This window comes from Vulpes vulpes, chromosome 1 (genome assembly GCF_048418805.1).
Source record: "Vulpes vulpes isolate BD-2025 chromosome 1, VulVul3, whole genome shotgun sequence".
Classification (NCBI taxonomy): domain Eukaryota; kingdom Metazoa; phylum Chordata; class Mammalia; order Carnivora; family Canidae; genus Vulpes; species Vulpes vulpes.
Window position 1 is genome coordinate 5,006,601 of NC_132780.1, and position 71,432 is coordinate 5,078,032.

General features: G+C 44.3%; 2 protein-coding genes, 1 long non-coding RNA gene and 1 pseudogene across 6 annotated transcripts in view; 3 read left to right on the forward strand and 1 right to left on the reverse strand.

The window, feature by feature from the left end:
• Positions 1-2,928: 2,928 nt before the first annotated feature.
• On the reverse strand, positions 2,929-3,996 carry LOC112928333 (histo-blood group ABO system transferase pseudogene; annotated as a pseudogene).
• Positions 3,997-11,228: 7,232 nt separating this feature from the next.
• Positions 11,229-18,654, forward strand: LOC112928332 (histo-blood group ABO system transferase-like). Its single transcript, XM_072730557.1, has 5 exons — positions 11,229-12,313; positions 14,727-14,800; positions 15,483-15,947; positions 16,931-17,042; positions 18,465-18,654. The coding sequence occupies exons 1-5, from the start codon at positions 11,229-11,231 to the stop codon at positions 18,652-18,654; spliced, it is 1,926 nt and encodes a 641-aa protein (XP_072586658.1).
• A 22,738-nt stretch (positions 18,655-41,392) lies between these two features.
• Positions 41,393-56,612, forward strand: ZNF599 (zinc finger protein 599). Of its 3 annotated transcripts, XM_026010252.2 has the most exons (5): positions 41,393-41,697; positions 44,205-44,331; positions 46,280-46,375; positions 48,537-48,697; positions 52,527-56,612. In XM_026010252.2, exons 1-5 carry the CDS (start codon positions 41,686-41,688, stop codon positions 53,781-53,783), a joined length of 1,653 nt encoding a protein of 550 aa, XP_025866037.2. In that variant the 5' UTR covers positions 41,393-41,685; the 3' UTR covers positions 53,784-56,612. The 3 variants fall into 3 exon arrangements, with proteins under 3 accessions (XP_025866037.2, XP_025866036.1, XP_072606790.1); XM_026010251.2 differs by lacking the exon at positions 48,537-48,697 and having other exon boundaries at positions 52,261-56,612; XM_072750689.1 differs by lacking the exons at positions 41,393-41,697; positions 44,205-44,331 and adding an exon at positions 46,097-46,199.
• Positions 56,613-71,230: 14,618 nt separating this feature from the next.
• The window catches only part of LOC140597985 (uncharacterized), a 10,366-nt gene continuing 10,164 nt past the window's right edge, over positions 71,231-71,432 (forward strand). Inside the window, exon 1 of one of the 2 annotated variants that reach the window (XR_012000107.1) lies at positions 71,231-71,366. This is a non-coding gene — a long non-coding RNA (uncharacterized lncRNA). The remainder of the gene's footprint in view (positions 71,367-71,432) is intronic. The other variant, XR_012000106.1, reaches the window with a different exon arrangement.

Here is a 71,432-nt window from a genome sequence, read left to right on the forward strand (position 1 = left end):
AATAAAGTGTTTCTGAATGAAAAAAAACTGGCAGTGTGATAGCCTGTCACCCAGTCACCCCAGACAGTAAATATTTTAGGCCAAGAGGCAAAATCAAGGATATTAAATTAGGCCATATATAACAATTAAGGAAACCAATTTCTATGCATTTTTAATTCTTTTTAAAAATCTTTTTAAAGATTTTATTTATTTATTAGAGACAGAGAGAGAGAGAGAGGCAGAGACACAGGCAGAGGGAGAAGAGGCTCCATGCAGGGAGCCTGACATGGGACTCAATCCCAGGTCTCCAGGATCACGCCCTGGGCTGAAGGCAGCGCTAAACCACTAAGCCACCAGGGTTGCCCTGCATTTTTAATTCTTAAAATTCAAAGTACAATAATGAAGTGATTGAGTATATATATATATGTTTAATATAGGTATACCAATGCAGCGAATAGAATTATTTTGGGGAGAGCTAACATTTCACTTAACTAGAGATGAAAGTGTTTCTTAAACACAGATTACAGGAGCACCTACGTGGCTCAGTTGGTTAAGTGTCTGACTCGTGATTTTGGTTCAGATCATGATCTCAGTGTCTTGGGATCAAACCCGCATTAGGCTCTATTCTCAGTATGGAGTCTGCTTGAGATTCTTTTTCTCCCTCTCCCTGCTCCCCTCCCCTCACTTTCTCTCTCTCTCTCCCTCTTTCCCTCTCTCTCTTTCTCTCTCTCTCAAGCATCCCCAGCTTCTTGCTTTCTACAAAGGAGCCACTGGGGTTTTGATAGTTGAATCTACAGATCCATTTAAGGAGTACTTAATATATTGTCATATGAACATGGATGTCTTTATTTAAGTCTTCTTGGGTTTCTTTCAGCAATATTTTGTAAATTTCAGCAATATTTTGTAACAGGATTGTATATACTTGCTTAAATTTATTTCCAAGTATTTTATCCTTTTTGAGTTATAAATGGAATTGGTCTCTTCATTTCCATTATATGTTGCTCATTGCTAGTGTCAAAATCAGTTGTTTAATGATGGGTTGATTTCTTTTCCTTCGGCACTGTTAAGATGTTATCCTACTGCCTTATGGCATCCATAATTTCTGATGAAAATTCACTTGGTCTTATTAAGAACTCCTTCAACATGATAAACTACTCCTCTCTTGGCTTGCAAGATTCTCTGCCTCGGGTATATGGCAATTTCATTACAATGTTATTTGGTGTGAATCTCTCTCTCTTTTTTTTTTAAAGATTTATTTATTCATGAGAGACACACATAGAGAGAGAGGCAGAGACACAGGCAGAGGGAGAAGCAGGCCCCATGCAGGGAGCCCTACATGGGACTCGATCCCGGGGGTGTGAATCTCTTTGATTTCATCCCACTTCGAGTTTTGTTGAGCTTCTTGGTATATAGATTCCTGCCTCTGGATGCCTGGGTGGCTCAGCAGTTGGGCATCTGCCTTTGGCTCAGGGCATGATTCTGGAGTCCCAGGATTGAGTCCCACATCGGGCTCCCTACATGGAGCCTGCTTCACTCTCTATGTCACTGCCTCTCTCTGTGTGTGTCTCTCTCATAAATAAATCAATAAAATCTTAAAAAAAAATCTATTAAAACAAAAACATGGGAAACCAGAAATTAGACTGTATTTCATTTTCAGCTAGATAGAAGGTGCCCCCATGAGGTTTCTGGCTGGACAGAGGTCTAAAAAAATTGGAAGGCCAGCTCTGGGATACCCTTTCAGTCTGGAGTACAGGGGAGACCGTGGGCCGGGAAGTGAAGACCCGGCCTGCAAGACCTGCTCTACAGCCACAGCTGGCAATCAGGTTTCTGATATCCTATGAGAATATTTTCACCTTGCACTGGGCAGAAACCATTTTTCCTGAATTATTCTCTTTTTTAAAAAAGATTTTTAATTTATTTATTCATGAGAGACAGAGAGAGAGAGAGAGGGAGGCAGAGACACAGGCAGAGGGAGAAGCAAGCTCCATGCAGCGAGCCTGACGAACTCGATCCCAGCTCTCCAGGATCAGGCCCTGGGCTGAAGGCGGCGCTAAACCGCTGAGCCACCCGGGGCTGCCCTCCTGAATTATTCTTAAGATTGGGTTGATCAAAAAAAAAAAAAAAAGATTGGGTTGATCAGTGTTGACATATGTACGTGTATGAAAAACATACAACTGAGCATCAGAACCTTTAAATTTGGAAACGGCCCCGCAATTAGTAAACTTTGCTGACTACGGAAGAGAAATAAAGTTTCCTGCTGTGCAACTTGCCTCTCTTGTGAATGAAAGGAAAAACAGGACCAGGAAGATGCCAGATGTCAGGACACATTAAGGGCTTTATTGAATGGCACCAATATCATTGTTAAGTGAAAAGAGCGGGTTCTCAAGACAATCACTAACTTCCTATTATCATCTACAAGTTTTTTTCAGCTGATGTGAGGCTGACAATTGCTACTAAGTTGAAACTGACACAGAAGCAGTGAGGGATGGGGAGGTGGAGGCCCCGTTGGTCTCTCACTGGACAGCTGGCAATGTTTTGGGATAGACAAGAAGACAGGTACCAGGAAAGAACGTCTTTTTTGGTGTCACCTTCTTTTAACTTTAACAAGGAAACTGATCAGAGGACTTGGGTGGATCTGCTTGGCCTAGGACCAGAGCGGGCCTTCATGTGAATTAGTGCCACAGGAGGCAGGAGACTTTGTGTTCCGGAACCTCTTTCCTTTTCTGGAAAAGATCTTATCTCTGATCTCTGGTATGTCAGGAGAGGTTTGAAACCACCCACCTCCTCCATCCTGAAAGGTGTTAGGAGCACAGGAAAAGAAAGGGAGGTTATACCTTCTCTTGTAAAACTGATTTTAATTTCATGCCAGGAGGAAGACTAGGGCTGCCTCACCATCACGTCTCTATTCTTTCTAGAAGCTTCCTTTGATAAGTCCCTATGTTCTGGTGATTATTCTATAGTCACAAGTCTAATCCGCTTTATGTTGGAAGAAAAGTCTACTCTCTGATGATCCCAGATTTTCTTCAGTGTGTTATTACACATGTACTCAGGAGAGAGGACCTTGGAGGGTTTGTGGTAAAGCAGGTACTTGTTCAGGTGGCTCTCATCATGCCAAATGGCCTCGATGTGGTTGGCTTGGTCGACCATCATTGCTTCGTGGCAGGCCTTGGTGAGCCTGTAAACCTCTGGCACTGACCCCCCGAATAAGGCCCCTGCATAGTAAAAGTCCCCCTCATCTTCAGGAATATGGGCTTGTGACTGAGGCCGACGTTCATAGGGGAAGTCAGTCCGATTTAGCCTATAGTAGCGAAGATGGAGGGTGCCAAACAAGGAGGAGAGGATCTCCACGCCCACGTGGTCACTGAACCTCATGTGCACATCTGCACACACAAGGTAATCCACCTCCTGGTGGAAGCGCTGCTGGGAAAAGTTGCTGATCATCTCCATGCGCTGCATGGAGATGTCCTGCCAGTGGTCATAATAGCTCTCGATCTCGAGGATGATTATCTGCCTTCCTTTTTGGATGTTAAGATAAGGAACATATTCAGGCTTGTCAGTGAAGATGTAGTAGTTCACCCTGTGTCCCACCATGAAGTACATCTCTGCAGACCGCAGGAACACATTCAGGTAGAGTGTCTCTTGTTCAGTGAGAAACACAGTTAATCCAATGGTGGCATTCTGGAGTGAGAACTGCTCATTCAGGATGTCAGTATTGAAAGTCCCTTCCCAGATGATGGGAGCCAGCCAAGGGGTCACAACTAGGACATCTTTCCTAGTGGGTATTAGCACCTGGGGCTGGCGATACACCATCCTTGATAATTTTCTACTTTGCTGGCCATAGATTTTGCTAACAGCCTTGCTTGTCCCAGGTGAGATGCTTCCTAGCATCTGGTTTCTTGGATTCAGGTAGCAATAGTAAAAGAAGGCCAAGACAAGAGCTACTGAAAGAAAGAAGTTCACTTGATGAAGCAAGTTACATTTTGAGTTCTCTGAGAATGTCCTCACAAGCTGAGCCATGGCTCCACTTCCAACTCTCACAGCCTTGATCTCCTAAGGTGCTGTTAAGGGCCCGTACCTGCTCGAGGTTCGACTCACAGAAGCTTCTGGGCAGAGTGATACAGAGCACATTGATTATAAGGTACTCATGCCCTCTTTTCTCCTGAGGTCCTACCTCTATGCAAGGGGCGCCTGGAAACTGGGTGTCCAGGGTCACTGAACTGAATAAGATTCCCAGACTGGAAGAATATTCATGAGTTCAGTTCTGATTTGAGGTTGTATCCGAAGAACCAGGTAGCCGGACTCAGTCAGTGGGCCACTAGAACTTCTGGACCGGCATGTAGGAGAGAAGTCCGGACTCCTCAAATAGGCTCTGGGAACTGGCTCATGATGATCACTGAGCAGGTCAAGGACAGAGATTGTGATGAAAGCAGGGCAGGGCCTGAATAGGGGGTTAGAGGGCTTGTGCTTCAGTCTTCCCTTGACACTTACTGGCTGTCAGACCTTTACAACAAAACCCCTAAATTTCCTGAAAGTCAATAAAGTTGAGAACAGAATGTCTTCAAGGTCACATCCAAGACAGGTGATGTGGACCATCATTCAGAAGGCCTGATTCGGTAACAGTTGCTGCAAGAGAGAGATCCTACAGATCAATGATTTTTTTCCTTTATTCCTCTTATAGGCACTTAAAATTCCACTGCGTACTTACTTTGCAGATACTAGGGCTTACACTGTGGTTAGGGTTAGGTTGCTAAACTTGATGTGCATTATATTGCTGACTCCTGAAAACAGGGCTGGGGGCTGGGTGCTGCACTATCCTCATGGTCTGAATGGGGAAACATGCTCCCCATTGGGTGCATGGGGAGAGATGGGTGACCAGTCCACAATGACATGGCTTAACTGGCTAAGTGTTGAAGCCAACTAAGCAGCCAGACTCCAGGATTGGAGTCTGATCCTCTGCCTTGACTGTAAGTCCTGTGTGGTTTCCTTTTTTTGGGCTCTTTTCCCAGTCAGGTTGCCATATCTGTTGACCCTAGGCAGTGCCCTCAAGATGGAGCAGGGAACCTGGCCCATTGCCATTTTCGATTCACCATATTGCCAACACATATATCTCCCTCTGCAGTCCTAGGCAGTTCCAAGTATATGTCTCTTGGGAAAATAAAACCTCTGGCACAGACTTCTCCTGGCCCACTGTGGGACTAACAGTTGTTAGAAAAGAGCCCTGTGGTGTATGGGGAGCATCCGCCATCTGCACTCTGAAGCTGGCTGGTGGTCTTGTGTTGCTCTGTGACACCTTGTTTCTCCCCTCCCACAGAAGTAGGTGGTGGAGAAGAGACATGGTTTTTCTTTTCTTTATTCTTTCTCTCTTTTCTCTCTTTCTCTCTTTTCTCTCTTTCTCTCTTTCTCTTTCTTTTTCTTTTTCTTTCTTTCTTTCTTTCTTTCTTTCTTTCTTTCTTTCTTTCTTTCTTTCTTTCTTTCTTTCTTTCTTTCTTTCTTTCTTTCGAGACATGGTTTTTCCAGGCTTTCTGAAACCTCAGGGTGACTATGAGTGTGTTAGGAGGAGGGAATAAGTGGGTTTTGATGAGTGTCTCAAGACTTTGACACCTTGCCTTCGTGGCCCAGTTTGTGAACATTTGTGTCATCTTGATTGTCACCCCTAGTCAATAATGCTAATGCAGCGGCAGAAATATCAAGACAACTCACTTACATTGCGAATGCAAGAAAACTGAAGCACTGCTTTGATGAGAAAAGGAGTACGCACTCGATGTGCCTGTGGGTCTGGCTGTGTTTGTGGCTCCGGTGCCTCTCTGGGGAATTTGCGTATCCCAGGGTGGTGGTGGAAGGAACCCCTGTGCTGGTCAACTGGCACTTGCCTGAGAATCTTGGAGGTTAAAAAACCTCACAGAATGAAGAGGTAGAGGAATGGGGCAGACAAACAACAGTGGTGTAGGAAAAGACCAGGAAGAGAGATTCAGTGTGGCCTCTGACTGCTTGGACAGGCCCTGACTGCTTGGCTCCGTTGCCACCACCTGGTGGTCTCCAGGGTACCACCTGGCCAGTGTGTTACCTTGGTCTCTGGCCTTCCTCACTCTAGCCTCAACAACACGAGTACCTGGATCCTCTCCAAACTGTTACCCCTGGCCAGTTCCATTATCCAAACTTTATCCTAGCAGTGCCCCCAACCCTTTACCCATGCCTCCCTAAAGCCGTTATTTTCCCTCTTGAGAAGAATCCACCTCAACTTGCTCAGATCTAAAAGGCACACTCCAAACAAGGTGTCAGACCCCTTTCCATAAGTGTTAGCAGTGCAACTCGCTGTTTCTTACCCCTTGAGGCCTCATCATGTGTCAGGACCTTTTCTTTCAAAGATTTAAAAAAATTTTTAGGGCAGCCCAGGTGGCTCAGCGGTTTAGCGCCACCTTCAGCCCAGGGCGTGATCCTGGAGACCTGGGATCCAGTCCCACGTTAGCTCCCTGCATAGAGCCTGCTTTTCCCTCTGCCTGTGCCTGTGGCCTCCCCCGCCCGCCCCGCGTGTGTCTCTCACGAATAAATAAAATCTTTAAATTTTTTTTAATTTATTATTTTTTTAAAGATTTTATTCATTTATTTGACAGAGACAAAATGGGCACAAGCGGGGGGAGCAGCAGGCTCCCTGCTGAGCAAGGAGTCCAATGTGGGGCTTGATTCCAGGACATTGGGATCATGACCTGAGCTGAAGGCAGACACTTAACTGACTGAGCCACCCAGGTGCCCTAAAGATTTTTTTTAAAGATTCATTTATTTATTTCAGAGAGACAGACAACGGGGAAGGGCAGAGGAAGAGGGAGAGAGAAACTCTAGTAGACCCCACACTGAGTGAGGAACCTTATACGGGACTCTATGCAGGGCTCTATCCTACAACCCTGAGATCAGACCTGAGCTGGAACCAAGAGTCAGATGCTTAACCGACTATGCCACCCAGGTACCCCTCTTTTATTTTTTATTTTATTTTATTTTATTTTTGGTACCCCTCTTTTAAAGCTTTTATTTTTAAGTAATCTCTCTACCCAACAGGGGAGCTTAAAATCTGAGATCAAGAATCACATGCTCTGCTGACTGAGCCAGCCAGGTGCCTCCTATTTTTAGAATACAATGTACTCAAGTCCTTTATGTTAATAGAACCATCCTTGCCAGGAGCCCTACAGAAGCCATTCGCCTGGTCTAAGTAGTCTCAGCAACCGGCGACCTCCAGATGTCTAACTGGAGGATTCCAATATTCAAAGCTTTGAATTCACCAGCAAGTGTTTATTCTTTGGGCTAGAGATTGGGCTCTCTAGACTGTGGGGGGATGCTGCGTGGACCATGGCTGTGACTTCTGATTGGGGCTGGATGTGAATGCCTTCAGGATGTTCTTCCTCAGCTGAACTTGTTATGGGGTGGAGAAGGTGAGGAAGATGACAGTCACACAGCTAGAGTGTCTGAGCACTTCTGTGGACCAGGACCTGCAGGTTCACATGCATTATCTACCAAATTTCAGCCTCCCAGTGATCTTGAGACATGGGAGTAATCCTCATAGTCTTACAAGTAAGGAAACTGAGACTCAGAGAGAGCATAAAAAACATCTGAAGAATGTTGCATGGCCCCCAAGTAGCAGAGTCTCCTGGAGAGACTGGCTTGGCAAACTCAGGTTAGTTTGTTCTCACAACATAGGTAATATACTGGCTGTTGCTCAACTTCCACAGAACTTCCTGAGGACGACTAGGCACCAGGGGAAACTCTCAGTGTTGCTCTCCCCTCTCCCTTCCTCTAAACTGTAGAATCCTTGTCTAATCTGGGGTTGGAGAAAATATCATGATAGGATATCCTGCATCTTTGATATCCAAATTTAGGATTTGGAGGTAAAAGCCTGAATTTGTCTTTTCATATGTGCTTCTGACATATCATTTCCTCCATAATCATGGGGCCCCACCCCATTTTCACCCCGGGCCTACCTGAGTTCACATGCAGCTGTAGTGGAGCCCCAACCCCCAGCAGACATATTGCCTCCTTAAACACTTGCATCTCTCTTTGACTGCTTGGTAGCTTTCTCCAATAGTGGGGGCTTGGTGGGCCATTGTCAGACTCATTCTGAAAGTGTGGGGGTGGTTAATATACACAGGGAATCCTTTAAAAAATACATACCACCTTGATCTCTAGTGAGTCAGTTTTGGTGAGTTCCATGCTGTCTCAGGGTTCCCAGTAGGTTTGAGACCTAGTGGTTCATAGCCGTGGCTTTTCTCCCTCCCAATTTCTCACTCATTCACCCTGAAATCACCCTGTCCTCACAACTTTGTCTCAAAGTCTGCTTTGGCAAGAACAGAACTTCTTATAGCAAACCAGGTACAGCTGCCTAAAAAGGAAGGAGAGGTGACAAAATAGAAGGCCAGTGAAGAGAGTAGGGTGAAGGGTAGGGACAGGGCATGGTTGTTGATCCCTCAGAAGGAAACTTGGTTGAGTAGTGAGGTTTTCTAGGGACCTCTAGGTTTATCTAGGGATTATGCCATGTAAATTCCCAAACTGTCCTCCTGCCAATGTGTTGCTATGGTACCCTTCTAACTTCAGCCCATGGGAATCCTTGGGAGTCCAGGCAGAAGGATGCACTAGCCACTTGCTCAGGGCCTGGGATCCAAACAGAGACATATGGAACAAACTCTGGTGCCTCCCATTATAGAGGCCACAGGACTGAGATCTGTCCCCCACAAAAGAAAAATCCTAGATCCAGTACACAACTATGGACAGTTCTCCTGCCAAATCTCATGATGAAGACTGGCAGTGGCAAGTACAGTATGTGGACTTGCTGTTGTCTTAGCTGGAAGATTCTCTTTGATGTTTTTTTTTTTTTTTTTTCCCAAAGTATAAAAGAAGGATAAACTTATTCAAGAGAATTCTTCTTGAGGTCACTCGGGGGATGCCCAGGAATCCTCCATCCTTATTCAGAACATTTCCCCACTTACTCCCTCATGCATAAAAAGCAAACTTTTGCTTTCATGTTGGGTCATAAGGGATCAGTTTTCTGTGATTGTGTAAACATTCAGGTATGGGAGACACTTGAGGCTTCAGTCATCATCCTATTTACTGTAATAAAATATTCACAACATAAAATTTACTGTGTGTTAAGAAAGTCAGCTGTGTCTTCTCCTGAAAGTAGTGATTTTATGAAGAGGTCCTGGAGGGCCCCGCGGTGGTGTGCCGTGACGCTGCCCATTGTGGGCTGAGCTTGGTCTCTCTGATGTTAGTGGGACCCAGACAGGCCAGCTCTGAGGAGGTGTGTCCGCAGGGGAACTTGTGAACAGATCCAAGGTGTTAGCAAAACTTGTGCTGGGCCACTAATCTTATACTGGATCCCACCTACCTCCCCAGCAGGTAGGTGTTGTGAGGGACGGTGTGGGACACTGTCATTCCTATGCATAGCTGGGCCAATGTCACAATCCAGACCACAAAGAGAAGATGACCTGCATTAGAAGACACTCAGAACACACTTCCTCCCTCTCCTGATGTACTCAACACTGTTCCGAGAAGACTTTATAATCAATCCCTGGGAAACCCACTTCTCCAGCCACCACTTCTGCATGAAAGCAGGAGCAAGGTGTCCCAGGGCAGTACAACAGCACCAGCTCACTTCATGGTACAGGTGGCAGGTTCTCCTTATCTGCCGGGGGCCCCCACCTTTTTTTTTTTTAAACCTGCTATGGGTTCCACAGTGTGGCAGGAGAGGTCTGTGTCCGATGCTTCATTTTCTGGAAGGTACATGTTTGGCATCTCCCAGGATATCAGAGGGAGGAGATTATGAAATGACAATATGATAAGGCCAGAGTCAACAAAGAGGCCTCTGTTGGAGAGACAGCTGGCATGTGAAGCCTAAGGTGAAAAACCAAAGAATCTGACTTTTAAAAGAACCCAATAGGGGAGACCTCAAAGACACCAGTAGGACAGAGGGTCAGAATATAGGATATTCTCAAGTCTGGCTGCTAAGGCAGCTTCAGCACTGACCAGCCAGCCACATGCTCGTGGGTCAGTCACCTGCCTCTCTGAGGCTCTTTCTCCATCTGTACAATGCTAAGAACATAGCATATGTCTCCCAAGCTCTTTCTAAGAATTGAACAAGATAATGCCCATTACGCTTAGCAGTCTAATCCTAACAGCAGCATAAGGCTAGTAACATAAAAAGCAAATGAGGGACACCTGGGGGCTCAGGGGTTGAGCGTCTGCCTCCAGCTCAGGTCATGGGACCTAGTCCCGCACTGGGCTCCCTGTGATGGGCCTGCTTCTCCCTCTGCCTATGTCTCTGCCTCTCTCTGTTTCTCTCATGAAAAAATAAAATCTTAAAGTAAATAAATAAATAAATTCTAGTGGATCTCAGGTAATTTTTTTTTTTAAGATTTTATTTATTTATTCACCAGAGACACAGAGAGAGAGGCAGAGACACAGGCAGAGGGAGAAGCAGGCTCCATGCAGGGAGCCTGGTGTGGGACTCGATCCAGGGTCTCCAGGATCACACCCCGGCTGAAGGTGGCTCTAAACCGCTGAGCCACCAGGGCTGCCCGATCTCAGGTAATTATTAAGAGAATAAAGGAAAACAATTTCCAATCTGTAGACCTTCCATTCCCATCCACCATGGCTTCCAAGTCAGGCCTCTGAAGGATGACCCTTGTTAACTGTATGGATATGATCTTGAAGACAATCTGATCTTGACTTTGTGGATTTTTTTTTTTTTTTTCCAGGAAACTCAGTGCTAGCTCACAGCTGTTAAATATCATAAATCCTGACCCCGTGGTCAGGCTCTGGTGACTGCAGCCCTGCCCTGCTTTCATCATAATCTCTGGCCTTCAGCTGTTTAGTGATCTCCCTTGAGCCAGCTCCCTGAATCTGTTTCAGGAGCTCTGGCTTGTCTCCTACACACTGGTCCTTAAGTTCTAGCTCTCTGTTGACTTAAATCCTGACACCTGGTTTCTTAGCACCTCAGACAAAATCTGACTTTTTGAAGGTCTCCTTGGATCCTGTCTTCGCGGGGCATCCCAGATGTCCCTGTGCCCAAGAGCCCACTTGCACCAGGCCCAGGCCTCAAGGTAGGCTGGGCTGCTGGAGTAGTGAGCAGGAGGTGTGAGTGTGGGTACTTTAGGGTCGGGATATCAGCTGCACTTTGCCTCAGGGAGACAACTGAGGGAGGACCGTTGGGAGAGACAAGGACCCTCATCTTGGAAGAGAGGAGAGGTGTGTCCTCTAGTCATGCAGGCATGGCTCAGCTGCTACAGATACTGGCTGCGACACAGAAATGCTGCTCGCTTCGAGTGACCTTCCTTCTCATAGCGCTCATCATTATTTTCTTTAGTTATAAGAGTTACCTGAACCCAAGAAGCCAGAAGCCAGAAAGCACCCAGGCTGATGTAAATCTGACTGTGAGAGAACGCAGGGGCCTGCAAAGTGTGAAATTATCAAGGATGCTGTATCGCCAGCCCCAGGTGCTAACACCCGCTAGGAAAGATGTCCTTGTTGTGACCCCTTGGCTGGCTCCCATCATCTGGGAAGGGACTTTCAATACTGACATCCTGAATGAGCAGTTCTCACTCCAGAATGCCACCATTGGATTAACTGTATTTTCTATCAAAACATACATGATCTTCCTGAAGCAGTTCCTGCAGTCTGCAGAGATGTACTTCATGGTGGGACACAGGGTGAACTACTACATCTTCACTGATAAGCCTGAATATGTTCCTTATCTTAACATCCAAAAAGGAAGGCAGATGATCATCCTTGAGGTCGAGAGCTATTATGAGCACTGGCAGGACATCTCCATGCAGCGCATGGAGATGATCAGTAATTTTTGCCAGGAACGCTTCCACCAGGAGGTGGATTACCTTGTGTGTTCAGATGTGGACATGAGGTTCAGTGACCACGTGGGTGTGGAGATCCTCTCCTCCTTGTTTGGCACCCTTCATCCTGGCTACTATGGGCTGAATCGGACTGACTTCCCCTATGAACGTCGGCCTCAGTCACAAGCCCATATTCCTGAAGATGAGGGGGACTTTTATTACATAGGGGCCTTATTCGGGGGGTCAGTGCCAGAGGTTTACAGGCTCACCAAGGCCTGCCATGAAGCAATAATGGTCGACCAAGCCAACCACATCGAGGCCATTTGGCATGATGAGAGCCACCTGAACAAGTACCTGCTTCACCACAAACCCTCCAAGGTCCTCTCCCCTGAGTACCTATGGCATCAGCAGCAAATGGATCATATGCATGACCAAGGAATGATCTTGTCCAAAATCATAAGGCGGAAAAAATTGAAGGTCTTGAAGAAGAATTACCAACTAAAAAACTGGTGAGCAGAACTTCCAGGGAGGGCTCAGAGAGAGGCAATGCTCAGCGAGCCTGAGTCTTCCTCCAAGCATGCAAGTCTTCACTAAAACCAGTTTTAGCATAAAGGGTCTGACTCTGCTTCCTTTTTCTGCCTGATTGAGGCCTGGAACCACCTCTCCAAACTTAGGCCTAACGTGATCCCCTCTCCCATCCTCCTGCAACCACCAAACACACAAATTTAGGCTGGCCTGATTCTTGGATTCAAAGCACAAATTCCCAGAGTTACCACCACCTATAGCTTCTCACTGTGTGCTCTCACCACCCTTTAGGATTGAGGAGGGCAGTGGTCTCCGCTTGTCCTGACAAAGGATCAGAGATAAGATCTTTTCCAGAAGAAGAAAGGAGGCCTTCAGGCACAGATCACTACAATAAGTGTAATCAACATCTCTTACCATACATAGTTACAGTTTTTTTCCTTTTTTTCCTTGTGGTGAGGACTTTTAAGATCTACTCCCTCAGCAGTTATACAATACAGTGTTATTAACCATGGTCGTCATGCTGTCCATTAGATCCTCATAACTAATTTATAACTGGAAGTTCGTGCTTTTGACCCCCCTAATCCATTTTGCACACTCTCCAGTTCCCCCTAAAACAATCACCAATGTGTTCTCTATTTCTGTGAGCTCGGTTTGTTGTTGGTTGGTTGGTTTTTTAGATTTCATACATAAGTGAGATTATACAGTATTTATCTTTCTGACTTATTTCACTTAGCATAATGCCCAAATGGCGAGATTTCATTCTTTTTAATGGTTGAATAATATTCCATTGTGTAGGTGTGTGTGTGTGTGTGTGTGTGTGTGTGTGTGTGTGTACACACCAGATCTTCTTTATCCTTTCACCTATGAAAGGACACATAGGTTTTTCTTAAATCTTGGCTATTGTAAATGATGCTGCAGTGAACATGGGGTGCAGATATCTTTTAGAGTTGGTATATTCATTTTCTTCAGTGATGACCCAGAAGTGGAATTGCCAGATCACATGACAGTTGTGTTTTCAATTTTTTGAAGAACCTCCATACTGTTTTCCTTCCTGGCTGCACCAGTTGAAATGCCCACCAGCAGTGCCAAGGGGTTCTCTTTTCTCCACATCCTTGCCAACATCGGTTATTTCTTGTCCTTTTGATAGCAGCTGTTCTGACAGATGTGACATGATAGCTCATTGTGGTTTTGAGTTGCATCTCCCTGATGATGAGTGATGTTGAGCATCTTTTCATCATCTGTTGGTCATCTGGATGTCTTCTTGGGAAAAATATCTATAGAGATCCTCTGCCTATTTTTTATTCAGATTGTTTGGTTTGCTGTTCTATGAGTTCTTTATATATTTTGGGTATTAACCCTTTTCAAACATATGACTTGCAAATATTTTCCCCCAACCAATAGGCAAAAGTCTTCAGCTTCAAGCCAAATTATCTCATTGCAGAAGTTGAAAACTACCTGGAAAGTTGAAGAGTCCCTATAGGGCAGGAGGAGAACATGAAGCCACTCCTCTTTCCTGGCCTTTAGCTTCTTCATCCCAGCACATTGCCATCTGTCCACTGGAGCAAAGCAGGTCTCCCCCACATTTCCCCCAACCCCTAGCTGTCTGCCTTTGGTCCCACACTCAGTTTAGCAATTTAGTGACTTCTAGGGCCCTGCCACTTCCCTATTATCTGAAAACAGGGAAGTCACCCGGTAGCAGTCTTTATTTTTCTTCTGTGGTTGGTCAATTTTCCTAATTTTAGGCACCCTTTCTAGCTTTTAGTCTCCAATTCTGAGTTGTATATTTTTCTGTGTCACTGCTGAGTAACCAATTTTCCATAAGAACAATTCTGGAAAGTATTTTCTCCCTAATGTAAAGTTATAGTGTCCTTGTGGGGCTAGGGGAGCTTCACGACCCCTGTGGCAGCCGAACAGATTCTGCCCTCAGGCCTCCCTGTCCCCTTCCTGGCTCTTCTCCCCAGCCACATCTTCAGGGTTAAGAGGTGTCCCAGAGCTGGCTATCAGTCTTTACAGCCTTCTCTCCCGCCAAAGGCCTCACACTCGTGACCTCTAACTGCTTGCCTGGGTGCAAGGGAACACAGCTGCTGCTTCCATCATCTCCTTTCTCTTGTTCAGTTTTATTTTTTTTAAGATTATTTATTTATTTATTCATGAGATACACAGAGAGAGAGAGGCAGAGACACAGGCAGGAGGAGAAGCAGGCTCCATGCAGGGAGCCCAATATGGGACTGGAAGGCGGACCCCGGAGTCACGCCCTGAGCCGAAGGCAGATGTTTTGCCACTGAAACATGACATTTCTCTGGTGGTTTTGTGAAGTGTGGCCATCTCCCGTTGAAACCCATATGTTGTTTAAAATGTGGACTCTTGGTGGATTGATCTGCCTCACTATGTTTTAAGTTTTGAAGAAAGTGAATCTGTGTGCGTTGTGCATCGCTCCGTTGTGTCAAAGGCATCTTACATCTCAGGAACAGGTAATAGGGGTTCAGCCAGCGGGGGGGTGGTGATTCCTGTGAGGGGATTGGGAAGCCCTGCTGTGGGCCACAGACGGAGCCACTGCGGCACCTCCAGTCTTCCTCATAGCTCTGTCTTCCAGGACCCCGTTGCCGCCAGCCAGGAAAGCATCTTCCCGGGGCAGTGAGCATGTTGAGGCTGCATGTGAAAAAAAAAAAGTCCTTTTGACTTTGAATGTAAACACTTTGTGGTGATGAGTCTGTGCCTGAGCATCCTTGCTTCTGACCTGAGCTCTGTCTTCCTTCTTTTCCCTACCTGAAGCTGGAATCCAGACACCTCACTGCACCTGCTGCAGTCTTAGAAGATGAGTTCTAGTCAAACAGGCATGACTAGCTCTGAGTGCGCGGGGGTCCCCTGTGCTGGGGGGTGACTGGCAGGCAACCTGGCAGGAGATGTCGGGTGGTGAGGACAGGTGATGTATGTGGTTGCTGAGCTCCAGGACGGGAGCCAGACAGAACCAGGCTAAATCTAGGGCCTGTCACAGCTGCTGTGTGAACGTGGACCAGCGGTTTTCTCCTCCTGAGGCTGCATGGTAGGGGTTATTGGAAGGCTGACAGTGTAGATGCCACCCCGACTTCACTAGCCCAGGAGGCGAAGTGTCCATAGCTCCGGGAGGCCTTTCTCTGCCTCTCGCTTTATTAGGACGAACTGGAGGTGCCAGCAGACACGGCAGCTGCTTCTGGGAGTGCGGCCTGCACAGGGGGCAGGCCCCGGGGAGCCCCAGGAGCAGCCCCGGGCTGTGGCTCAGTTACAGCGCTGCCGGCCACAGCGGGCACGAGGTGCAGAGCCAGGACCCTTCCAGCCCCCGAAGTGCGGGGCGGGACAGGGGGACCCAGGCCCCACGGGGCACCCCTAGGCGGGGCCGCTGGCTGCACGGAGCGCGAGGAGCCCACTGCGCGCCCGCGGGTCCTGGCCTTGTGGACACTCGAGCGAGGCGTCGGGGCGGCCGCAGCCTGTCCGGGGGCTCGGGGCGCGGGCCCGGGGGCAGACGACGGCCGACGGGCGGGGGCCGCGGGGCTCGGGCCTGGGTCCTGCGCGGTGTCCCCGGGCCCCCGGGCACCGGCCCGACCTCGGGCGGGGACGCGAGCGGCTCCGCGGCGGCGCCAGGTGGGGAGGGCGCGGGCCGGGACAGGAGCAGCCCGGGGCGGGGGGCGCGGCCGCGGGGCGGGGCTCGGGGTCACGTCCTCGCGGGGATGCCGCGGGCCCACCCGGCCTGAGCACCTGCGCCGGCCGCCGGGACGCCGAGCTCCGTCCCCATCACGAGTGGGTCCTGCCCCCGGGCCTGGGTCCCTCCCGCGTGGGCAGGGGCCGCCCGGGGCCGCATCTCCACGGCAGCTTTCCCCTGGGGTCGCCCCCGGGCAGACCTCGGCTGGGAGCTGGGGGGGGGGGGGTCCCCGCCCTGAAGCACCGCGGCCCCCGGGCACCAGCACTTCTCAGAGTAACTCAGAGGTCAGGGCCAGAGCCCGCGTCAAAACGGACGATTTACCAACGGCAACTTGTCCGGGCCACAGACGGAGGGGCACCTCCATGCATTTAGGACTTTGTCACCTTCTGTGGCCGATATAGTAGGAGCCAACACCGAGGCCTGTGTGCCAGAGTCAACCCATAGCCTCATGTGTACCACCGGGGAGCCCAAAACCACGCTGACAACCTTGAATACTGCAACACACACACGCACACGCACACACAGAATATGTGCGAGATCCCCTAAAGGATCCACAAAGCCTGTCATGTTCATCTTCTGGACTCTTAACAGAAAGTTCACAGCCACTCGTATATACTTCAGCTTTTCCTATTTAAGTACTGTACGGGATTGGTGATGGTTCTCCATAGTTCATCGGTGGTTTACAGAAAGCATATCTATGTGATTTTGTAGCTGGCACCTTGCTCAAACCACGTCCCTTCCTAAGGCTTCCTACTCGACTCTGTACGCAATAATGTTTCCCCTGAATGGGGATGCTTCCAACACGGGTAGCTTTCCTTTCCTTTCCTTTCCTTTCCTTTCCTTTCCTTTCCTTTCCTTTCCTGTCCTGTCCTTTCCTTTCCTTTCCTTCCACGTGCCTTTCTCCTCCTCAGCTTTCCCTTTGCAGAGAACACAACTGTCAGCACCATCAGGCATTTCTTGTCTAAGGAAGACTTGCAGCCGACTAACGGCTGTCTGCGAGCCATCTCCCAGGTACGAGGACAGGAGACAGGCCTCAGGTGAGTGCAGGACGTAGCCTGGCTTCGGAGCCTTACCTGAGGGCACCCACATCACCTACCAGAATTCCACAGGCCACTTTTCAGGGTGCCGACGACTTAGCAATGTTACCTTTCCCAGTGCACAAGTAGGATATGTGTGTAGGTTCGTGTATGGTTCATCTGCGTTGTACACGTGTTTTATTTATTTACTTACTCATGAAAGACAGACAGAGAGAGAGAGAGAGAGAGAGAGAGAGAGGCAGGGACACAGGCAAAGGGAGAAGCAGGCTCCATGCAGGGAGCCTGACGTGGGACTCAATCCAGGGTCTCCAGGATCACACCCTGGGCTAAAGGTGGCACTAAACCGCTGAGCCACCCGGGCTGCTCTACTCATATTATTATTGATCCTCCTTAAATTCTATTGTGGTTACAGAGAATATACTGCCTGGTGCCCACTGCGTCATGATTGCTCCTCTTCCCCTGCTTTTCACCTGGTATTTCCCTGACCTGAGAATATTCCTTCCCCACCTGACCACTTCATCCTTCTTATCAAGGTGTATTTCAAGTTCCATCCCTCCCAGACTCAGTTTTATGTGCTTCCCACCTGCTTCGAAATCCCAACACTCCCCCCTCCTGTGTAATATGCAGTTTATTCGTGGGACTCAGTATATTATACATTATGTATATCTTTAAACTCTGCATCGCTAGCATCTGCCACACTGTCTAGTGCAGGGTAAACACCAAATAAATAAATGTTTAATAAAATAACAGGTAAGTAGCTGAGGGAAATGCCTGCTTTTTTTTGCTTTCCCCCATCTTCAGATGGGTTCTATGGGCTGTAAAATGTGTTAGAAAAGATTCTCTTTTCAGCAATAAGGTCTAGTGGAGACACAGCACAACTATGAGGCAAGCCAAGCTTGAAGGACGTTGTAACTCTTGCAATTTCGTATTTCCATGGGTTAAATGATGGGAAGACTTGTTTTTCCAAATACAGCCTATCCAGTTGTTTACCAGAAAAGAGAATCATTATGATTCTTTAAAGCAGCATGAGAATAATAGCTATTGTTCGCAGCTTGATCTTGACTTAAAGTTTTCAAAAGTTATAAAACAGATATCAGTTTTTCTTTCTTTTCCCCACCAAGCCAGTCCTCACCAGGTGAAGTGTGACCGTTATGGATTATTGGCAGAGTGTATTACATTAAATCAAATGAGGACATTTATTTTTTTTATTTTTCTTAAAGATTTATTTATTCGAGAGAGAGGTAGAGCACAGACAGAGGGAGAAGCAGGCCCCATGCAGGTAGCCTGATGTGGGATTCGATCCCGGGTTTCCAGGATAACGCCCCGGACCAAAGGCAGGCTCTTGCCTCCTAGTTGCTGAGATCCTCGTTCTTGCCTGAGAACAAAAGCACTGAGAGTTGCCCCCAATCTCGTGTCCCCAAGGAATACCTGGACCACTGACAAGGCTGCCCAGAGGCAAGGCTGCTCCGTGCTGGACCCACTGAAGAGGCATCTTGGACCTGCTCAGAGGGAGGTGGAAAAGCGGCTGCAGCACAGATATTTTCTCAGTGGTGTTGGCTGCTACGAAGCAAAGGGGACGTCCTGGCCAGGAAGGCCCCAGGGAACTGCCTGAAGGGCAAGAGTGCAGGTGTCTCCCTAAAAGTGACATTGTCCCTTCTGACTGCAGCACATGGGCTCCGGCCATGAGCATCCCAGCTGCCTGGAATGATGGTGGAAATAGAAGGATGTCCAGGCCCGGATATCGCGCTCCTTCCTCCCACTAGACTCCCTGTCCTGTGTACTCACGGCGCCCAGGTGCCCTGAGGGTGTTCGCGGATACCAGTCTCTCCAGCCATGTGTGTGACACAGTCCAGAGGTGCCCTGGCCAGGTGTCCCTGACGTGTGGGACACCAGGCGGGAACAGAAGTATCTTCAGGCCTGGGTTTCTTCTCCAACAGTAACAGGTTGACTCTGGCCGAATGGGCCCCAGGTGCCCTGACAGACCCCGGACGAGAAGACTGATTCTCCAGCACACTTATGTCTTGGGCCCTCTCACTGGAACAGTCTCTGTGTTCTGGACACGTGGAGCCCGGGTGCTCAGTCTGCAGGTGGAACATAAGGACCTCACAGCTGTGCTCTTGCCCCTCTGAGGGAGGTGTTTGCAGGTGATCTGAACACAAGGAGGAACAGAAGTGTCTTCTGGCCCATGTGTTTTCAGAGATGGTGTCTCCACCACTAGGAACGAGTGTGCCTCCTCAGCATGGACCCAGGCTGTAGTGAGGCAATGCATGCTTCTAGGTCCACTAGCCATTTCTCCCTAGGTCTGAGGAGGCCGAGCTGCTCAGAGCCTAGCATTGGAGCAACTAAGTCTTGACGGACTGGGGGCCCGGCTCTCTCTAAGTCCATGTAGGAGAAACCCTGATGGAGAGGATGAGGTTGGGCTTTGTTTCCTATGGGTGCTGGTGCACCCAGGGCGGGGGGTGGCTGCAGCTCGACAAGTGGTGAGGGGTACGGGGAGTGTCCAATCAGCATCGGGTGTGATTTATCGAGCAAGATCTCCTCCTTTCAGGCAGTCACCAGAGACCTCCCCAGTTTACCTCTCATCCTACCTTGTCTCCATACTGGTAGGTTGAGTTTGAGGACACCTGCTTACAGGGGTATGTCCTAGTAGGACAAGCCTCCTTTGTGGTCCCTGGTAATATGTGAAACCCAAGTATCACCAAGTGGGCTGCAGCATTTTCTGAGGTCGGGGCAGATGGAGCAGCCTAACCTGCCCAGATGCTCTACCCCGTAACATCCCTTCCAGGCAGGCAGGTTCTCCTCACCTCTTTGTACACATTTTACAAATTACAAAGAGCACTGAACCCTCAGAACCTTCCTGAGATCCCCAATGGTAGCGAAGCCAGTATTTGAAGCTGGTCTGTCTCATTCCAGAGCTCACATGTCCACTACCTGACTGTGGTGGCCCCACGCATCCACTACCTGACTGTGGTAGCAGGCACCATGGACCACCATTTTTAGAGTCAGACTGCTCAGCACCATGGCACCCCTGGAGGATCACACCCTGCCTACTAGGTCTGAATTGGTTGCGCTCGTTAGGCACCCACAGGCCATGCTGGGCTCCAGTCACTCAGAAGGTGTAGGACAGTGATCAGCAGGTGCCATCACACCTCCACAGGCAGCTGTTGTCGTCTGTGGGAAACCACACAACTGTGTGTAGGAACTCTTGTCCCAGATGCAAGGACACAAGATGCGCTGCAATTGGGTGCAGAATCCACTGGTTTAAGAGCCTTCTGTCCAGACATAATCTCTCATGGTAACTTCTTAACCCTGCTTTGCCTTAGGGTGAAGGAGATTCTCTTAGTTCCTACTTTTCAGAGAGAGAGTTTGTTTTGTTTTAAAGATTTTATTTATTCATGAAAGACACAGGCAGAGACACAGGCAGAGGAAGAAGCCGGCTCCATGAAGGGAGCCCGATGTGGGACTCTATCCCGGGACTCCAGGATCACTCCCTGAGTTGAAGGCAGCCGCTAACCACTGAGCCAATCAGGGATCCCCTCAGAGATTTTTGAAAGGCAATTTAAACTTCCTCAATTACTTCCCCTACAGCTATGAGATATGCAGAGGGCTTTTCTCCTTCTCTTACCATGGTAAATTGCATTGATTGATCTTACATATTAAACCAACCTTGCATTCCTACTGCAAACTCCTCTGGGTCGTTCTAGGTTACCTTTTTAAATTTGGTTAGAAAAAAAAAAGAAAAAAATTAAAAAACAAAACAAAAATAAATTTGGCTAGGATTGATTTCCATATATGTTAAAGACTGTCATATCTGTGTTTATGAGGTATACTAATCCATACCTTTATTACTGTATTGTGGTATGAAGGGAGTGTTAACTTCGTAGAATGGATGAAGAAACTCTGTTCCGTCTCTATTTTCTTTTTTTTTAAAAGATTTTACTTATTTGTTCATGAGAGACACACACAGAGAGAGAGGCAGAGACATAAAGAGAGGAAGAAGCAGGCTCCATGCAGGGAGCTCAATGTGGGACTCGATCATGGGACCCCAGGATCACACCCTGGGCTGAAGGCAGACAATAGCTGAACCACCCAGGTGGCCCATCCTTTTGTATTTTCTTAGTGTTTGTATAACACTGGTAAAATATCTTCTATGTATGATGAAATTCACCAGGAAATCTACTTGAACCTTAAATTTTCTTCCATAATGGTGTTTCTAGTCACCTTAAATTTGAATGTCTTCAGAATTGTACCAATGTCAACTATTCCCCCTGATATTGATAATTTGAATTTTTACTCTTTATTTCATGATTAATCTTAGTAGATTTTATCCATTGTATTCTCTTTTTAGCAACCTAAGTTTAATTTTCTGTACCCTATGTTTTTTCTTTCTAGTCTTTTATTTGTTATTTCTATTTTGTATTTAACTTGCTTTCTATTTCTGTTAAGATAGAACCTTCAATCACTCTCTTTAGACCTTTTTTAATATAAAAACTGAAATCAACATTCCTTTATGCACTGCTTTACTACAATCAGTAAATTTTTGTTTACTCTGTTTTAATTATCATACAGTTCAAATTTTTTTGTTTCTATTTTTGTCATTTCTTCTTTGACCCATTGTTTATGTGAAAGTTTGTTTTCCTTTATTAGTAAATCTCTGCAGTTTTTCAAATATCTTAGTCATTGGTTTCTGCTTTAATTCTGCTGTGTCTATGGAAAAAACTGTATATATGTTCAATCTTTGGAAATTTGTTGACATTTTGTTTATGACCAAATATATGCCTAACCCGTGAACATTCCAAGTTCACTTGAAAAAGAAGCTTCTGCTGTGTCTATGGAAAAAACTGTATATATGTTCAATCTTTGGAAATTTGTTGACATTTTGTTTATGACCCAATATATGCCTAACCCGTGAACATTCCAAGTTCACTTGAAAAAGAAGCTTCTTCAGCTCATGCTGAAGATAGTGTTTCACAATACCATTAAGTGAAAATAAATCTTTTGCACTTTTATTTGCTTATGTCTCCTTGTTCTAACAAGTGTGTAAACTACTGCTTTGGAAGACTCTATTTTATGTGCATCAGAATACATGGACAAAACTCACAGCAGCATGATTATGTTACCGGTAGCTGAAAGCCATACAAAGGTGCATCAACAGCAGAAAGGATAGGTAAATTGTTGGCACTACCGTGATGAAAATGGAGAATATGCCGATACACAGGATGACATGAGTGAATCATGTTTATTTTGAAGACGCTAATGAGACCAAACAGAGCCCATAATTTAGGATTTCATTCATATAAAGGTCACAGCCAAAATCAAACTATATGTTTGGATCTCAGACACGATAGGAAAAAGTATCCAACAAGACAGGTAATACCAACTTTCAAAATTAGGTTTTGGACCTCCTCTTGGTTTGGGGGGAGGAGCACATTGTGACTGCATCGGAGTTCTCTGGACTATGGGCACTGCTACTTTTCTTTTCGTTGCCTTCAGTGGTAGTTACACAGGTATCAAGTTACAAAGATTCATTAAAATCTACATAAATAGTTTCACATTTCTTACATGTTTGCCATATTTCACAGTGTTATGGGCTGAATTGTGTTCCCCCAAATATGTTGAAGTCCTAGTTCCTCTTACCTCAGAATGTGACTGTATTTGGAGAAAGGGTTTTTAAAAGATAATTAAAAGGAAAATGAGGTTGCATGGGTGGACCCAATTCCAATATGACTGCTGTCCTTATCAAAAGAGGAGATTCGGATACAGACAACACAGAAGGAGGGACAACCATGTGAAGACATAGGAGCAACATAGCTCATTTGCAAGCCAAGGAGAGAGACCTCCAAAGAAACCAACCTGCCAACATTTTCATGTTGCACTTCTGGCCTCCACACCGCAAAAAAAAAAAAAAAAAATTTCTGTTGGTTGAGCCACCTCAACTGTGGTACTTTGTTATGGCAACCCTAGCAAACTAATGCATATACGAAGAGTTTCTTTAAGAAACTATCAGGTGACTATCAGGTGAAGTAGAGAAAAAAATCCATACAAGTAAATAAAATTAAAACTTCCCCAAAAGGATTCATTTGGTTCCAAAAATCAGGGAAATCAGCATTATTCAGAATTATTCATTATTCAGCATTATTCAGACTGTTACAATTAAGGACATTGTGTGGAACTTAGACAAAACATTTTTTTGGAACAAAATATATTTTGAGTCCAGTTGTGCTGTGTAACAGACCCTGGCATCTAGAGCCTCTAATATTGACATGAGGATGCTCATTAGCTGAGTTGTGTGGATAAACTATTCAGTTCATATAAATAAAATAATTCCACACCTACTACTAAGAAAATAGAAATATGCTACAGAACCTATACAAAGACATTGATTTAGATATAAACTTACAGATAAAAGGGAACATGGTCTACTGAATTTTGGAACCCATTCTGGTTTGCCCCTGGGTGTGACTCCTGTGAAAATGCTGAATGTAGCAAATGAGATTTTGTATATGGAAGCAAGTTACAAATCTGTGGCTCTTCAAATGAGATTATTCTGGGTTATCTAGGTGGATCTATTCTAATCTCAGGAGCCCAATGCAGAGTAGTTTCTTTGGTTGGTTGGTAAAAAGGAAGGAAGAGAGATTCAAAGCATGAGAGAAGCACTCAACCCAGTGTTGCTGGCTTAAAAAAAAAAAAAAAACAAAAAAAAAAAAACAAGGAGAACACAAGGAATCTGGGAGTAGGAAATGAATTCTGAAAACCAAAACCCAAACCAAAGTGGCTGTGGAAGAGGGCCCAGGGCCCCAGATGAAAACTCTAGCCCTGACCAATACCTTGAGTTTGTCCCTGTGGGTTTTAATCAGAACACCCAGCAGAGCCCTTGAACTTTGAAGTTCAAGGGCTCAGAACCTTCAAGATAATAAATTATGTGTTGTTTTCAAACAGTGAATTTATGGTTTGTTTTTGTTTTGTTTGTTTTTAGAGCAGTGATAGAAAACAAAAACAAGGACAGATATGCAAGAAGAGGAAAGAACTGAGACAAGAATGTCTGATATTGGGTGGGATCAATGTGGATAAGGAAATTGCTTCACTTTCTGTGGCTTCATTAATAATTATATAGATTAGGTGTGATCAGGTTAAGGTATCATTTATACATGATGCCTCATCCTAAAGTCACTAGGTGTGAACTGGACCAGCTACAGTAGCTACACATAGCCGGTAATCTATACCATCCCTGGCATTAAAAACAAGTTTTGCTTTCAGCCCATATATTTTTGGCTAGTGTGTGGGTTTGCTGCAAAGCTCTGTAGCTATCACTGAACACTGGGACCTTTGTCCCAGGAAGAGTATTTCCAGTACATGGGACTCTCAGTGCTAAAACCAAGACAGTCTGGTCAAACCAGGGTGGATGGTTGGTTACCCTAGATAGTTTACTGCATCTACACAAGGTGAGCATGTGTCCCAATCTCCTCTCTTCAGTCGCCGTCTCTTTTTAAATTTTAGGCTAGTTATTTGCTCTGTAGTCATAGCTCTCTGATGGCTTGGGGAAAAAAAAAGAATCATAAATTTGATGTCAACCAAGCTTTTTTGTTGTTCTAAGTGTAGGAGAAATGTTCCTTGTCGCTTTTTCATCTTGGTGTGGAAGCCAGAGTCTGCAGTCTTCTGCTTTAAAGCTATATTCTCCCACAGATACGTAATCACATTTCTCCTTTATACAATAAAAGGTCATAATTTTTCTGTGTGTATAGGAAAAATACTTATTGCCATGTGGTATCATTTTAAAATTCTGCTTCATATTCTTATGACCCATTTTTACTTCTATTGTAGGTTAAATTTTTAAAAAAGATTTTATTTATTCATGAGAGGCACAGAGAGAGAGAGAGGCAGAGAGACATAGGCAGAGGGAAAAGTAGGCTCCATGCAGGCAGCCCAATGACTCCAGGATCACGCCCTGAGCCCTAGGCAGATGCCCAACCACTCAGCTACCCAGGCACCCTTAGGTTAATTTTTTTATGGTAGGTTCATTTTGTTTTGTTCCATTATCCCAAGGCAAAAATTGTAAAATAACACTGATTCCAAAATGACATTTGTCTTTTAATTGTGCCCCTTCATTATGTTCAGTATGTCCCCTTTCTTCCCCAATATATGTTTTATTTTTATTTGTTTTTGAAATGTTTTCATGACACCCAAAAGCACATTGTTTTTGGAAAACAATGCTTCCTTGGAAAAGAAGTTGCAAAATGCAGAGATTGTACTAGAGCATATTACCAACTCCTCTTCTTCCTCCTTCTCATTCTTCATCTTTTTCTTCTCCTTCCCCCCACCCTGCCCTTCTCCTCCTTTCATAATGGCTCGAAGCTATTGCACTGAGCAGTCTACTGTGTGAATAAGGCTTTGTTTACTCAGCAAATTCCCCATCATGGAACATTGCAGTGGTTTCCAGTTTATTTTACTTTAGAAATACTACTTTAGGGCAGCCCGAGTGGCTCAGTGGTTTAGCGCCGCCTTCAGCCCAGCGCGTGATCCTGGAGACCCCGGATCGAATCCCACGTGGGGCTCCTTGCATGGAGCCTGCTTCTCTCTCTACCTCTTCCGGTGTCTCTGCCTATTTCTCTCTCTGTGTCTCTCATGAATAAATAAATAAAAATTTTAAAAAATATTACTTTAATGAACAAGCATTTGCATGACTAAGGATATATTATCAATGCTAATTTTTTTATTTTTTAGTTTTTTAAAGATTTTATTTATTCATGAGAGACAGAGAGAGGGAGAGAGGCAGGGACATAGAGGAAGAAGCAGGCTCTATGCAAGGAGCCTGAGGTGGGACTCAATCATAGGTCTCCATAGCCCCCCCCCAAGGTGGCGCTAAACTGCTGAGTCACCAGGGCTGCCCTCAATGTTAATTTTAAATGGGAAATGTGAGTTAAGCATTAAAAGATAATGAAATGTTAATATGTATATTTTGGTTTTCCTCTAGATTTTAATGAATACAACTAAAATCCATAACCCGTAGGTATTAATGTGATGGATTTGACCAATTTCAAAATGTGGATTATATTCCTTATTTGGATGAAATTTGAAATCCTGAGAAACACCTTTTTTTTTTTTTTTTTTTTTTTTTAAATAACGTGAGTTTATTCAGGAGAGACAATCTCAGACCCACAGACCATATTCTTATGCAAAGTAGTCTTGGCTTTTCTTCATTGGGATCTTTTAGACAATGGAAATCTTAGGAATGAAACATTTCTGGTTGATGTCAACTTGTCTTCTATTGATAGAGAAAGATGGGATGTCTTTTCTAGGAAGGAGGCAATATGGACACATTCTCAAAGAATTATGGTTGTGTGTTTTGACCACTCTGCAGCTTTTGAGGGACTGACACAGAGATTTATTTGCCTTTTTCTTTGCAGCGCTGCAATTTTCTCAGGGAGCAGCCTCCTAAGCAACATTTGCCAAAAAACAATTCAAAACATATACTAGCCACAACTGCCAGGGAATAGGGAGAACAGACACCACATGCAGTAGACAGAGCAAAATGTCTGGGAAGAAGCAAGTTGGATAAGGAGATCTATGGAGCAATAAGGGCTTTGCAAAACTCCCATACATACCAGGAAATCTCGAAGAACTTGTACATTCCCAGGGCAAGTGCATGCTTAGAAAACACCTGAAAAGACCCCAAAATTTCTCTGGATGATTGTTAGGCTTCACACAAAGGAATTGAAGGCTAAGTCAGGAATGTAAAGACCTGGCTAAGCAGTGAAGGAGCAGCCCATCTCAGAGCAAATTTGTAAGGGATAAAGGGAATACATTTTTGTCTTAGTCTCCAGGCATTTAAAGAAGTCCCTATCAAATAGTTATCTTACCATTAAGCTAATGAAACAGAGACTTCAGTGACCACTCACAATAAATGATACCATCTATTAAAAATAATTTAGAAAAGTCACTAAACGTACAAGTACAACCCACAACAAAAACAACAATCAACCATAGGGTAGGGACCGAGAATCTGATTTCCAGATTTACTACATTTGAAATGTCCCATTATCCATGAAAAAATACAAGGAATACAAAAATAAAACAAGTGTGGCTCATTCATAGGAATATAGAAATAAACTGTCCTTGAGGAAGATCAAAACCAAAGTTTTTTAAGTCAACACCCTGAAACATACTCAAGGACTAAGGGCAATGGTGCACTAAGAACATAAGGATACCAGTGGAATAATGTCTCCCAAAACATAAAATATCAATAAAGAGATAAAATTATAAAGAGGAACCAAACAGAAATCCAGAGCAAAAATGTATAATAACAAGTGAAAATTTCACCAGAGGGCTTCCACAGCATATTTGTGAAGACAGAAGAAATCATTCGTGAACTTAAAGACAGGTCAATTGAAATTAAACAGTCTAGGGAGAAGAAAGAAAAAGGAATGAAGAAAAATGAAGAGAGCCTAGTGGATATGTGGGACAATCTGAAAAATACTAACAGACACATAATGGGAACCGTAGAAGGAGAGAAGACAGAGTGAGAATTGTGCATCTGGAGAAAAAGGCTGAAAATTCCCCTGACTTGATGAGAGACAGGAATCTATATACATCAAGAAGTTCAACAAAATTCCAAGTGGGTTGAAGTCAGAGATTCACACCAAAGAACATTATAATTAAATTGCCATAAACCCAAGGCAGAGAATCTTGCAAGCCAAGAAAGGAGCGATTCATTGTGTTGAAGAGATTCTTAATATGACCAACATTCAATTTTCATCAGAAAACATGGATGAAAAAAAAAGAAATCATAGATGCATCTTAACAGTGCTGATGGAAAAGATATCAATCTGTCATCAACCAACTGATTTTTAACACTAACAATGAACAACTTATAATGGAAATGAAGAGAACAATTCCATTTATAAAATCATCAAAAAGGATAAAATACCTGGAAATTAACTTAACCAACATTATGCAAGACTTATATATGGAATCCCACATGTAGTTGAAAGCAACTATGGAGACCTGAATAAATGGAAAGATATTCATGCTCATATGACAATGCTGTTAAGATGGCAATACTCCTTAAACACTGATAGGACATCTCCATGCAGTGCTTCTTTGTAGAAACTGACAAGCTGATTTTCAAATTCATGTGTAAATCAAGGGGCCAAGAATGGCCTAATCTATCTTAGAAAATGAAGAACAGGGATCCCTGGGTGGCACAGCGGTTTGGCGCCTGCCTTTGGCCCAGGGAGCGATCCTGGACCCCGGGATCGAATCCCATATTGGGCTCCCGGTGCATGGAGCCTGCTTCTCCCTCTGCCTGTGTCTCTGCCTCTCTCTCTCTCTCTCTCTCTGTGTGACTATCATAAATAAATCAAAATTAAAAAAAAAAGAAAAAGAAAATGAAGAACAAAGCTGGAGGACTCATACTTTGTGATTTAAAACGTACTATAAATTGGAGGCACCTGGGTGGCTCAGATGGTTAAGCGTCTGCCTTTGGCTAAGGTCATGATCCTGAGGTCCTGGGATCAAGCCCTGAGTCAGGCTTCCTGCTTGTCCCTTTCTCTGCCCCTTTCCCCTGCTTGTTCTCTCTCCCTATCTCTCAAATAAAATATAACATCTTAAAAAAAATAACTTACTACAAAATCTGTAGTAATTAAAATAGTATGGTACTGGCAACAAAATAAGAGAGTCCAGGAATGAACCCACTCAATTGATTTTTGACAAGAGTTCCAAGGCCATTTCATGGGGGAAAGAATAGTCTCTTCAACAAATGGAGATGGGACAACTGAATATCTACATGAAAAATATAAATTTGGAACCTTACCTTACTCCATATAAAATTTTCAACTAAATGGATCATAGATGTAATAATGAGGTAAAACTACAAAACTCTTAGAAGGAAACATAGGGATAAATCTTCAACATTGGACCTGGCAATTTAGTTCTTTTCAGGAAGGGAGGGTCCAGAGCTTAGATAGCAACCATCTCCCCCATGCCTTTGGGGGATGTGATCAATTCATCACGAAGAGAACGTGGATGCCAGTGACACATGGGTCTGTTGTTCCTCTGAGTTGGTGATATGGGAAGAAGCATGAGTAGGGGGTGGATGTGGACGGTAATACAAAGATTCCTTAAGAGAGAGAGGCTGACTACTGGCTTGGTTGTCTCCGTCATGGCAGGACCATGTGATGTTTGAGAATGTGTTTGTGTACTTCTCCCAGAAGAGTGGGTGCTCCTTGATGAGGCTCAGAGACTCCCCTACCATGACATGATGCTGGAGAACTTTGTACTTATAGTCTTACCTGCCAAGGCCCTCACTCTCAACCCATCCTGGCCTGGGCTCTTCCCTTCCCAATTTACTCAGGTACCATTCTCTCCTTCCCATGGCCAGACCATGGGCAAGAGCACTGCTTCATTCTTAGATTTCCTATAGTGGGTGTTGTGTCGGGAATGGGCTGTTCACACTCTTCTCTTCCAAGCAGCCCCAACAACTGCTGCCTGGAAGCCTAGTAGAAAAGGATTCAGGAATCAGGACTCTTACAGTCTGCCCAATGATTCCTACCCAGCTTGGCCTCTCTCTAGTCAGGTGACTATGTACAGATGCATGGCACCTCTCTACCCCAAGCTCTTCCTCCTCCCCTTACCTGATATTTCTGAGGTCTGCCTGTGCCAGGAGTTTGGGCATTGACATGATCCATGCTTTTAGGGACCACCAGGCAATGCTTGCAAGGTACTTCCTCAGTAGTTCTTTATGTGAAACTTACTTTTAGTTCCCATGTTCTGTGCATGTTAAGTTGCTCACCTTCCCTGTATTTCCTTAAGACTTGTGTCTTCCAGGTCCTATTTAGTTTCCTGACAGGTACAAGTAGTGGGGGAAGACCTCAGTGCCTGACTAGTCAGACATGAGTGCAGCTGCAGCTAGGGGAGCTCACAATGGGCCAGGCCTTGTGGGGAACTGGGGAGGGCATGATGTTAGGGCTTAGTTCAAATGAACTGGCAAACCACCCCATGTTTACCATTTATTTCATACCAAAGCCACTTGTCACACCAAATTTCTACCTTTGCTTCTCCATTTGTAGACTTTTTACTCTGAGTTCTGATTCCTGCTGAGTCCCCTAGTCGTCAGCCTCCACATCTCACCTATTTTTCTCTACTACTCTCTCTGCAGCACTTTCCAGCATTGACCTACACATGATATGACATGTACACATATCCCTAAATAGTCCTTGGAAATCAGCTACCGTCTATTCTCATTGTGCGCTATAGTTTATGTTCTGTAAAGTCACCCCACAGACTAAGTTAGTGAATATGGAATCACTGCCCCAGGGGAATTAAGGGGGTAGGTTCTTGTAAGCCTTTGCACAACATTTTCATCAACAGATCATTATTTAATGTCCTTTTGTGTGTTTCTGTTTAAAGACCCCTTATTATATATTGTTGATTTGTTAACATTGAACTCATGGCCAACAGCTCAGTAACTCATGCCTGAACAAAGCTTATCTTATACACCTGTTTTTTTCCACAAGGCCCATCACAGCCTTCTTATGCGTAGAGACGGAACAGCAATTCAGTACCGTGTCTAGGAGTCATTTTATTTTATTTTATTATTTTATTTGGGGGGGGCATTATAAAGAGAAAAATCACCAAGCAGAAGCTCAAACTTGCTAAAAAAACATGGCAGTAAATTATATCACACACAGGACCCTTATTTACAGTACTGAGCTGAAAGAAGAAGGCAGAGTGTTGCCTTTTTCAGCCTCAGCTAAGAGCATGCTTATGGAAACCCCAAGTCCAAGATCCTGAGTCTAGGCCAGGGCTTATATGGAATGGTTCCTACATCTGGCCACCAGTAGAGTCAGGTATAGAAAGTTATCCCTGGCATAAGTGCCAGCATGTCCAAATGCTTGAAGATGAGGCTGAGCTGAGAGTGTTCAGAGAACCACAGGTCTCTTTGCCTTCTGGTAGATCAGGAGAATAAAATTCAGGCCTGGAGTGACAGCTTGAGATGTTGGTTAAATGTTTTCCTGAGTGTGTTGGGAGCAATGGGATAGGCACAATGAAGTTATGTGGCCCAGGCCTTAACAGCCTCTCCGGCTGCAGAATGGAGAACAGATTTTGGGAGTGAGGGAGGATGCAGGGAGACCAGCACTGAGGCTACTACATTAGCCCTGTTACGTTTTGGTGGTGACTGGGCCAGTAGGAAGGCTGTGGAAGTGAGAGAAGTGGTTGGATTCTGGATACGGTTTTTAAGCATAGCTGGCTAGATTTTCCTAACATTGAGGATCAGAGAAGAAAAGGTAGGAGTTAGGGATTATCACTAAGGTTTTGGGAAAAAGAAAGGAAAGTTGGCAATAATTTTCAGTGGGAATATCAGTTTTGTTCTGGCCATGTCAAGAATCTGAGATATTTCAGAGAACACACCGCCTCCCTGCCTTAGAACTTGCATCATCCAGATACTCTGTCGGGCTGGGGTTAGGGGAGGGCTGGGGTGCTTCTTGAAGTGGACATGACTCTAGCTACCCAAACTGAGCTCAGGGGGACCCTGCCGTACTGAGTGGCAAGTAAGAGGATGTGACATCAGGGCTGTGTTCAAGTCATACTACGAATCTGTTCTACTGTCACTATTGTTTTTCCTTCCCCCTTCTCAACACCTGCCCACTTGTCATTTCTACACTTCAACCCAGGGTGAAGCCTCAACTCTCTGGATTCCACATCTCTCCCATTCTTCTCCCCTGCCCCCTCGTGGTGTTCTCCACCGTCGCCCCATGCACACTGTGTTGTGAGATTATGTGGATATCCTCAGGTCATCTTGGAACATGAGCTACTCAAACACAAATCGATTTTCTTGGTCCAGGACACACTCACTGCACAGCACTTGTGTGTTACCAGGCAAGACAAGTGCTAAACACCCTTTAGACTATGCGTCTCCTCTTTGTGGTAGCCCCTCCCATCCTTTTGTCCTTCATCTGGTCTTTCACTGTGTCCTTCATTTCTCCCATGCTGTGACCTTTAGAGGACCATTACTGCACAGTGGCTTCTTCCTTGGCCTGACCCCAACTCCCTCCTCCTGACAATTCTGCAGACTCGCATAAACACATCCATTGGTATGTTAGACACACATTTGTGATGAGGTTACCTTCTCCCATGAAAGTCAACATGCACTTCACCTACATTTCTTTGCTTTTGGGTTATTGGCATTGAGGAGGCATTTTCTGAGCAGTGTTTCTGTAGAAGAGTGTTACAGATCCTTTCTCCAGAAATCCCATCACAGGTATGTGAGAAGTGTGTCTCAGTCTTGAAAGATAATTCACTCTTGGCTGAAAGACAAGGAACACATCCCAGGCAGAAATTATACACTTGGAGAACACATGGGGAACAATTCTTCTGGGATAAACCTTCACCAGAACCAGTTCAGTAGAGAGAAACTATTGAGAAGGGATGGGGACAGGCCTTGTTTGCAAACTCCATGTGCTAAGGAAGTCCTTTGCCTGTGGCAAGATTGAGGGGTGCTTGCTGGTCAGTTCAGGCCTTCTCTTGCCCAGGCCACCTACAAGAGGAAAGCCACACAGTGGCATTGAGTGTGGGGCAGCTACCACTACTTTCCTTTTATTCTTATTTATTGGTTGAAGTTGCTGAGTTACTTGTCCATTAGAACTGATCTCATTCTTGATTTGGCTTCTTGCACCTTTCTGATTTAGCATGCTGATCCTTCTCCCATCTTTCCTGTAAACTAAATATTGATGATATGGGGGATCCCTGGGTGGCGCAGCGGTTTAGCACCTGCCTTTGGCCCAGGGCGCGATCCTGGAGACCCGGGATCAAATCCCACGTCGTGCTCCCAGTGCATGGAGCCTGCTTCTCCCTCTGCCTATGTCTCTGCCTCTCTCTCTCTCTCTGTGTGACTATCATAAATAAATAAAAATTAAAAAATATATTGATGAGATGGATAATTCGGGTCCACTCCTGGCAGACAGGTATGTATTGATAATACTTGGAGATACGTAGAATATAACAGGTGTGTAATGGTGGCACACCTGGAAACACATGACATGACAGTGTGTTTTGCTAGCATAGTGACAGTGGAGCACAACCTAGAGTCATACGTGAATATTTGGGAGACCCTGTATGATAGGTTTGTGATAAACCGAAGTACAGCCTTGTGATCCTCCCAAATATACCTCAGGATACTGTGCGATAGGGGATTGGGATGCTAATACTCTTCAGCATGGCTTGGACCCATACATGGCACATCCAAAAGAGGAATGAAGTGTGACAGATATGAGACACATAAAGCTGACATATGCAAGACACATTGGGGACCTCTGAGGATGGAGGAACTGACACACCACACAGCAAGCACGGTGACACAAATGCTCCATGGAGACTGTGAGATCGGAATGTGATAGGAGTGCCACAATGCCTGGTGTATAGGCCGCACGCACACAACCACACAGTTCCCATGGGTCAAGTATGCTGAGGCAGGAAACTCCTGGCTTGAGAAAACAGCACTTCCACCAACCCTGAAGGTTTGTTGATGCACTGATGGGGGTCAGAACAGGGAACTAGGAGGTATATCTTACCACAACCTGGAGATTCACTCTAGAGACTCATATATGATGATTGAATGTGAGCACAAGAAGATACGTGGTGGAAAGAGACTGGTTTGAACCAGGTGGCAGAAGCCTTTACATTGCAATGCCCATGAGAGAAGGCCTATAAGTAGTAATCCAATTAGGGCAGGAGGACAGGGGCTTTATGTGTTTTCCAGGAGGGGTCAACCCCGTGTCCAACCAATTTAGGAAAGATTGATCAAAGGTGGTTGTGGAGGAGGTAGGGAATGTTCTTCCTTATAATAGGTTAGCAGCTATTATTTGGCATTGCCCTTTGTCCTCTGCACAGCCTCAGTCCCTCACTTTTCTGGATCCCTCCATGCCCAGGGTGCCAGTAATAAAGGGGCTTCTCAGAATCCTCTGACCAAACACACTCTGCAGGGAATGAACTGCGGGTATGAGCACAGGCTGTAGAGTCTGCAAAACTCAGTGTAGATTCCAGGTGTACTCCTTTTCTGGGCTGTGACCTTATACAATTCTTCTCTCTGCAGTTGGCCTCAGGTCTAAACAGGGATATCAGTAATTCCTCCCCTAGGTTGGGGAGATCAGAGAGGTCACCTGTGTGCTGTGCATCCCCTAGTGCCCAGGCAGGTTTCAAGCCTCATCAGATGCCTTTTCTATGAGGGGCATGATGATAACTCTGCTTCTTTGCCCATGTCCACAGATACATGTTTGAGGGTGGGTGAAATTAATATAAGAGCAACACATAATGGAAGTGCTTCACAGGGGATCCCTGGGTGGCTCAGTGGTTTAGTGCCTGCCTTCGGATCCTGGAATCCCAGGATCGAGTCCTGTGTTGGGCTCCCTGCATGGAGCCTGCTTCTCCCTCTGCCTGTGTCTCTGCCTCTCTCTCTCTCTCTCTCTCTCTCTCTCTCTGTGTCTTTCATGAATAAATAAATAAAATCTTTTTTTAAAAAAATGAAGTGCTTCACAGCCTTGTTACTGGGCTTAACACACATAGACCATGGACCAGAAGATCTGGGTTACATTCAGCCTCTCCTTATCAGACTAATGACACTGGGCAACTTGCTAAGATCACTAACTGTGATATGGAGAAGACAGCTGTGAAGAATGGATAAAAGTAATAAAACACAATGAATTGAATTAACTAATATGTTATAGGCTGTATTGGAAAATGTTGACAATCTATAAAAACAAATGAGTAATATAAGCAAAGAGATGGAAATGCTAAGAATCAAAATGAAGTGCTAAAAATGAAAAAACATGAAGAATGCATTTGATAGGTTCATCAGTAGACCAGACATGGCTGAAGAAAGAATCAATGAGCTTGGAGATAAGTCAATAGAAACTTCCCAAATGGAAGTGCAAAGAAAATAAAGAATGAAAAACATGGTACAGAATATCCAAGAACTGTGGACAATTACCAAAGATGGAATAGATGCATAATGGAAATACCAGAAGGAGAAGAAAGAGGGAAGAGGAGAAGAAATATTTAAAATAGAAATGGCTGAGAATTTTCCAAAATTAACCACTTACATCAAACCCCATATCCAGGAAGCTGAGAAAAAAATAGAATAAATACCAAAAGCAGAATAAATACCAAAAAACTACACCTAGGTATATCATATTCAAACTTCAGAAATCCAAGAAAGAAAGAAAATCTTGAAAGAAGCCAGGGAATAGGTAAGAAAAACAACTTATCTGTAGAGAAACAAGAATAAGAACCACATCAGACTTCATTTCAGAAACCATTCAAATGAAAAGAGAGTGAAGTGAAATATTTAATGTTAAAAGAAAAACATCCCACCAACTTAGAGTTTTGTATCTGGTAAAATTATTCTTCAAAAGTAAAAGGAAAGTAACGACTTTCTCAGATAAACAAAATTGGGGGGAACCTGGTTTGCAAGAAACGTTAAAAAACATTCTCCCAAGAAAAAAGGAAAATGGTACATAAGGGTCAGAAACTCCTATCTCCATAAAGAAAGAAAGTGTCAGAGAAAGAATAAATGAAAGCAATATAAAAATCTTTTATTTTTCTTATTTTGAGGTGTTCTAATAAATTTGTTCAAAGTAATAATAACAATGTCTTGGGTGTTACAGCACAGGGACAGAATGGAATAAACATTAGCAGCGTCTTACGGGCTGGGAAGGAGGAAGGAAAATACTCTGTTAATGGGTCACCGCACTACCCACGAAGCAGTACAGTGTCATTTGAAAGTAGGCTTAGATTGATAGTAAATATAAATAGTGAACTCTGGAGCAGCCACAAAAAAAAAATAATTTTAAAAGAGCTATAACAGACATGCAAAGAGAGGAGAAAAAAAATGGAATCACACAAAATGCTCAATGAAAACCAGAGAAGACAGAATAAGGGGGAATATAAAAAAAGAAACAAAGAGTAAGTATGACAATGGGGAAACAGTTATAAACATGGTAGATATTAATTCAACTATCAATAAGCACTTTATTTTTTAAAAAAAAATATTTTTTTTATTTATTCATGAGAGATACAGAGAGGTAGACACATAGAGGAAGAAGAAGGCTCCCGGTTGTGAACCTGATGTGGGATTCGATCCCAGGACCTCAGGACCATGACCTGAGCCAGGTGCCCCCAATAAGTACTTTAAATGTGAATTATGGGAGGAGAGAGGGGAGTGGTGCCTGGGTGGCTCAGTCGGTTAAGTGTCTGCCTTTGGCTCAGGTCATGATCCCAGAGTCCTGGAATTGAGCCCCACATCAGACTCTCTGCTCAGCACGGAGCCTGCTTCTCCCTCTCCTGCTGCACCCCCTACTTGTGCTCTCTCTTTTTCTCTGTCAAATAAATAAATAAAATCTTAAAAAAAATAAATGTGAAATACCAAAATATACCAATTAGAGACAAACTCTTAGAGTGGGTTAAAAAGAACAAGACTCAACTCTATATTATCTACAAGAAATGCACTTTAGGGGGATCCCTGGGTGCCTCAGTGGTTTAGCGCCTGCCTTCGGCCCAGGTGTGATCCTGGAGTCCCAGGGTCGAGTCCCACATGGGGGCACCTTGCATGGAGCCTGCTTCTCCCTCTGCCTGTGGCTCTGCCTCTCTCTCTCTCTCTCTCTCTCTCTCTCTGTGTCTATCATGAATAAATAAAATCTTTAAAAAACTTAAAAAAATGCACTTTAAATATAAAGACATTGAGAGGTCCACAGTTAAGGATAAGGAAAGATATGCTATGCTAGCACTAATTAAAAGAAAAAAAAGAATAGCAATATTAATATCAGACTTCAGAGTAAGAAATTTTTTAGAGATAAAGAGGGGGCATTACATAATGATAAAAGAGACAATTCTCCAAGCAAATACAATAATCTTTAATGTGGGTTGTTCTTAACAATTGGGCATCAAAATATGTGAGGTAAAGGATATTTAATGGTAAGAAAACAAACAACCCAGTTTAAAAAATTGGCAAAATATCTGAACAAATGCCTTGCCAAAGAAGATACACATAGGGCAAGTAGCACAGGAAAAGATACACATCGTATCTCATTAGGGAATTGCAAATTAGGACATTAATGAGTTATCCCCATAGCCCTATTAGAATGGCTGCAATTAAAAAAACAAACAAACCTGACAATACAAAATTCTGGTCAGTCTGTGGAGCAATAAGAAGTCTCATTTGTTGCTGCTAGGAATGCAAAATGTATGATCAGTTATGGAGGAACCCCCACCCCCTTGCCAAATTTCATACATTGAAGCCCTAATATGACTCTATTTGGGAGTAGGGTCTTTAAGGAACTAATTAAGGTTAAATGGAGTCGGAAGAGTGGGGCCCTAAACTGATAGGGCTGGTGTCCATATAAGAAGAGGAGGAGACACCCGAGAGCTCTTTCTCCTTCTCTATGTGAGCAAAGAGGAAGGGCCAAGGGATAACACAGCAAGAGGGCAGCTGTCTGCAAGCCAGGAGGAAAGCTCTACCAGAAATCAAATTTGTCAGCGTCTTGATTTTAGACTTACAGCCTCCAGAACTGTGAGAAAATAAATTTGGTTGTTTAAGGACTCAGTCTGTGGTATTTTGTCATGGCAGCCCGATCTGACGAATGCAGTCACTTTGCAAAAATAGCTTGGCAATTTCTGAAAAGTTAAACATAGTTTTACCATATGATCCTGAAAGCCTATGTGTTTATTGAGTTGAAAACCTATAGCTTACACAGAAACTTGCACATAAATGTTTATTGCATAATTGCCCTAAACTGAAAGCAACCCAGATGTCATTCTACATATGAATGGACAAAAAAGCAAAACAAAACTGTGTGCGTGTATATATATATATGTACACACACACACACACACAATGGAATTCATTGATAATGTGATGAAAGAAATAAGGTATCAAGGCACAAAAGACATGGAGGATTCTTTTTAAAATTTATTTATTATTATTATTTTTAAAGATTTTATTTATTCATGAGGGACACAGAGAGAGGCAGAGCCACAGGCAGAGGGAGAAGCAGGCTCCATATAGGGAGCCCAAAGCAGGACTCAATCCTGGGACCACGGGATCACGCCCTGGGCCGAAAGCAGGCTCTAAACTGCTGAGCCACCCAGGCATCCCTAATTTATTGACTTTTTTTTTTTATTAGTTTCAGAGGTAGAATTTAGTGATTCATCAGTTGTATATAACACCCAGTGCTCATTACATCACATACCCTCCTTAATGCCCATCACCCAATTATCCTTTTGCCCAACTCCCTCTAGCAACCCTCAGTTTGTTTCCTAGAGTTCAGCATCTTTTATGGTTTACCTCCCTCTCAATTTTCATCCTATGTTATCTTTCCTCTCCTTCCTATATGTCTGTCTGATTTGTTTCTTAAATTCCACATATGTGTGAAATCGTAATAGTATTTGTCTTTCTCTGACTTATTTTGCTTAGCGTAATATTGTCTGGTTCCATCCACATCATTGCAAATGGCAAGATTTCATTCTTTTTGATGGATGAGTAATATATATCATATATGTATATATATATATAATAACTTTCATCTTTTTTTGAAGATTTTATTTATTTATTCCTGGGAGACACAGAGAGAGAGGCAGAGACACAGGCAGAGGGAGAAGCAGGCTCCATGCTGGGAGCCTGATGTGGGACTCGATCCCAGGACTCTAGGATCACACCCTGGGCCAAAGGAAGGCGCTAAACCACTGAGCCACCCAGGGATCCCCTACTTTCATCTTCTTTATCCATTCATCTGTCAGTGGACATCTGGGCCCTTTCCATATTTTGGCTATTGTGGACATTGCTGCTATAAACATTGGGGTGCATGTGCCCCTTTGAATCGGTATGTTTGTATCCTTTGGATAAATACCTAGTAGTGCAATTGCTGGGGTAGCTCTATTTTTGACTTTTTGAGGAAACTCCATCCTGTTTTCTAGAGTAGTTGCACCAATTTGCATTCCCACCAACAGTGTAAGAGAGTCCCGCTTTCTCCACATCCTCACCAACATAAGTTGTTTCCTGTGTTGTTTTTTTACCCATTCTGACTGGTGTGAGGTGGTATCTCATTGTGGTTTTGATTTGTATTTCCCTGATGCCAAGTGATGTTGAGCATTTTTTCATGTGTCTGTTGGCCATTTGTATGTTGAAGAAATGTCTGTTCGTGCCTTCTTCCTATTTCTTGAGTGGTTTTTTTGTTTTTTGGATGTTTAGTTATGAAATCAGTACACCAAAAAAAAAAAAAAAAAAGAAATCAGTACACCTACCTATAATTTCTGAAACCCCTCTGCAAGATCTATTTTTAAGAATAAAAATTTTTAAAGGAGACAAGTAGTATGAAGGTGTGCTTTCACGTGACTATATTAATGATTACCTCTGAAACTACTTGCTGGACTAGAGAATGGTTGTATTGTACACTTTTACAAATATCCAAATGATGCTATAAAGGGCCACCCCTGACTTGCCTTTCCACAAAATGTTTATAAGAGTTTTGTGATGATGATGATAATGATAATAACAGCCATTATGTATGTCAGGAGCAGTAACTGTGCTAAACCCTGTGTAAAGCACTTTTTATATTACTTCCAGTGAGACGTATATTGCTATTTCTCCAGTTTTATTCACTGGGTTTGAATTAAAGTATCCTTTCTTCTCAAACTGGAGTCAGTATAGTATACCCTGGGGGGGCTTGCGGAAGCCCAGATCACTGGACTTCACCCCTAGGGTTTCTGATTCACTAAATTTGGTTGGGGCCAGAGAACTTGCATTTTTTCACAAATTCTCAGGTGATCCTAAAGTTCCACAGAATAAATGCTTAGATTATGATGATGATGATGATGATGACTGTCTCATACGGTTCTTGCCCTGTAGTTATTAGCTTTTCACATACATACACAACAGATAAGTTTATTAACTGTAAAGTATGATGATTATTTACTCTTCACTAAGTGGAATTGGATCATCATAAAGGTCTTCATCCTCATTGTCTTCATGTTGAATGGATGAGGAGAGGAGGAGGAAAAGGAGGGGAAGGTCTTGCTGTTCCAGGGGTGGAAAGGTAGAAGAGGTGGAAAAGGTGGAAAGGGAGGCAGGAGAGGCAGGTACACTTGATGTAACTTTGTAGAAATACATCACAATTTTTGTCTTTTTTGCTTTTTCCTTTCTCTAAAAATGCTTCTGTACCTTACCAATCCTTCTTCTCATTTGCTTTATTTTCAGTGCTCATATCATAGAAGAGTCCTTGTCATAAAGGAAGTCAAAAGCAGTCTTGAATAATGCTTCTGCCCAATTATCTCATGTCAATTTGTTTTCTGGCACTGCTTCTTTTACATCTTTTTTCTTCATCCTCTGGCACTGATTTGGAAGCACTCATCTCCATGAAGTCATCTGTTCATTCCTCTGGCTCTTGAATTTCTCCAAGATTCATATCTTGAAACCCTTCACCTCTCCACACCTTTTTTTTTTTTTTTTTGCCATATCTACAATCTTTTTCATTATTTCCTTGATTGACTCTGTCATAAATCCCATAAGACCGTGCACATCTGGACACAGTTTCTCCCTCCCACAGCAGGAATATATTGTTTTGGGATGAATGGCTTTCAAGGCCTTTTCTGTAACAACGATAGCATCTCCAATTGTGTAATCCTTCCAGATTTTTTTTAAATTTTATTTATTTATTCATAGACTCAGAGAGAGGGGCAGAGACACAGGCAGAGGGAGAGGGACAAGCAGGCTCCATGCAGGGAGCCCGATGTGGGACTCGATCCCAGGTCTCCAGGATCACACCCCAGGCTACAGGCAGCGCCAAACCGCTGTGCCACGGGGGCTGCCCCAGATTTTCTTGATGTTCTGTCTATTGTGGTTCTCTTCCATAATGTTAACAATCTTTTTCATAAAGTACCATGTGCAGGGCAGCCCAGGTGGCTCAGCGGTTTAGCGCCGCCTTCAGCCCAGGGCCTGATCCTGGAGACCCGGGATAGAGTCCCACGTTGGGCTCCCTGCACGGAGCCTGCTTCTTCTGCCTGTGTCTCTGCCTCTCTCTATCTCCCAATCTCCCTCTCTCTCTCATGAATAAATAAATAAAATCTTTAACAACAACAACAACAACAACAACAACAACAACAACAACAACAACAACAACAACAACAAAACAACAACAACAAGAAGAAGCCATACATCTGGGCTTGGAACCTCACCTCCAGGGATGCGCGCTGCCGAGATGAGGTCCGGAACTACATTACCCAGAAGGCAGTGCCTGTGACGTCGACGGCGGGCGCTCAGCCAATGACAGCGAGCGGAGAGGGGCGTTCCTGCCGCGCCGTGGGCGGGACCTCTGGCGTCTTCCCCCTGGACGCGGGTCGGTTGCCGCGGGTCCGCGTCGGGGCGCCGAGCCGAGGCCGCTGCCCGGAGGGGTCGTCCTGACCGAGCAAAGGACAGACACGGAGGAGCCCAGGCCCCGCCTCCGCGCTTCTGTGTGCGCCGCGACGCCGCCTGTGCCGGGGAGCCTCGGCGCTCGCGGGGGAGTCCGCACAGCGGGCACCGAGGGCCCCGCTCCGGCTGCGGGCTGGGCGGAGGGGTCGGCCGGGCGCCGCTCCCCGCAGTCCCGCTCGGCCCGTGGGCCTCATGGCGGCGCCGGTGAGTGGAGGGTCGCGCGGGCCCACGCGCGCTGGGGTCGCCGTCCTGTCGGTCTTCGCCGCCCCTCGTTGGTGCCCTTGGACCTGGAGGCCCTGGAGGAACGCGGCGGGGCGCGCGGGTTCTGCGTCCGGGCCCGGGGCTCCAAGGGGAGGCCCCTTCCCTGCCCTGGGTCTCCGTGCCCTCGGGTCTAAAATCGGAGAAGGGAGCCGCGGGGTTTGCTTTTATTTTTTTGTTTTTTGTTTTGTTTGTTTGTTTGTTTGAATTGCTGCTTCTCTGGTGGGAATAGAAGGTCCCTGGGCAGGCGGGGGGAGGCAGGACAGTCGCCAGGTTGAACTCTGCAGATGCCGCCTGCGTTTTACAAGTGAAGCTGGTTTGCAGCTTGCAGCTGTGAATCCGTTTTCCTGTTTAACACATTTTCTTATTCAGGCTCCCCCCACTTTCCAAAGGTTTGGATTTTGCCACCGGCCTCTGGGAGAGACAACATTAGTAAGGCAAAAACAAGAACCCTCTTGGGATTCCTTTTGGTTGGTGGAAACAGGTGATGATGTAAGTTCTTCCTAAAAGTAAAATGGAAGTTAGGGGAACTTTGAGAAAGTGGGGGATACTGTTTTCTCTTAAAGATTTTACTGATTCATTTGAGAGAGGGAGAACACAAGCAGGGGGAGTGGAAGAGGGAGAAGCAGGCTCCCCCACCCTGGCCAGGGAACCGTATGTGGGGCTCCATCCCAGGACCCTGGGATCATGACCTGAGCTGAAGGCAGATGCTTAACGGACTGAGCCCCCCAGGTGCCCCGACACTTTTCACTTTACTGCCATTTTGGCTTAGGAAAGTTTTCATAGGAACACTGTGCTTTCAGATAGTGTGGAAGACTATCAAGAAGTGTACTTGAAGAGTGACTCCCATTACGATTTTCATTAATGATGGTGTACGAGGGGCAGCCCAGGTGGCTCAGTGGTTTAGTGCCGCCTTCAGCCCAGGGCGTGATCTGGGGACCCGGAATCGAGTCCCACGTCGGGCTCCCTGCATGGAGCCTGCTTCTCCCTCTGTCTGTGTCTCTGCCTCTCTGCGTTTCTCATGAGAACATAAATAAATCTTAAAAAAAAAAAAGATAGTGTACAGGAATGCTGTGTTTCTTGGGTTGTAAACACACAATAGGCCTTAAGTTACTCTCCAGCATGACAGCGTGTTTACTCTTATCCTAGCCCTGACCATCTTCAGGACCTACCTTAGTTACTAATCTTTCTTCACCTGGCCTGCCTCATTTCAGTGTCCTAGTTGCTCCAGCTAAAGCCCCCTCGTGTTTGCAGTCAATTCATTCTCTTTTGTTGTTTTTCAGACCCCTTCGCTCCATATGACTTAATCTTGCTCATTTCTTTAATTTCTTGTCGGAGATCTTTCCATATCCCCAGAATGTGAGCTCCTGTTCTCTGCTCCATCTCCAGGCCCAGAACAGTGCTGGGCCTATACCTGTGCCCAATAAGTGATTGATGAATGAAAGATATTTCCCTCTGGGACTTTGTCATACTTAGATTAAATCTGACACACACACCACCCGCCTGCCCACGATGGCTGGACCCGAGGGACCTGGGTTTAAATTTTGCCCCTTCTCATTAGATGTACACCTCTGGCCCACTTGGTTTTGAGCCTCAGTTTGCTGCTTGTGAGCTAGAGGTGATGGCACTTCCCTCATGGGCTGGGCTGTGAACAATGAAGGAAATTTGTGAACATGTATTGAGCACTGAGTGTGCTGGGCGCGTGGAGGGGCTTTAAGAATATTTTAATTCCCTGGCAGCCTGGGTAGCTCAGCGGTGTAGCGCCGCCTTCAGCCCAGGCCGTGATCCTGCAGACCTGGGATCGAGTCCCACATCGGGCTCCCTGCATGGAGCCTGCTTCTCCTGCTTCTCCCTCTGCCTGTCTCTCTCTCTCTCTCTCTGTGTGTGTATGTCTCATAAATAAAATCCTTTAAAAAAAATATTGTAATTCCTACACCAGCCTGGTGAAGCGTTCAACTGTTATTGATGTGGAAGTTGAGACGGAGAAGTTAACATGTGTTTCAGGAGCGTGATTCTTGAGGCTGGATTTAAACTCCACGAGTCTAGCTCCAGACCTACAGACTTTAATGCAGCATCTGAAACCCCAGATGCAGGCAAGCAGTGCATGTAGGTCACAATGTCTGGATCTGTTATTATTTGAATTATTTTTCCCTACTCTTAAGACTAACATCCCAGAGCGCTTACTATCTGCTCCTTACCACCCGTATAAGATTATCATGGTTTCCTGTCTTTCTCCAGTGGCTTCCTACACGAGAGGATTTCTCTCCCGCATCCTTATTCTGTCAGAGGCACCATCTTCTTCCCTCCTGAGCCCAGCACAGAGCTAGGTTCTCAGGAGATACTCAGGGGTTCAGGCCTCAAGACTTTCTGGACTTCCCTTCGGGGCCAAGCAATAGGCCCTCATTTCATCTAATAGATGCACAGCCACTCATCATCTCTGTTTGATGTTCCAGGCATTGGTATCATTTAAAGATGTGGCTGTGACCTTCACTGGGGAGGAATGGAGACATCTGGACCTGGCCCAGAGGACCTTATACCGGGAGGTGATGCTGGAGACTTGTGGGCTCCTGGTCTCACTGGGTAAGGACTCCACACTCTCCTGAGTGGTACCCACAGGCTTTCATTCCACCTTCTCTCTCTATAAGCATGGCCGATTGAGAAGGCCTCTGGGACCCACCTTCCTGTCTCTCTACAGCCTCAGCATATTCTGGACTAAGCTTTTCATTGATATCCCTGTGTCTGCAACAGGGATTGTTGTATAAGAAATACATTCTTAATAAAAGCTGGCCTCAATCTGATGTCCTTATTCCAGATTCCTATAATAGGTAAGGTGATTGGCTCAGCTTGGTTGGATCAAATGTCCTCATAGCCCAGTTGGCAGGACCTGTGAATTCTCCCAAGAAGTGGGTGACAGACAGACAGATATTTGACATCAGTGCTACTGGAGTCTAAGCAGCAGTCTTGGCTAAATGGCTTCTTTGGCCCCTGATGCCTGCACAATTGTCCCTTATTTCCCAAGGCCTATGCTTTCCTTCTCTGCTGCTAAGGGATATAATTTTAGAGGGTGTACAGACACATCATCAAATGGCGTTGATGGGCACCTAAGAACGCTCTTCCTTATTCCCTCCTTTCTTGCCTTCCGATTGTTGCTGCAAGAGTCTGGGCTTGATGTTGGGTCTGTTAGCTAATTTCCCCTTCAGAAAACACAGCCTTGAGGAGGCAGCATGAGCTTCCTGGGACTAATACAGTTCTTTTGATTTTATTGTATTTTTATAGTAACCTTCCACCTAGCCCAAGTGACCTAATATCTGTGAAGTGTTTAAAATACAACTGGGAACATAAGCAAATGTGACACATGTGCTTATGATATGTACTAAATCAGTAAATCCCATATATTCATATATTCAATATTCATATATTCCCACTGAAATTTTAAATGGCCAGTTTACCCAGAAATCGGTCTGAATATTAATTGAATGGAGGCCCACGGTCACTCTTTTCCCAGACATCCAAATGGTTACCATGACAGGGCTCTCCCAGGTCAGTCATCAGTACAGTAAGTGGTGTTAGTTTGTGACCGATGTGATAGGTTGTTGAAAGGAGATGCACAGGAAATAGCATTCCAGGTGGAGGAGAAGCCAAGTCCCATAACAGAGATGAAGGAAGGTCTGATTGGACTTTGACACTGCCCCAGCACTGAGCTCAGTGCCAGGTTTCTAGCAAACATCAGTGGACATTTGCTACATGACAACTGGATGCATTCTGGCCTGCAATACAGGATTTTCCAGTTGGAGTTCCTGTGGGTCCCGGTGCCTTAGTCGCTGGATTCTCTTCGGAGTCTTCCTGTCCTCAAACCTTTTCATTTTGCAAAATGCTTTTGGGTGCAGGTGGCAGAAAACCTCCTACTGATTTCACACCTGAAAAATATAATGACTTCACCTGATGAGAAGCCCTGAGATGATGCTGGCTCCTGGCCTGGTAGATGCCAACCTGGTTGTGTTTGTTTGCTTTCTCCCCTTGGTCTAGGTCATCAGGCCATTGTCCTCTAAGTAGCCATAGGATGCTACAGCAGCAAGTAGGGCAGCAGGTCCCCACCTTCAGCTCTGTCTTCCCAACTTGGGTTAAAGGCTTTCTCTTCAGAATGGGTAGCAGGTTTAGGTCATGGCCAACCTCAGACAACTGAGTACCAGTAAATCGACCGAGCAGTCAACTTTGTCCAATGTGTTTAGCCATCGTTGGGCACCAGAATCACCTGGGGAGCTTTTACAAACTTGCTGTGTTTTGTCCTTATGCCCAGAGGTTTGACTTAATTCGTTCTGTATTCAGAACCAGACATCTCTAGGTAGTCCTGATCCACGGAGAGGTTGAATCCGTCTGGCTTAATTAGGGAACAGCCTTCTGGAAGGTGTGAAGTTTCCTTTCTGGAGCTTCATGGTGGCATGTGAAAGGTGTGTACTCCTGTATACTTGAGACTTTACCTTTTATCCTTACCTGTGTACCCATGCCCCATTTGTTTCTCCATGCACAGGGCATCCTGTTCCCAAACCAGAGCTGATCTACCTACTGGAGCATGGGCAAGAACTGTGGTCAGTGAACAGAGGCCTCTCCAAAAGCACCCATACAGGTGGGTGGCTCAGAGTCTGGCAGATGGGTGTCACGGCAGAGGGTTTCATGGCAACTGACAGACTACCCAGGGGAACACTGTCTGAAATTCCATTGGCAACTTCACTTATGGCCTTCCTGTGGTCTTGGTTCATGATGTAGTACTCCAGCTTTGTTTGCCCTGTTTTTCTATCCCATCAAACTCTTGCCTTTATTAGGGTTAGGATTCGGTATACTGAGTAAGATCAGGCTCTAAATGCTTGGCCACTCACCAGCTTCATGACCCTGGGGAGGTCGCATGATCTCGCTGTACCTTTGATATACAAGTCAAGCTAAGTTAATTCTCTGCTGTAAAAGATAAACTCCAAAATCTGGGTGGGTCAACAGATAAAGAGGTTTTTTTTTTTCATTCACAACATGGTTAATGTGGATCTGCAGGGGAACTCCATACCACATAGTTATTCTAGGGGTCCAGGTGCATTCTGTTGACAGTATGATGCCCTGGCATCATCCACCTGGCTAAGAGGAATAGGAGGGAAGGGGAATACAGATGGCCCCCAACTTAGAGTGGTTCAAATTAGGATTTTTCCAGTTTGCAATGGTGTGAAAGCTGTGTATATTCAGTAGAAACTGGACTTCGAATTTTGAATTTGTATCTTTTCCTAGGCTAGCGATACTCTCTCCCGGTACTGGGCAGCAGCAGCGAGTTGCAGCTCCCAGTCAGCCATGCAGTCGTGTGGGTAAACAACCAGTACACTTATAGCCGTTTTTCACATTCAGTACAATAGTCCATAAATGCATGAGACATTCAGCACTTTAATATAACATAATCTTTGTATTTGATCATTTTGCCCAACTATAGGCTAATGTAAGTGTACTGAACACATTTAAGGTAGTCCAAGCTAAGCTATGATGTGCGGTGGGTTAGTTGTATTAAATGCATTTAGATGGGTTTATTGGGCTATAACCCCATCATGAGTTGAGGAAGATCTATAATCATATCCACTTGCACACATACATCATTTCCATTCACATCCCATTGACAAGACCTGGGCATTAGGCTACTTGTTACATCAAACTGGGAAATGTGGTTTAGCTTTGTGCTCAAGGAGAAGGAGCCAGGGATATGAACAAGTCCTAGGTCTGCTAAACTAGCCTACATTAGAAAAAGTAATGATAGTTTCTGCATTGTCGGATTATTTGGGAATGTAATTAGATAACAGGAAACTGCTTATAGCACACTGCCTGACCCAGAGTAAATGACAAAATAACAAAAGTTATGTTTGTAATATTCATGCATTGTTAGTCATAATGAATCATGATATCTCAAACTTCCTTTCCCAATTCAGAAGACAGTCCTTTCTGTTTCTGCAGATTACTATCTCTAACTATAACTTTGCATCCCACCCTCTTCCACTTTCATCCAATCATTTATTTATCTACACATCCACGTCTGTCTCACACCTTCTCCCCCCTCTGCAGTTCTATATCTTCACTTGATTTGGCCCACTCCTCCCATCTTCCCATTTTCAATTACTAGTCTTACCATTCAGCAAGTCAAGAAAGCCAGGAACAAAAGGACGATCCCACAACACCTCCATCTTTTTCATACCCTCTCTCCAGCCATTCCTGACTCTTACCGTGTTCTATCTGATGTATGTCCTGACTCTGTCACCTTCACCAGATCTGTCAGTTCCACATTACACCCTAGTCCAAGCTGTACTCGTCTCTTGCCTGCAATGTTGCTAACAGATTTCTGACTGCTGTCCCCATATCTGGTCTGTGTCTCTGGTCCGTTCTTTGTCTTCCATCCTCTTCCCCATCCACTCACCCTTCTTCCAGATATCACCACACCTAGCTACCAATAATTCAGCCCGTGACCTACTTCACGTTGAGAAGAGGCTCACACGTGGCTTTCTTGCCTTTTAACCCATACAGACTCATCCTGTAGCTTCCTTCTCATCCCTGTGGAAGGGTTCTCATGGCAAATTCCACCAGGAGAGTCTAGGTCACACTTTGTCTGCCTTAATTATCTGTCCATCTAATATTACCACAAACGTAGCTTAAAATATCACTCATTTACTGTTTCTCACCTGTGGGTCAGAGGTCTAGGCTCAGTTTGGTGGGATCCACTACAAGCCACCGTCAGAGACACCTTGCGACATGTCCGCTTCCTTCTTCAGATCAAGTGATGGTGGGAGAGACTCCAGCGAGAGGGATGCAACCAACATACAACCTCATCTGTTACATTCCACTGCTTTGCCATATCCTATTCTTTAGAAGCATATCAAGAGCCTGCAGCATTCTGCCAGAGGGCATCATAACAGGGTGTAAGCACCATGAGGTAGGAATTACAAGAAGCTATACATGACTGTGTTGCACCTGGGACCTTGGGTCTTCACTTATTTCCTACCTCTTCTGTATCTTCACTTTCTCTCTACTCAGTATAGAAAAACATAGAAGTTTGTGATGCTTGGGCGAAGCATGAAACAAAAAAAACCACTCTTGGCTCTCCAACACATAATTGTTGACGACTATTTGACCTGAACAACCAAGCTTCTGGGAGCAGTTTTCTCATTCTCTGAAGAGTCAGCTCTTCAGGACTTCTGCGCTTCCCCTTCTATTTTACTATTATCTTTTAATTGCTGTACTAAGATATAACTTATACATAGTGAATATAGTGAATATACAAATCTTAAAGGTTCATCTTTATGAAATATTACATAAATAAACCCAAGTATCCACCACACAGGTCAAGAAATACTTCCAGCACTTCACAGGTTTCTTTTGCTCCTTGTTAATATATTCCCTTTTATAAATGTAGCTGGCATTCAACTCAATCACCATAGATTAATTTTAAAGACTTCTACATGGAGCCTCATGATACATAATACTGTTATAGCTGTCTTTTGATAATCATTATGGCTCTGAGGCTCCCTCGTGTGGTTGCAAAATGAGTTATTTCTTAACCATGCAATGTCTCAGTGAATGAATAGATTATGTGTATCCATTTTCCTGGTATTTGGGAATTTTTCAGAATATTGTGAAGAATGCAGCTATGAATATTTTTTTTATTGGAGTTCAATTTGCCAACATATAGCATAATGCCCAGTGCTCATCCCACCAAGTGCCCCCCTTGGTGCCCATCACCCAGTCACCCCAATCCCCCACCCACCTCTTCTACTACCCCTTGTTCATTTTCCAGAGTTGAATATTCTTTTTTTTTTTTTTTTTCAGAGTTGAATATTCTTGATTATATTTTTTGTTGGATGTAAGCACATTTCTCTTGGGAATATGCAAATAAGTGGACTGGCTGGATCATGGTGTCGGTACATGATTAACTTCAGTAGAAACCACGAAAGAGGTTTTTGTATTGTTTTAAGATTTTATTTATTCATGAGAGACACAGAAAGAAAGGCAGAGACATAGACAGAGGGAGAAGCAGGTTCCCTGTAGGGAGCCTGATGCAGGACTTGATCCCAGGACCTCAGGATCATGACCTGAGCCCAAGGGCATATCTTGGTTATTGTAAATAATGCTGCAATAAACACAGTGGTGCCTGTAACCTATGTATGTGATTTTATAATGGCATTATAACTGACATTCTGAAAACGGACTTTAAAAATTACTTCATTGTACTCATGTGTACACATGCTTTTTTTTTGAACTTTACAAAAAGTATATTATAGTTTATATTGTCTTATGTTATTTGTGTTTTTCATTCAACAGTATATTATTAAGATTGCATGTAGTATACTTCATTTTTTTCTTCTATAGTCATTTTCATGATTTTCAGTGTGCTCATGTATTTTCATGTTTCCAGTTTTTAATACCCACAGAGTGCTGTTGTGAAAATTCATATACAGATGTCCTCATGCAAATGTGTAGGAATTTCTCTTAATAGGGTTCCTAGAGCTAGAATTTTTTGATTATTGTAAGTGAGCAAAAGGAGAACTTCACTAGGTACTGCCCTGCTGTTTTCTCAAATGGTATCTTACCTGTTTATACTTCACCTGCATTATACTAACAATTCTGTGGATCTGTGTCCTTTCCAATACTTGATATTGTCATGTTCTTAAGTTTTTTCAGTTGGGTGAATATAATTTGATATCTCACTGTGGTCTTTTTGCCTTTCCCATATACCCAAGAAAGCTGAGCACCTCTTCCTTTGTTGATTGGCTGATGTATATCTTCTGTGAAATGTTAGCTCATACACATATGCTTAGTTTTCATTTTGGATGTGGAACGTTGAAGTTCCCAACTGTAATTGTGGTTTTGTCTGTTTTTCCTTTGAACTCAGTTTTGGCTCTGATATTTGTTGCATATAGATTTAGGTTTGTTAGGTTTTCCTGGTGGATTGCTCTTTTCATCATTCTGTAATGTCACTCTTTTTCTCACTCTTTACTTTGCTCTGTAGTCTATAGTATCTGACACTAACTTACCCTTATTTGCCTTTTTAAAAGTTATAGTTTAGTCAAATTGACTAGTCTTTTCTTTTATAGATAATGCTTTTATATCTTGTTTATGAAATCTTTCACTTTCAAAAAGATAGTCATTTTTATGATTTACTAAATGTTGTTAATGTTGAGCTTCTGACAGCTAGGTCTTAATTAGTCTGGAGTTCATTTTTGTGTGGGCTGAGGTTAGGAATGCAATTTCATTTTCCCCCATATGGGAAATCACTTCTCTGGATCCATTTATTGAATAGCCCCTCCTTTTCTCATTGGGCCTCTCTGCTACTTCTGTCATATTCCAAAATTCCTACATTTCTGAGCTTTTTTTTTTTTAAGATTTTATTTATTCATGAGAGACACAGAGAGAGAGAGAGGCAGAGACATAGTCAGAGGGAGAAGCAGGCTCCTTGTGGGGAGCCTGATGCAGGACTCAATTCCAGGACCCCGGGATCACGACCTGAGCCAAAGGTGGGCACTCAACCACTGAGCCAACCCAGGCACCCCCATTTCCGAGCTCTTAATTCTGTTTTTCCCTTTGACAGTTTGATAGTTTATCTCAAATCTATTTCTACATTGTACTGCCTTGATGTGTATAATCATAATCCAAATTCTTCAAAAGGCAAGATTCTCTTCTTTATTCTTCTGAGAAGGTAGCCTGGTCTGTTTGTTCTTTTATATAAATTCCACAATTACATTGTCCATATTCTTGAAAAACTCTGTTGGGATTTTATTTGCATAGATGAATTTAAGAACAACTGTATATTACCAACCTTCCTTTTCATATAGATCTTCATCAATGTGGTAAGTTTATAATTCTCTTCATCTAGATGATACCCATTTGGTGTCTGTTCACCTCAGTCTTTACTTAGGTGGGGTCTTCACTCAGACGAACTAGACTCAGTACCACCCAGTAGTTTCTCACTCCTCTTCACTTTGCCTGGCATCCAGCATCTCTCAAGACACTGCACAATGTACTTGCTGTCATCTGCAGTTTCTTTCTTTTAATTCCTCTGTCAGGGAATCCCTACTCTCCTTTAGAGAGAAGCTCCCATAGCACCTTTTCCAGGTAGCCTGCACTGACCTCTTTCTGTCTCCCATGTGGCCAAGTTAGGTGCACCTTCCCCGTGCTGTCATACCATGAGATGTTAGAGCACAGACTTTACTCACTGTGTAGTCATTACTCTTCCCACCCACCCTCCTCCATTCTGGAGAGTGAGGACTCCTCCCCATTGCAGATTCTCTGTGCCCTGCCCCAGCTTTTCTTCCTGGGTTACCTTTTAAAGATGTCAAGAGTCCAAGGATTAGTGAAGAAAGAAATTGTAAATGTGGGCTTAAGATGTATATAAATGCCATAAGCATTAGAGGGATCATTTTCATCTTCATTCTACCACTCAAATAGTAATTGTTCTGTGTTACCACTAATAGACACCTTTCTGTATTGGATTTCCTTCAGGTGAAAAAGCAAAACCTGAGACCACAGAGCTTACTGCTTCTCAGCTGGCCTTCACTGAGGAAGCCCCTTTTGAGGAACAAGTGACACAGGGAGTCGCAAGGGATTCCAGGTTGGGGCAAGCAAGGGATCAGGAAAAGCTATCAGAAATGCAGGAAGGGAGCTTGAGGACAGGAACAGACCCCCACAAGGAGACATGCACTAGGAAATTGACCCGTAAACATGATGATTTGGAGACAGATGATCGTTTGTGTTTAACGGTTTTACAGGAGCAAGTCACTGCACAAGGTGATCTACAAGAACATGAACAAGGACTAGGAAAAGACCCTGTGATAGATGCAAGGAATAACTTGTATAAATGCAGAGAATGTGGGAAAAGATTTAGCAAGAATTGGGCCCTCGTTCGTCATCAACAGATTCATGCTGGAGTCAAGCCTTATAAATGCAGTGAATGTGGGAAAGCCTGTCGTTATATGGCAGACTTCATTCGACATATGAGGTTGCATACTGGGGAAAAACCATACAAGTGTATTGAGTGTGAGAAGGCCTTCAAACGCAGGTCTCACCTCACAGAGCACCAGCGCATTCACACTGGAGATAAGCCCTATGAGTGCAAAGAATGTGGTAAAACTTTTACCCACCGCTCCTCTTTTAACCAGCATAATATGACTCACACTAGGGAAAAGCCTTTTTTATGCAAAGAATGTGGGAAAGCTTTTTACTACAGCTCTTCCTTTGCTCAACACATGAGGATTCACACGGGAAAGAAACTCTATGAGTGCAGCGAATGTGGGAAGGCCTTTACTCACCGTTCCACTTTTATCCAGCATAATATGACCCACACAGGAGAGAAACCCTTTCTGTGCAAAGAATGTGGAAAAGCTTTTTGCCTCAGCTCATCCTTCACTCAGCACATGAGGATTCACACTGGAGAGAAACCCTATGAGTGCAATGACTGTGGAAAGGCCTTCACTCATCGTTCCACTTTTATCCGGCACAAGAGGACTCATACTGGAGAGAAACCCTTTGAGTGCAAGGAATGTGGGAAAGCCTTTTGTGACAGCTCTTCCTTAATTCAGCACCTGAGAATTCACACTGGTGAGAGGCCCTATAAGTGCAGTGAATGTGGAAAAGCCTTTACACACCATTCTGTTTTTATCCGACATATTAGGACCCACAGTGGAGAAAAACCTTTGGAGTGTAAACAATGTGCAAAAGCCTTCTACTACAGCTCTTCCTTTACTCGACACATGAGGATTCACACTGGCGAGAAGCCCTATGTATGCAGAGAATGTGGAAAGGCCTTTACCCAGCCTGCAAATTTTGTTCGTCATAATAGGATCCACACTGGAGAAAAACCATATGAATGCAAAGACTGTAAGAAGGCTTTTTGTGACAACTTTGCCTTAACTCAACACATGAGAACTCACACTGGGGAGAAACCCTTTGAATGTGGTGAATGTGGAAAAACCTTTAGCCACAGTTCATCCTTCACTCACCATCGAAAAATTCACACCAGAGTTTAAAGGCCTCTTCAGGTTGTTTACTTCAGTCAATTTTAGTGACCTCATACTGGTGAAATATCTTTTCTTTTGAATATAACTATTCAGGAAAATCTTTCAGCCAGAGAAATATCTTGCTTGTTACTGATAATTCATACTGAAGGGAAACCTAATTGTCACCCCTGTGAGAGCTTTTTGTGGCAGGGCATCTCAAGGGTCAAATTAGAAATTGACCCAGCCTAGACCCTTACACTACCCCTGAGAATCATCCACAAGTGAGACCCAGTGGTTGTATCTTTGGGAAAAGTGTCAGCAAGAATTCTATGTTTATACTATAAAACCATCTCAAGAGTATTTTAAAAGTGCAATGAGTGGTAGAGGAGGGGATGTAGAAGAGAAAGGAAAAAGAAAAGCATATATGGCTTCTTTCCAGTTTCCCTGCCAAGGTTGTGATAATTTGTCATTACGGCTGTAGTGGGGGGTGTTGGGCGTATGGAGGATAAAAAGACCACACCCGCATCGTGTTTTTTATATATCCATTATCAGGAGAGTTGGAACACTGAAGGCAGCTGTGCTGCCAACATTTTTGAGAATATTCCTTATTCTAAAACATTGTCATTTTTAAGTTTTAGGAGCATAAACGTTCGTGAGAGGTTTAAAAGCCTGAGTCATGAAATACTTAGACACACACAGACATGTATATTTAGTCAATTCTTGTTACTCATTGTAGTCCTATTCTATAAATTCATCACAAACAGTGAATTCATGAATACTGAACCACTGCTCCTAGAGGAAATGCAAATTTAGGTTCACATTTTCATCAACCAATTAATGCATTATCTGTCATAGAATTTTTTTTTCTGTTTATAGGCATCTGAATTTAATATATGTTTCATATAAATTATATGCAGGATTATAAAAACACTTCAATTACATCATTTTGTGTAGTGTATTGTTATTACACTACTACTTTAACTTAGTCATACAAACAGTTACCACAGTTTAGTACCCACAGTAAACACAGTAAACCGTAGAGTAATATGAACACCTACACTATGCTATACTGTACAGTCATGCAAAGAAAGTCCAGGAAAAAAAGGTTAAAATTAATCAAAAATTAACATTTAATAAAACTAGTTTTGATAGCACTATGGGCTGGGTGGCGGGGGTAGTGCACTCTGGATAAACCTCTTGACCGTGGCTTGCCCTGAGAAAACCAATGTTGTAGCTGATGGTACTCATGCAGAAGAGGAAGATGATGAGTCCGGAAGACCAACATCTAGCAGTTCTACCTCAGGAGTTTGACTCTTGCCACTTGTTGGTGACACTGGCAGTGTTCTTTCCTGAAGTGGCTTGAAAAATTGCATGAGGCTGCATTCAATGATAGGGTCACATTGTTTCACGTCATGGAAAATTCTTCCAAGGCAGACTTTCATTCTGATATTACGACTGCTGTGAGAGGGCTTATTCACGGAGTGGTAGACTGGTTTTTCAGCACCATCCTCATCACCGACTTTGGTGCCTTGTTTTGCCATCTCTTGTAGGTCTTTGTGGGCTCTACTACCCCTTCTGCCAAAACTTCCACACCTTCCCTCGTGTCACTGAAGCTTTTCCCACTATTTGCCACGTGATATGCATTATATGTTTGACACTCTCCTTTATATTTCTTGTAATACTTTCAAAACCTTTGAAATTTTATTTTTTTAAAGATTTTATTCATGACAGAGAGAGAGAAAGAAGCAGAGACGCAGGCAGAGGGAGAAGCAGGCTCCATGCAGGGAGTCCGACGTGGGACTTGGTCCCGGGTCTCCAGGACCATGCCCTGGGCCAAAGGCAGGCACTAAACTGCTGAGCCACCGGGGCTGCCCAAAACCTTTGAAATTTTAAGTTTTACAGGCCGTCTGGCCATTTTCCCAGACGTTACTGATAGTAGTCTGCTTGATACGATCCCAGGCTGTGCACCACAATCACTGACAGTTCATGTAGTGATGGACTTCCAATAGTCCTCATGATGGTGTCCTTGTAGGTGTGTGCTTTACTGTAAAGTTCCCTCATGCTGTGCACCATGAAAGCTTTATTACATCCTGATGGAGAGGTTAAATGACAGACTTGCTGTGTAGGGGTATGGAAAGTACATCTAGGTTGGTTGGGGTGGGCATTTGCAAGCTCTTCGTGGCAATGGACCGGGGCATTATTCAAAATCAATACAACTTGGAGGCAAGGTTTTCGCCCTGGAGATAGTCCACTTCTTGGATGAGCAGTTGTGGAAGCAATCCTGGAATGTTTCTGACATCTCATATGTTACATGTCAAACTCCTGAACCAGTTTCCTTTTAAGTTCTTGTGAATTTGGAGTTCTGTACACCTCGAGGGGTTTGTACTTAAAGTCTGTTGCTGTTGGTATTGACACACAATAGCAAGATTGCATGGTATCTGGATAATTTGAAGACTGGGGATTTGGAGGCCTTTTGCATTATATAGATTTTATTTGCCAAGAGCCTAGTAAAGCAAGTCAGTCTCATTGGCATCAAAATCTGCTTTCAACATAACACTGTATGAACATTTAGCAGGTATTTTAAAGATTCCACAGCATCTTGATCTGCAGGACCTGCCTTCTCTGCACACTGTTCATATTCTATTGCCTCTTGAAAATGTGCAAGCCAGCTAACACTAGCTGACCCGGGTTTAACATTTTCCCTATCTCCGTAACATGACTAAATTTTGGCTTTCTGCCTCATAACAATGCCTTCCCAAACTTTTTAAATTGGTCTTCATTTTGCAAATCCACAACTTTACCTGCTTTTCCATCTTTTTTGTAGCTTAACCACAAATTATAAAAGTTACTTTTAACATTTTCTGGAGTGGCTTCATGTACAGACCAGTGAATTTCTTCTTCCTACTTTTGGATGTGCCGTATTGTTGATTCACTCACACTGAACTCTGAGCCAACAGCAGCACAACTCCTGACTGAAGGTAGCCCAGCTAACTTAACATATTTTGTTTATGGTCCATGAAAGCCTTTTGCACTTAAAAACACTGGACAGCCCTGGATGCCTGCATGGCACAATTGGGTGCCCAACACTTGGTTTTGGCTCTGGTCCATGATCTCCGGGCCATGGGATCCCAAGTCCTGTGTTGGGTTCCACACTCAGTGCAGAGTCTGCTTAAGATTCTCTCCCTCTCCCCCCATTCTGCTCGTCTCTCAAATAATCTTTTTCAAAAAAAGAAAGTATATGCAAATTAGAAATAAATGATAAAGCTAATAGCAGAAATTGAAAATAAAAACACACTAAAAATGGGTTTTTAAAAGGTTAATGAAATTGAGAAACCCCTAGAAAAATTGACCAGGAAATTAAAAAAAAAAAATTTCCAGTGTCAGGAATGAAGGGAATCATCAGGAATCATCACTGCAGATTTGATAGAAATTAGCAGGATAAAAAAAAGAACAGGATAACAAGTGACCATAAAGCATTGTATGAGGAAAATTGCACATCCATGTGGTTTTCCTATAAATTGTATCAAAAGTATAAGCTATTTTACTAAGGTTACACAACTTTCTGAAAACAAAGATGGAAACTTTAATTCATTCTCTAAAGAAGCTCTCATTACCCTAGTTAAAACAATGAAATTTAAAGATTAGTATCCCTCAGGAACATGGACATAAACATCTTTTTTTTTTTTTTAAGATTTTATTCATGAGAGACACACAGAGGCAGAGACACAGGCAGAAAGAGAAACAGGCTACCCGTAATAAGCTCAATGATGGGACTTGATCCCAGGACCCCAGGATCACACCCTGAGCCAAAGGCAGATGCTCAACCACTGAGCCACCCAGGTGTCCTGACATAAACCTCTTTAATGACCATTTCAGGAAATAATCCAGCCAAATACAAGGATAATTTTGGGTGGGGTTTGTCCCAAGAATTAATGTTTAACATTTAAAGAATCCAATCAATGTAATTTATATTTACAGAGTAAAGGAGAGAAGCCATATTATTATCTGAAATCTGTAAGTGAAGTAATTGACAAAATTCAGTGCTTCTTGCTCAAAGATTACTTCAAAGTAATCTCCACCAAAATAGAAATTGGAGGGCATTTCCTTGATATGATGAAACATATACAAAAACCTTCAGCTAATAGCATACCAAACACTTCTCTTAAGATCTGGATCCTGGAAAGGATGTTCCTTATCTTCACTGGATTCAATATTTTACAGAGCGTCAGAGCAAATGTAAAGGTAAAGAGAAGTAGTAAAAGGCATATTGATTAAAAGGGATTATGTAAAACTCTTATTTACAGAAAACATGAATATATTTTTAAGAAGTCCTAAGAAATCTACAAGAAATAACCAGAAGCATGGAGTGAATTTAGCATGCTTCCAGGATACAAGGTCAATATATAAAAACCAATTGTATATTTTATATGCTACCAGCAAAGATTTGAAAACTAAAATTTAAAAGATAACATTTACAATAGCATTTTTTATTTTTATTTTTTAAAGATGTTTTATTTATTCATGAAAGACAGAGAGAGAGGCAGAGACACAGGCAGAGGGAGAAGCAGGCTCCATGCAGGGATCCTGACTCGGGACTCGATCCTGGGTCTCCAGGATCATGCCCTGGGCTGAAGGCAGCACTAAACCACTGAGCCACCCAGGCTGCCCAACAATAGCATTTTTTAAATCTCATAAAGTACTAGAATAAATTAGGAGATACTGTGTAAGGCCTGCACACTAAAAAGTACACAGCACGGGTTGGCAAGCTTTCACTATAAAGCACAATAGGAAATAATTCAGGCTTTGCAGAAGTGGTGTCTGTCACACATTCTGGTGTTTTTTTTAAATGTTAACATCTGAGTAGGGGGATAGGGGAACTGCATGACAGGTGTTAAAGAGGGCATATGATGAGATGAGCATTGGGTGTTACACTATTAGTAAATTGAATTTAAATTAAAAATGAAAAAAAAATTAAAAAGTTAACACCATTTCAAGCTAATTGGCATTACAATAACAAGCCATGGGCCAAATTTGACCCACGATCTATGATCTGTCATTTCTGGAACTCTGCTACAAAATAATGAGAAAAAATTTTTAAAGACTTAAAGGAAAAGTACCAACTAATGAACTAGCAAAGTTAATATTGGTGAGTTGTTCCTCTTGGCCGTGACCTTGAAAGCTGGTCTGTGGAATTATTACAAGAGATATTGGTGCCCTTGGGGCAAAAGGCTTATAAGCCAGGATAGATCCAGTGCACAACTGGTATGTGCCTGTTCATGAACCTGAAAGACCTCTCATAGCTGCAGGATTTGCTGCAAGGCTCATACTGAGAAATGTTTGATAGGGATGAGTTACCAACTCACAATCCCTGTAGTACATTTTCTGAGACTGAAGCCTCATGTGGCCAATGGTAGACTTACGAGTTGAGCCAAAAAAAGATCTCAAAGGCAGTGACTGCTCATTAAGGGTATGTAACTGTACTAAGTATCAAAAAATGGTAATACAGATGCATACCACAGTCTGGTGGCTAAATGCCTGAGCCCTGGAATCAGCCTGGGTTAAAATTCTTGCTGCATTACACCTGTGTGACTTGAAAGTTCTAAGGCTTTCACCAAATTTGTGAAAAGCGAAGAGAACCTGTCTGTCGGAAAAGGATGTGCTGTGGTGTAGTATCCATGTCTCCACTGGCATTCGGAAACCTAGTAGTCCAGCTGGTGATGCTCATGACACTTGCCTTTCCAGAGTGACCACAGAAAAGGTGCCCCGGCTCCAGGAACTAGGGAGGATAGAGTGGCCTCTGGAGGAGGTGGTGTTCTGAGTCATGACCTACTGGCAACAGAAGGGGTAGGGGATAGGTTGTGAGAATTAACTGGTGGCTCCTGTGGTCATTACCTGAAAGGAAGAGACTGGGGTAAGTAAATTTACTGCCCTCCCACCTTAGCACATACCTTGCTGCAGCCATCCCCTACTGTCTGACACATGTGAGCGAGACACGGCCAACCCCCAGTCTCCCCACCTTTAGTTTTTTAACCCCAACCTCCCATAAGCCATGCCCAAGGCATTGAGCAGGCTCTGCCCTCTAGTGATCACTGGGGGGAGGGCTAGTGACCCCCAATCACAGGTTGCCTCGTTTCTGCCCTCCATCTAGGCGCTGAGGTGACAGTCATTCAGGGTCTTGGAATTTATCGTCTTTAACGGTCTCACTAAACTGCCAGGCCCAGCTGGTGTCAAACACCTGCAACCAGCAGCAGGAACAGAAGTGCTAGAAAGTCCTGCTGGGATTCGGCCCCTGGGCCTTGCCCTTTGGCCCTTTTTCCTCATGCCCTTTGCTGGTGTAGGCTCAGCTGGGTGTCCCGTGTTCCAGTGCCATGCCACAGCATCAGGCTGGAGAGTGCACGGTTTGCTACGGAGGAGCAGGTAGCTAGGAGAGCTCTCCAAATGTCACACGACACTTCCAAGACCCAATAGCATGAACTCTTCACGGGCAACTTCCTCAGCAAGCTTCTTGCTTGTGCTGTCCCTGGCCCTCAGCACACACGTGTCCCTCTTCTGGCAGAGATTGCCCTGCTGCCTCTGCTGCCCCTCCCCTTGGCCCCTTTCCTAGACAGTTCTGCCCGGATCCACTGCCTTTGCCTCTCCGTGTCCCATCCCCCTAACGGGTAGTATCCGATGAGGCAGCCTCAGCAACCCTCTAAAGGTCTTGAGGGGACTGACTCCCCAAAGAAGCTGCCGTTCTCTGCATGTACCTCAAAGTGTGTGTCCACTCTGGAATGGTAAAGATCCTTCCTAGGGCACACAATGACTCTCCTTCCTTTGTCACCTAATCAGGTAGTCCCCTCTATAAGGCGAGGGCCAGCCAATCACCCTCCAGATCCTTGCTTAAAGGAGACTGAGCTGAAGTCACCAGGAGTGTGAAGGAAGGGGATTGTCAAAAGTGTGCAAAGGGCAGGACTACCCAGAAGGGGGTTCCCATAGCAGTGGGTATATACCATCAGCATCTAGGCTCCTGGTGACAGGTGGAGTTGTCACATTTTGGGGAGCGTTCTGAGCCTCAGAAGGGAAATCTCTATCCGGAGACGATAGCGTAGGTAAGATATCACACACACCTCCCATGAGCTCCTTCCCCAAAGGCCGTGCCTTCAGCAGCTCATACAGCCCTGCTGGAGGCTTCATGCCTCTGCAGGGGTGGTCCAGGTGCAGTGGGGTTCTGGCCCAGCCATATTCTCTTCCCAGCTGCTAGAGAGGTTGAGAAAGGAAGAGCATGGTGAAAGCCCCTGACTCAGCTCTCTACCCTAATTGAAGTCAAAGAAGAAATCTCAAGAGAGAAAAGCTTTCAGATACCCTGTCAAGGAGAAATTCTCCATCCACACCTGTCAGTCGTGGGCTCTCTAAACAGTAATTTTCAGTGCCACAACTGCTGCCACTGCTGCTGCTACTGTCACTGTTGTGGGGTCAGAGGGAGCCTGCTCCCACCTCCTACCTTCCTTGTATGGTCATTGCTGAAGACCTCAGCTTGGAGAAAAAGAGAACCAATGGAACCACAAGGCTGGAGGCTAAAACTCAGACCACTTTAGACAGCAGTGCCACTCAGCCTGCCTGTTCCTTCCTCTGTCTCTTGCAGGGAATACAGTTACTTTGCCATTGGCCACTCTCCCCTCGCAGATTCCAGAAATTGCCAAATCAGCAGTCATGGACTTGACTGACTTGTCTATGGGGGCCCAATCCTATCTACCCCTTTACTTAACCCCTACACCAGATACTGATCATGAAATGGGATGCACAATTTCTAACTCTCCTTTTGCTGCCGCTGCCATCATTGCTCACTTTAGATTCTGACCCATTTTTGAGTTTCCTCTTAACAATGAAAAATAGAGGCCCTTTGCATTCCAATCCCTCAGTCATGTTTGCGGGATCTTTTGCTTCTCTTACCATACCTCCTAACACCTCATCCCTCTCTGTCTCCCTTCCATAGAATCGAGTCACCTACACCTGTGTGTGTGGATCCTCCTCCCTTTTTCTTACAGACTCCTCTTCAAGTCCCTTTCGCCAGTGTACCTGTCTTCACCAGCCAGCCCATCACTGCCTCAATCACCCTCAACATCCCAGCGGGCACCATCTGCGGATTGGATGGACCTCAGCGGGTGCTTTGGACTTGGTGTAACTGGCGTAGACACAACACCACTTTGCCTTGCCAGGCTTTCATTTTCAGATTTCCACCAGGATCCTGCGTGAGCTCCATCCCATGGGACCAGCTTCTCCCAGTGTGGAACAAATAACCCCTGCAAAGGCCCCAGTTGCCACCAGCCCACCTGCTTTTATGGCTAGCAGCCCCACTGGCACTTTCACCCTTCCCTTTAGGGCAGGAATCACCCATTAGCTGCAAGTTGGGAGCCTATGTGGACAGCAGCAGGAAGCCACTCTCTAAAATGCCCCTGGTTTTGTTTTTTTGTTTTTCTGGTCCATCTACCACTGCTCCTGCAGTAGCCTCACTCCAAGACTCCTCAGACTCGCCAACCAAGCCTGCCTTTGACTCTGATGAAATCGATGTGGATACCATGCTCAATTCCCAGCCTGCTATCTTCCTGCCTCTTTTTGCCAGCTTTAACAGCTCTTCCCCTTTGGGAAAGCTGGCAGCCCCAGCAGAACCTACATACCTAGCCTATACTATAGCAGTCCTGGAACCCAAGCAGTCAGCTTTTGAGAGTTTTGACACCCCTATGTTTCAAATTTGGCATCTCTGTCAGCACCCAGCCAGCTTTTGGTGGCACTTCGGTTTTCCCCAATGGTATGGCCACTCTTTCCTGCTCTGGAGCTGCCACCAGCATGCATAGCACTGAAGATCACTGCTCACTTTTGCTGGTACTACTACAGACCCATTTGGGTTTATGGGATTTGCTACCTTATGGGTAGTGGAAGCTTTGGGGTCATTGTGGATGTCCCAGACTGTAGGTTCATGTCTGGGATACTCAGTTTTGGAGCAAGGCCAAGTGTGACACCAGTACCACAGCTCATGTTGGGAGATGCTGTCAGCCTGTTGTATCCCTGTTGCAATTGGAAAGGCCAGTACTGCTGAGAGCAAATCGGTCCATGGAAACACTTTCCTTCCTACCTATAATCAGAGCACCCAGAGCCAGCCCAGCTATCACATGCCTACTACTACTGGTCAAGAGAGCGTCAGTGAGAAGGAACACATGCCATAAGACACTTTTGTTCTTCCTGTGGTCAGATCACCTGGAATCCATCCAACCAGGGTACATCTATTGTAGCCAAGAGGACAACATCATACCTGTGTCTGGGGGGCTTTATGTTCCTATCTGCAGTCAGAGCTCCTGGGTCCCACTGGAAGGAGCACATGTTTTACAATGGGAAGGGCTGACCCCATAACTGTGTTTGGAGGATTTTTTTCCTGTATCTGGTCTGAGCACTTGGGGCCCATCTAGTCACAGGAAACCTGTTACTACTGGAGAAGCCTCCACCACTAAAAGATGTATGTCATGATACATCTGTTCCTGTCCTCCATCAGACACCTAGTGTCCACCAGGCCAGAGCACATCTGTTGCTGTCTGAAGGGCTAGCATCATACCTGTGATTGGAAATGCTATGTCAGGGTACTTGATGGACGTGGTCCAAAACACAGGAGATACTGTAGGAAAAGGCAGCACCATAGCTGCCCTGCTGGATATTTTTGTTCTCTCATTCAGAGCAGCTGGGGCACTCACAGTCAGAGCACATCTGTTGCGGTCTCATGAGAACATCATACACTTATAGGAAGATTCTCTATTCACAGGAAATCCTAATTCACAGGAAAATAGGAATTCAGGAATTCTCTATCCACATCTTCACTCAGAACATTTGGAGTCTACTTAGAGTACTCTCTTTGATGTGGAATAGTGAACACCACACCAAGGATATGTCCAAATTTCAGCACTTTTGTTGCTGTCTTTCAGAGCAAATGTAGCTCTGGCATGGGCATGGCAAGCAACGCTCTCACTTTGGGTCACCATTATCACCTGCCCAGTTTTCTTTGGAGACAGAAGTGTTGGATCACCAACCCTTTCATTTTCTTCTACTGAAAGAAACAATATCTCAGCAAAAGCTTTCTAGAAATGGTGGGTGACCACTAATTGCCATTAACAGGAAGAGGCTCAGCCCCTCTACTTATGTCAAACAAACTTAACCTACACTCTGTCCTCTTAGAGCAAGCTGAAGCCCAATACCTCAGGGCGTTTGTATATGTGTAAAATGGTGTAGTTTCAGATGAGGCTGATCCGAAGTCAACACACTGACTGGCCATGAGAAGTTCCCCTGTGGCAAGAACAAAGAGATCAGTAAGTATCAACCATGTCATACCTGGTTGCAACTGCTAACCTAGCAGACTCAAGCTATGGGCCAGTTTTCCTCTATTTTTGGGTGGGCAGGACTTCCTGCTACTACCTAAAGCTGTCCCCTACTGCATTTGCATTACCCATTTGCCTCAGCAGGCTCTTTTCTTTCTTACCCAGATTAGATAATATATAATATGACAAATTATACATCATAATGTACTATATTATGTAATATACATATAACACACATTATTATATAAAAATATATATAATATTATATATTACAATATATTAGGATATACCACATCCTATTTGCCGAACCACAGAACTTTAAAAAGTTAAGCCTGACTCCACACATTACCATTCACACAAGTCAATTTTTCCTCCACAGTTGAATAAAAGAACAAAGATGTATGAACAGCAGATAAATTAATGAGAACAAGAAAAAATATATGTATATGGTTATGGTATAGCCACACTTTACAACTGCACATGCTGATGTCTGAAACCTCTCTTTTAAATGTAAGGGATGGCAACCATGAGGAAGTGAAGTTCAGAGGCGAGAGAGATGGGTGGCCTTCTCCCATCACTCTGATTTCACTGTAGGTCAGATCATCCCTAATGTGCATTAGCAAAACACACTTAATAATTTTTAAAAATAAATGTGTCATTTGTGCCTTTTTTTAAAAAAAGATTTTATTTAACAGAAAGAGAAAGAGATAGCCCAAGGGCGTGGGAGGGGGGGGGAATGGCAGAGGGAGAGGGAGAAGCAGGCTCCCTGCTGAGCAGAGATTCCCAATCTGGGGCTTGATCTCAGGATCCTAGGATCATGACCAAAGGCAGGTGCTTAACCAATTGAGCCACCCAGGCACCCATTGTTTGTGTCTTTCTCTTTATTTGAACTTGGGCAACCATCCCGACACATAATTCAACTAGAGAGGATGGATGTGGCATCTAGGCTCTCTTGCCTTAAAGAACAAAGGGGAGAAAAGCTCACCACTGCTTTGTAATTATTGGAAATTTTAGGTTTAGAGTGCTTCATATAGCAGTGTTTTCATGCTCCATAAGAATTCGGAAAAGATTCCTTCTTCAAGAGAACTATTAGATATAGCCTGTTTGGAAAAATAATTGATCTGGCATTGCTCTAAACCTCTAAAATAGCAAGTCACAACAGTTATAATTTCACCCAGTTCTGGCAGGCTGTAGAGTCCTGCTGTATCTCCACTACTTAACTCTTGAAAATATTCTGCTTTCTAAGACAATTCATATACTATAAGAACTATCTGAAGCTGGGAAAAAAAGAAAATATAAGCAGTTCCCTCATCTTTTACATACCATTTTATTAAATATTTATCCAGTTGATGATTCTACACTAGACATCATGCTGCTAGAGCCTAATAACAGAGTTGAGAGCCCTCTCTTGCCCGAAAGGAATTTACAATATAGTAGGAGAGGACAGACGAATATATCAAGGTTAAAACTGGAGGGGTTGTTGGTAGGGATATGGGAGCAGGTAAGAAAGACATAAAACTAAGAATACCAATTCCTCAGAAACTCCATCCAGAGAAGAAGAGGGGACTTTCAATTCCACATTGAAGGAGCTGGGAAGTCACAGGAGAGAAGCTGAACAGACTGAAAAGTCAACTACTCTTCTTAGATCTGTGAGAGTTAAGGACACTGCCCCTAGGATTGGAAAAACAGGTGAATATAGGGCATCATGGTTTACCAGAGACTCATGAGTGGAAAAACCACTGTGGGAACCAGTGCCAAGGTTGGAAAACTATATTGTATGGCTGGAGGTTTCTGTGATTTGTCCCGCATAACTGATCACCCTGACCTGCACGTACACAGGCAGGCTAAAGAGTATTGTTTATGAGACTCGTGCCACATAAGTGACTTTGGAAGCCCAGTTATTGACACTGCTGGCCTCCAGATCAGAACTGGCCCTTCTAGGGACACCTGGGTGGGTCATGATCCTGGGGTCCTGGGATGGAGTCCTGCATCGTCCTGCAGGGAGCCTGCTCCTCCCCCTGCCCGTGTCTCTGCCTCTCTCTCTGTGTCTCTCATGAATAAATAAATAAAATCTTCTAAAAAATTAAAATGAAATAAAATAATATTATGTGTGGTTATCTGTCTATGGTTATATATGCTTAGATAAAGGTGAAATGAGTGACAGCAATGATACAAGGAGGGAGTATTTGGATTATTTTATTATTTTAAGGTACTCACCTGTGAGGTGGTATAGTATTACTTAAAGATAGACTTGTGTCAGTTGTAAATGTATATTGTAAACTCTAGGGCAACCACTAAGAGGGAAAAAGTGAAATATGCCTGATATGTTTAAAAAAAGGAAAGAAAATGGAATAAAACACTCAACTGTGACAGAAAAAGCAGAAGACAAAAAATAGGAACATAGAAGAAAGCAACAAACAAAAAAATAAGAAATATTAATCCAACTATATCTATGAACGGTGAAATAAAATGGAGTCACTTATGTCAAGGGGTTTTATTATTTATTTATTTATTTATTTATTTATTTATTCATTATTTATTTTAAATAATAAATTTATTTTTTAATGGTGTTCAATTTACCAACATGCAGAATAACACCCAGTGCTCATCCCGTCAAGTGCCCCCCTCAGTGCCCGTCACCCATTCACCCCCACCTCCCGCCCTCCTCCCCGTCCACCACCCCTAGTTCGTTTCCCAGAGTTAGGAGTCTTTATGTTCTGTCTCCCTTCCTGATATTTCCCACACATTTCTTCTCCCTTCCTTTATATTTCCTTTCACTATTATTTATATTCCCCAAATGAATGAGAACATACACTGTCCTTCTCTGATTGACTTACTTCACTCAGCATAATACCCTCCAGTTCCATCCACCTCGAAGCAAATGGTGGGTATTTGTCGTTTCTAATGGCTGAGGAATATTCCATTGTATACATAGACCACAGCTTCTTTATCCATTCATCTTTCGATGGACACCGAGGCTCCTTCCACAGTTTGGCTATTGTGGACATTGCTGCTAGAAACATTGGGGTGCAGGTGTCCCGGTGTTTCATTGCATCTGAATCTTTGGGGTAAATCCCCAACAGTGCAATTGCTGGGTCGTAGGGCAGATCTATTTTTAACTCTTTGAGGAACCTCCCCACAGTTTTCCAGAGTGGCTGCACCAGTTCACATTCCCACCAACAGTGCAAGAGGCTTCCCCTTTCTCCACAACCCCTCAACATTTGTGGTTTCCTGCCTTGTTAATGTTCCCCATTCTCACTGGGGTGAGGTGGGCTCTCATTGTGGTTTTGATTTGTATTTCCCTGATGGCAAGTGATGCAGAGCATTTTCTCATGTAAAAGCAGAAACTTTTAAGGGGAAATTGGACCAGCAAGAAGAAGCATGATCACTGCCAGTTTGATAGGAAAGTTGTCTTGCTCTCCTCAGCCAATTCTCCAGATAAGCGGATGGAGAGGAGGGGGTCATGTGCTGCCCTTTAGTGCTTGCTCAAAGCTTGGGGACCCAGATGGACATGACCCATAGGATCAGCCAAGAGAGTCCTTGGCTTCACATGGGTTAGAAATCAAACAGGACCCAAAGTGAAGGCAGAGTTTATTAGTTTGTGAGACAACAGCAGACAGTGTCTGGGAGACTCAGAAAGGAAAGGAGAATGAGCCTGGTTGCTTAGGGTTAGGGATTTATATTGGAGGTCTGTGTGTTCTTTTGGGAATCCAGGTAGGGTTGGGTCAAAGGCAAGTGTCCAGTGAACAGTAGGCATTAGTGCGTAAGTTACGGAAGGTTGGGGTGTTGATACCAGTGTCAACTGAGGTTTGTTTGAAGCTAGTGTCCCGGAACATGTATGGGATCTGGTTCTTCTTAGATGTTATTAGGTGTTTGGCGCCTAGGACAAAACTCAGAGAATGGCTTTCTTCCTCCTTGAAGTGGGAACATAGCTTCTTTGGCTTATTCAGAGGCAAAATATGGAACACGAGTAAATGGGGCCTAATAGAAAAAATAGCAGAGGTCGATCCTTTCTAAAACAGAGTTCCTTCAGCTTCCCTATCTCAAAACAAAGGGGAAAGGAGAAGCCTGACTAGAGTTTGGTCCAAATAAAGCAGAAGATAAGAAACAGGGCAATCGAAAACACTTAGTGGGTTTGGAGATCCTGGAAGGATCCCATCACTTCTGCCCAGGGGCCTGAATCTAGGGGGTTTATGGAAGGGTTTCTATTTCTGATTCTAACCTTAAGTAAATCCCCTCATTGCCTTTAGATGCCATTTCCTTTGGTCTAGCAAGGAAATCATGACAAGTCCTTCTGGGTTGTAGGGACCTGATGAAAACGCGTGTGTGATGTGTGTCCCTTGTGTCCAGGGCATCCGAATCCCAGGGAGCAAGGCCCTGCATGCTTTTTCAAGGAGACAGCTTTTCTGAGGGCTCATCTTTGGGACAATCGTGGAGCCTTCTTGGACTGGGAGAATAGGGAAAACCCTCAAGAACATAGGTGGGGAGAGCAGCAACTTTAGCATTGTTGCTTCTCTGCTAGGGCACGAGGGCCCCTGGGCAGTCTGGAAGTCGGGAAGTTCACTGGATTTATCTTTGTAGTTGCCATTTGTTCATGGCAAGTGTAGATGGTTTTCTATTGACAGAGAATCTACATTTATTATAAGACATTTATTTACGTTTGAAAAGGGAGGCTTTCAGAATACTCAGTAATGATAGTGTGTAGGAGTGTTGTGTCCCTTAGGGTGTAAACATGCAATAGGACCTGGGTTCTTCTCTAGCGTGTCCTGTGGACACTCTTATTCTCTAACATGTAGTCCTGTTGACATTCATTATAGCCATGATCATTGTCAGGACCTTTCCTTTCTATTCATTTATTTCCATTTGGCTCCCTCACTTCGGCCCTGCCTTGTGCTAGCATCCCATCCTAAAGACATCTTGCCCAATTATCCCATGTAAGTCACCCCACATCTCCTTAATCTCTTTACTTCTATTTGGTTGTCTTCAGAACTAATATCATCTTCCTCATTTAGTTCCTTTTTGTGGATCTGCCTTTAGCCCTGGAACATGAGCTACCCTTTACCACTCTATCCCCAAGATTAGAACAGACTGGGCTTACCCCAGCCAGTGTTCACTAAGTGGATGAAGAATGCATGATGTTGCTTGTGTGGAAACCAATCAGTCTCACAAGTTGATATTGCCTCTGTGATTTAATGCCATTTTCCCTGAGAAAAAGGTATAACTTATGATGACATTCAATGTGTTTCAAAGTGTTTAAAAATGGCAGACGTAAGGGTACCTGGGGGGCTCAGTCAGTTAAGCATCCAATTCTTGATTTCAGCTCAGGTCATGATCTCAGGGTAGTGAGATCTAGTTCAGCAATGGGCTTAAAGGGGAGTCGGCTTGAGATTCTCTTCCTCTCCCTCTACCCCTTCCCCGCTCGTTCTCTCTCTCAAAAAAATAAATAAATCGGGGATCCCTGGGTGGCTCAGCGGTTTAGTGCCTGCCTTTGGCCTAGGGCGTGATGCTGGAGACCCAGGATCGAGTCCCACATCTGCCTCCCCGCATGGAGCCTGCTTCTCCCTCTGCCTGTGTCTCTGGCTCTCTATCATGAATAAATAAATAAATAAAATACTTAAACAAAATAAATAGTTTTTTTAAGAGAGAAAAGAGCAGATGTGATTTTTTTTAAAAAAAGATTTTATTTATTTATTCATGAGAGATACACACAGAGAGAGAGAGAGAGAGACAGGTACGGGAGAAGCAGGCTCCATGCAAGAAGCTGGACACGGGACTCGATCTCAGGACTCCAGGATCACACCCCAGGCAGAAGGCAGATGCTCAACCATTGACCCACCCAGCTGCCCCTAAATAAATAAATCTTAAAAAAATGACCAGATCTGCAAGTCGAAGTGCATTTTGACTGTATTCAGGTTTACAACTACATTAAAAAAGAAAAGAAAAGAAAAAAAAGATAAGATAGGAATGTCACAAAGCCTACAGATCGTTCAGACAAGAATTATTGGAAGAGGAAGAAGAAAGAGTAGAAATATCCTGATGTATGACACAGAAAGAAACATTTCTTTTAAATATATATATGTTTATATTTTTACTTGTGTTTCATGTCACTTTTTAATTTATTTTTATTTTTTTTAAAGATATATTTATTTATTTATTCATGAGAGATACAGAGAGAGAGAGAGAGAGAGAGGCAGAGACATAGGCAGAGGGAGAAGCAGGCTCCATGCAGGGAGCCCGATGTGGGACTTGATCCCGGGTCTCCAGGATCACGCCCTGAGCCAAAGGCAGACGCTCAACCCCTGAGCCACCCAGGTGTCCTTCATGTCACTTTTTTAAAAAAGGAAACAGAATAATTTTAAGTCAGTATAACCATCAGTTTTCTTTATTTCTCTTTTTGTAAAAAAATTTAAACTAAAAAAAATATGTATGTTTAATTAGTCCTTCAGTACTTACATTCTCCTTTTTAAGGTTCTTGCATTCACGTATCTTAACACACAATAATAGAACGTACACAATTTATTTGTTATTTTTTTTTTGAACGTACACAATTTAAACATCTCGTAAGAAGCTGCCGTGTCAGAGGATGGAAACATTTTCCTCAAACGTGTTTGTCTTCCTATTATTAGTTGCCACTCTTAGCTCTACCTAATGACATTTCTGTAATAGGAAACGAAACCCTACAGAAAGAAATACTTCCAAACACCCATTTTCCCCTATTTTTATGTGAAAGTAGTAACACAACCGAGAAATGACACTACTATGGCCTGGGGACGGCTGGTTCGGTCAGTGCCCCCCGGGTTGGCTCCCTGCTCTGGGGCTTCACGGGCCGCCAAGCCCGCCTCGCCCGGTAGGGTCAGGTACTCACTCGCCTCGCGCCCCATCACACTCGCCCAGCCCTAAAGCTGGCGGAAGCGGGTCGGGGCGTCCCTTCAGCCACGTCTGCGCCTGCGTAATCCCAGGCCCGATGGGAACTCCCAGAAGTCTCCGGGCGCGGAAGGGGCGGTCCGTGGGCCGCGTAGGTTCCACGGCTTTACAGCCCCAGACTACATTTCCCACATGCAACTGCGACGAGGCTGACTCAGCCTTGGACTACATTTCCCAAAGGCCACCGGGGCAACGGGGACCTGTGCCTTTCCCCGCCTACTGTTTTTGGTGATTGTGGGCGCGGCTGCGGACGGGGAAGCCGGAGGACACAGTCCCCCGTCAGCCTCCAGGGGAGGGCTCTGCGGCCTCAGGCCCGCCCACGGGGCGGCGCGGACTCCGGCGGAGGGAGGCAGTGAGTGCGGGGCGTGGGCGGGGGCGTGGGCGGGGGCGCGCGCGTGCGCGGCAGCAGCGGGGATGC

Bases quoted from the DNA above. Each gene is read 5' to 3' on its own strand.
- LOC112928332 (XM_072730557.1), top strand. From the start codon at position 11,229: ATGGCTCAGCTGCTACAGATACTGGCTGCGACACAGAAATGCTGCTCG. The intron at 14,801-15,482 runs GTAATAGGGGTT...TCGCTTTATTAG, and splicing joins ATCTTACATCTCAGGAACAG to GACGAACTGGAGGTGCCAGC. The intron at 17,043-18,464 runs GTGAGTGCAGGA...CGTGTCCCCAAG, and splicing joins GGACAGGAGACAGGCCTCAG to GAATACCTGGACCACTGACA.
- ZNF599 (XM_026010251.2), top strand. The intron at 44,332-46,279 runs GTAAGGACTCCA...CTCCATGCACAG, and splicing joins TGGGCTCCTGGTCTCACTGG to GGCATCCTGTTCCCAAACCA. The intron at 46,376-52,260 runs GTGGGTGGCTCA...GATTTCCTTCAG, and splicing joins CTCCAAAAGCACCCATACAG to GTGAAAAAGCAAAACCTGAG.